We start from the raw sequence: 72089 nt of genomic DNA on the forward strand, positions 1-72089 counted from the left end.
TGCGGTGTTTGTGGCTCTGAGCACACGTACTCCTGGTCTGAATCCATATTTGACCACGCACATGAACGCTGATGGCTGAAGCATGGGCTGAAGCTATTAGCTAGCCAGCTAGTTAGCGGGAGCAGGCCTGGCCTGGAGCCAGAATAGGTGGGCGCAAGAACGAGCGTGTTACTACGGGAACGCAACACGTCTTTTTTATTTAATTATTTTATTATTTTTTTAATTTATTAATTTTTAGTTCGGTAAACTTAAAATGAAAAATACACGAGTATTCCAATGGTAAAGTGAAAGTAACTGTATTCTAAATACCATGTTTAAAAACAGTAACTGTACCAGATTACAGAATACTTATAATTAGTATTTTAAATACGTAACGGCGGTACATGTATTCCGTTACTCCCCAAGACTGTGTGTCACTATATCAAAATGTAGAAACTAGAATATGTAGAAACTAGAAAAATAATAAAAATGTTAGGTGACATTGTAATACCTGTCTGGACATCAGAGCTTCCTGAAGGAGGATGTACCAGACCCCTACTGAGTTAATGATGTGAAAGTCCACTTTAAAAGACCATACCTGGAAACACCACTTTGAGCCCTTCGGTCCCTAACTTTTATAGATTCCAGCTAACTCAATTTTGTAAATAACCTTCAGTTTAAATAATTTCCCTACAATTCTTGGAGCTCTTCTTGACACCTCTACAAGAGGTGCATCAGGCTGCATTATTAAATTAATCTGATGTAAATATTTTGCTGGTTGAACATCAGTTAGATTGTCTAATAATTCTGCATTAGCATTCAAATCCCATTTCATAGAAACATTTACAATATATTTTATATATTGGCTGACCAACATTTACCCTACACGATTTAGCTGAATGTTGGAAGAGAGCAGCATTGTTCCCTATTTTGTTTGATTTTCTATCTCATTTGTTTCAGACAGGCGGCCTGCTCAGGATGTACGGTGCCTCTAGCTTGATGTCAGCTTGGATAGGCTTAGCCATAAGCAACCATCATAGGATAAATTGGGTATATCTGATAGATAGATGGATAGATGGATGGACAACATATTCATTGTTTTCATATAATACTTCAAAAGAAGCCTCTGTTGTGTTTTAGGAATGCTGCCAGCATACCTGATAACAGACAGGGTTCATTCTTGTCATTGAACCTGCACACACAGAGGAAAAACACTGGGATGGAGAAGCTGTGGGTGGAAAACGTGTTTGGTAGGGGTGTGTGTGCCTGTATTGGACATAAGACGCAAAGAGAGACATTGTTCATGAAGTATGCTCATTCTGAATGACAGCTGCACACTGAGCAGCATCTTCTCCTAATTGGTTTTCAGTGTCTTCATTCTCAGATCTCCAAAATTCCATTTTTTTAATTGCAATTTCTTGAGCAATGTAATCAGTGGCATCAACAGTGACAACCATCACAAAGCTGTCATTCATTTTAGAAGAGTAGGTGTGTTGTTCAAGATTTTGAAGAAATTGTGGGCAAAATAACACAAAAACCATTCACATATGAATGCTGCTTATCACTTGCTGGAAGTGAGAGCATTTTATTTTTGTCTGGGTGACTGAGGTATCCAGCTCTGCTGCTATGCAAATGCAGGGACTCTGAGTGATTTACCTCAATAGGATGTAGAGTCGAGGTAGCAACAGCTGATAGACCTCCTGAGACGATCACGATTAATGAATATGTCAGTATCCTAGTGGGAGAAAGTGACTTCCCAAAGGACTTAGAAACTTCTCACAGTTCACTAAGCAGTAATATTTTTTCTGCATTCTGCTTAATGCATTCCAAATAAAATCTGTGTGATATATTTCATCATTTGTTTATATTGTGTGGACTGCTCAGTGGATGAGGTGAATTTAAAAGTGTACCCTTTGTTGTGATATTGACTCAGCCACAACATTAAAATCACTGACAGGTAAAGTGAATAACACTGATCATCTTGTTACAATGCAATGTTCTACTGGGAGACACTGAGTCCTGGTCCTCGGGGGGATATTACTTACGCATGTATCATTCATCTAAACATTGTTGCAGACCACCATGCACTCCCCAATGAAAAGCTTCTGCTCCAGCAGGACAATTAACGCCAACATGCTCTAAAAGTGTTCAGGAAAGCCTTGAGGAACACAACAAAGGCCTCCAAATTCTCTCGATACCAACCTAATCAAGCATCCATGGGATGTGCAGTCACAAATCTGATACATAGAGGCCACAATCCAAAACTCACGAGACTGAAAAATCAGACAACTACTTGGTGCCAGACGCCACAGGAGGCCTCCAGAGATCCCGTATCCATGCCCCAATGATTCAGAGCTGCTTTGGCAGCACAAAGTGGACCTAAACAGCATCCAGCAAGTGGCCTAAATATTGTGGTTGATCGGTCTAACTGCAGCAGTTTTCATGTGCCTTGCAAGGTAACTAAAAACAGCATCATGTGTTGTTTTAAATGGTTTCAACCAAACAAATACAGCAAAGACGAAGACGCTGTATTGTTTTATGCTATACATAATTTCCACTCAGTGAATGTTCCTATAGAAGAACACCTACAGCTACACTTAAAACAACTCTACAATGAAGTCATCTGTTAAATTGTATGTTTTCCATGTCTAAACACAGGCTGTGAAGCTGTTACTGACTGAAACTAGATAAGGTAAAACTTAACCACATTGGACCCTATAGATAAGGGACACTTGGGAGAATTGTGAACTTCAAGTCTCACTATTCCCATCAACAGTTAGAGTGAGACTTGAGTTTCTCAACTGCAAAATTATTGCAACAGAAGCGAAGCACAACAATGCTACATCCAATTTAGTGATAATAGTAAAGGGCAAAATTTAGAGAGCTAGTATCAGTTGGGGTTGCATTTTATTAACAGGTATGACCTGTCTGTGGTATAGGACTGCCAGAGTGGAAAGGGTTAAAAGGGGATTTCGGGGCACCTGTATATCTCAACGGGTTAAGCGGGCGACCTTTGCTGCATGTCTTCCCTGCATGTCTTTCCCTGACTCTTCTCCCTCCTTTCCTGTCTGTCTTCACTGCACCTATCGAAAAAAGGCACAAAAAATAACTTTAAAAAAAGTGGGGGGGGACTTAGGATTATGATTCAGAGTGAAGGTTTATATACAGCATGTGAGTGATCAGGCTAGTTAGTTTCTCTGATCCTAGGTTGATGTAATGCACATATGAGCAACAGCAGTCTCACAAGATCTGCATGTTGTGGAACCAGAAGCTGCAGTGGATCTCAGCTGACTGCAAAAAGTCAAGGCATGATGGGAAAAAACTGGCTCTATCATGATCCCAGAAGTGATTGGTTTGGATGTTGGATTAACAACATTACATTTATAGAAACTCTTTGGATTATGTCAGATTAAATCAGATTATGTACTTTTAAGGTTTATAAACCCTGTAAGTGGTGTGGCTGATGTTGAACTGCAGGGAGGAGCCCATAAATATTACAGATAATCATACAGATCAAATCGCTACATAAACAGTTCAAGTGTACAGCGTATTTACTTTATTCTCAAAACATTATCAAGTGGTACAATATATTTGATAAAAGATATTATATGAATTGTATAAATGTCATGACCTGATGGTCAGAGGCAGACTATAAGCTTTTAAATAGTCTATTTTGGCATAGAGAGGAACACCATTCAAACAGCTATTAATGGCACTGAGATTAGGAGAACAGGATGTAACTAAACCTGTAAGGTTGCTGGATGTTTTTCTTCTGGATGGCAGATTTTTGCCCCCTTCTCCCTGCTGCAGATACAACTGCTCTCCTCTGCCAATAGCAACCAAAGCTTAAAGTTGTGTCCGAGATCACTGCCTATGTACTATATAGTTTCATAATTTGTGTTCATGGTAGACTAACAATTTTGTAGTACAACATGGTGTATATTGTAGATTAGAACAGCGGATCACTAAGGAGTAAACTACTGGGTACCTAATATAAGGAAAGTACTGAATGAAGGAATTATTTCTGACTCTGCAAGTCGCTGCAGTCACACACCAGGTGATTTCACTAATTACCACACTTCAGGCACTATGATGTTAATTATAACACTTCTCATCATGTCATGAATTATACTGTATTCATGTCAAAGCAGAATTATCATGATTTCTAATGTCATGTCAACGTTCAAGTCGTAGTTACAACTGGGAAAGTCAATTTTTTAATAATATGTCTGACTCTGCATTAAAAAGCACTGAAGGACTGACAAAAGAAAGTAAATATTAAGATTGGCAGCTGCCATATTAATCGTTCCCACCATCACCTTCACTTCCATATGAAGTGAATGTGGCATAGACGTTCAAACTCGAGATCTGCTGCTGTTGAGATAGATTTCTTTTACATCTTTCTGTTCTTAAAAACAAAGGTAAAATTTTAGGAAAGTGTGTGTACTCAGTATAACAGAGTGGCTGGTGAATGCAGCTACCAGTAGCAGAAGGAATCAGTGGTTGGAAGACAAGTGGTCCCCACCACTGCACTGCACCACTCAAAGCATTATTCAAGCTTTAGCTGAAACTAACTGCTGTTAATAGGCCAGTGGTTATCATGTAGCGGAAGCTAAAATGTTTCACCCATCCCAGCCTTAAAATACAAGCAACATTCTGTGTACTTCCACCTATATTTAGTTTATTTCAACACAGCATAATCCCCATTACAATGGCCATTCTTTGTGTTGACATTCTGCCAGCTTCAGGGACAAGCGTTTCTAAAGACTTATGTAAAAACCATGTGTGTTTGAACAGCTTTAGGTTTGCATGTTTTCCTTACAAACCCTGTCTGGTGAAAATCCTTTTAAAAAAAAAAAAATCTTGTTACCATGTACACTGCTATCTCCTATGTTCTAGATCTCAGCTTGCTCTGTTTGAAGCATGCTTCAATCTCTCTTTACAGGCTTTTAGTGAAAATCCCGCCCCTTTCAGATTTTCAGCCAGGTAACAATAGAGGGAACCACTTACCTATTGAAACTCAGAGAGTGAAACCAGGAAGTGCTCTGCACAAACGAAGTCTGACTACTACCTGACAACAAGTCCTAATCAAACCAAAGTTCCAAAAGCACTTACCAACTAACTGCTATCTCCTATGTTCTAGATCTCAGCTTGTTCTGCTTGGAGCTTGCTTCAGCCTCTCCTTAAAGGCTTTTAGTGAAAATACAGCTTCTGGCAGAACCAGGCTCAGGGAGGGCAGCCATCTGCCTCAACCAGTCGGGGTGAGGGAGGAAGGAAAGGGATAGGAGTGGGAGAACAAAGAAGAAGTGGGAGATAAGAAAAGGAACAGGAGCAACAGTAAAACCATCCAATTCTTAGTAAAGATATGGTGAGTTGAATCATATTTGTACTATGTCACAAACAAACTGAATCTTGCAGAAAATATGTTTCCCTCAAAAGATAATTGAGGATGCAGTTGAGTTGTATAGGAACATCATTTCTGGGACACAGGCCTGGCAACACTAGGTTTAGACATACAGTAATACACAACATTAACAAGAGAAGTAGATCATAAATTCCCAGAGATATGATTCAAAGGGCTTGTTTTGGCTTGTTATGGACCCTCAAAAATGCCAGAACCAGAAATGAGATCTCCTGTAGCTGAGTGTTGTTTGACTAGGACACTATCTGTTGATTGTCACAGAAGGTTTATCAGTGTTAAATGGTGTATTTGCTTCTCTTTGTCAGTCTGTTTCAGTATATCTTTTTGTCAGTGTGAAGTCTTCCATGACCAGTCATTAAACAAAATTCCATGCAAATTCATTCATGTGTTTGAGATACCCTCGTAAAGAGACAAACAGAGAACAGACAGGATGAAAACATCACAACCACCCAATGTTAGCTGGCAGAAATAATAAACCGTTACCACATTAGTTTTGAAAGGAGGGTATAATTACAATAAACAAACAAAGCAGCTACTGAGAAGACTGGCAGCTATGTCACTGCATTTTAAAATACGTGTCATCTTGTGTGATCAAATTGGTAAGATGACAGATTTTAGGAACAAAATAGGAGTCAATTTTGAATTTAAAAAAGTATTCAGGAGGCCTTCTTTTGTGAGAACTATGACAGTAATTCCAAAAGATACTACACGCTATAAACAACTGTAGTACCCTCAACACATACCTCAACAAAAAGCGAAAGTAATCCTTACTTTAAACCTCACTACAAGCCTGAACTCTGCATTTGCATGTGAGAATCAGCAAAATTTCCACACTTTGTGTTCTCACAAACATATTTAATCAAGGATGTGTGGACACAACACAACATAGTGTACTTCAGAAGGCAGAGGGATCCTCTGCTTCAGTGGCCACCATTCATCTGATCAGGTAGATATAAGAAGGTGTTCATGATGATCGACTGAGGTCTCACAGTTGAAGCAGCAGCACAGAAAAACACCACTGCTCATCCATTTCCCATCTCCTTTCCCTCCTCTGCGTTCACCTGTTAACCTCTTTTGTGAAATCCAACAGTGTCTTTCTGCCTCGCTGACTACGCCACCGTCTCCTGAGATGGGATCTCTGATGCGGGCCGGCTCATATTTACAGGGCTGGATTGTGACGGGAAGGAAGGAGGGGAGCGACAGAATGCAGTTTTCACAGAGGGAGAAGTCAGAAAGTGAATAAATACAGAAACAAGTTTCACAGAGATTTTAAGTCCACAAAGGCCGATACGAGTACCGCTGTATTGAAGCTGCTTTGCTCCAACAGTTGATTTTTGGTGCTGTCAGTATAAGACTAGTTTATTATTTTCCCCAGACTTTTCACCATGTCTGTTTCTAACAGAGTCAGTCCAATTTCAGGGCTTTACATAAACAACAAGCTCTTTCACCAGCTCTACAATATATGAATCATCAGTCAAACTGCATCATATCCATCATGAGGTCGACCACACTGACTTCACAAGTCTGTTTTTTTAATAAAAGTCTAATATTGACTTGATATATTGGTTTGTCATACACTCGATGGAGGCAAAATAAATATTGAAAACAACTGCCTCTCTATGTTTGTGATGAAATATGAAAAAAGAGAAAGAGAAGGAATAAGAGAGACTGCTCTCAGCAGATGTAAGGAGGAGAGTGTAGATGGTTTACAGAGAAAGAGAGAGAAAATAAGAGGAGAAAGATCACAATATAGAGAAGAAGGACAGAGACAAAGTGTGGGAGTGATAGACGGTCAGAAAATGGGTAAAGAGTGATACAGCAGGAGAAAAAAGGTGACACATAAGGAATAATATGCAATGGGAGATAGACAGAAAGGAGTGGGGAAATGAAAAGAAAGAAAGAATGAAAGGGAGAAATTGGGAGATGGAAAGAGCGAGAGAGGCGGTAGCAGCGAATACCTAATGGAGAGTGGAGGAGTCTATTGATCCGCTCGGCAGCACAGGCTGTTTCATTTGGTCATTCAATTATTCAGTCATTTGGTTGATGTTGTTTCCCCCTGCAAGGGTTTGGGCCGTACACTCAGACCTCCCATGCAGAGCCACAGAGTCACGCTCGAAAACATGAAAGTTTCGCTTCTGCGGGAGCGTGATAGAGCGACACGGGGCTGCAGACTGGAAAAATGGATGGCTTTAGCAGGTTTAGATGTGTCTTCATACACTAGTCCCAAAATCGCTCCAATTTAGAGGTTGTCACATTTTCTCTCCTTCATGCATTTTTCATTTTTGTCTTCCATTTTCTGGCTCCTCGCATGTGTATTACTGGAGAACGAGTGTGCGTCAGTAGTGAATTGAAAATCTGAAAATCCCACTTTGCCCATATTCCAGTTGTGACTAAAAGCTTTCTAATCCTTGCTCACCAAGATTACAGCTATAACATCAATCCGTAGTGCCAGGCAATGACTTGGACAACATTTTTGGCTCAACCGTCCATAAAAGTATTCAGTACTCTGAATAACAAACATTAATAGGCTAAGAGATGTTCTATATTGTCAACAAATCCCTTGTAAAGACCAAAACTAACAATTACTACCTGCTAAAAAGCATTGTCTATCCACCTGAAGCTTGATATGAGTTATTCCTGTGTGCCACAGAACTCCATTGTTGTCCAGTAACTATTTAAAAGTCAAAAGTGAAAAGTTTAGAGTACATTTTGGTTTCTAAATAGATTTTTTTTTAACTTCATTTGTTTATTTGTTCAATGCTTTCATTTCAATTCAGTACAATGAGACACGAGATAATTTCCAATAAAAAAATGGAAAAATCGGAGTGTTCTGAAACTTATGATGGGTAGTGTATGCCAATGAGCCACACAGCTACACTGCATATTGTTTGCTCATTAGAAAACACAGTGTACTTTATTTTGATAGATAATGTCCTGTTGCCCTAAATACTAACTAAACCAATTCATGCGTATTAATCCTCGGCTGAAAATTGTCCTGCACCATTTCTTCCTGTTTGGCTAATGCTTGACAAAATGTACAATGTCCAGCTTTTTTTAAATGAAAAATGAAACTGTTTTTTTTATTTACAACCAGTTTTTAATGTACTGTTTTATGTCAGCTACAGACAGGTGAAGGTATGCTGAAACTTCTTGTTTCACTATTAATTCTGTTCTTTTTGTGGTATTCACTGAAAGGAAAATTCACAGGGAAAAATCTGGAAAAAAGAAAACTAAAAAAAAAACAATGCTACCTTTCTCCTTTACACTGATCACTTGTGATATCTAGCCAAAGAAAAGAGTTGTTCATTTGCCTCTCTATGTCCTCCATCAACTCCAACCAAGCTACAGCTTGTCAAACATCAAGATTTCCAAGTTTTCATTGTCTTATATAAAAGTAAACTGAATATATTTGTTTTTGGACCATTAGTCAGACAAAACAAGCTGTTTGAAATAGAGGCAGAGTAATATATCATTCATAATTTTGTAGGCCAGTGTTGGCTGAACACGGATATGTTCATCTGCATGTATGATGTGTTTTTCTACAGCGTACAATGCAAAAAAGGAAACACTGTTATCACATCCAGCAGATTAGCTTTAACTCCATTATTTACAATACTCTCAGCACTGTCTGCAGCACATGTAGCAGAGTATGTATCACTGCACTACAGCACAATGGAGGTGCATCATTTTCTCTTTTCAGTATAATTCTAGAACTACCCTGTTTCTGACAATCATTATGCCACTCATGCTTATCACATCTGATACTACCTTAGTGAGGTAGCTTGTAAGCTATAGTTTCTATTTATATGCATATGGATTAGTTGCTTATTTTTGGATCCATCCACCCTCAGTTTTGTCTTCAGTAAAAGCAGCTGAGGTGGGTTGAAGTCAGGTGACTGGCTAAGGGATTTAAGAGTCTTAAGAAGTTCTTGAGTTGCCTTCACAGTATGTTTTGGCTCATTATCCATCTGTACTGCGAAGTGCACATCAGTCTTGTGGCATTTGACTGATTCTGAGCAGAAAGTATAGCTCTATATACTGCTGAATTCATCCTGCTATGTCTATCAGCAGTCACGTCATCAATAATCTCCACTGACCCATCTCCACAGGCAACCATACATGCCTATATCTTAGCATTGACTCCACCACATTGACAGATTATGGTGTATATTTTCAATCATGAGCTCTTCCTTCCTTGCCCAATACTGGCTTTCCATCATGTTCATCTTTGTTTCATTTGTCCAAAGAAATTGTCCAAGAACTGGTCAGGCTGTTTTAGATGTTTCCTAGCAAAGTCTGATGAGTCTGTCCATTCTTGATTGTCACCAGTGGTTTGCATCTTGAGGTAAACCGTCTGTATTTTCATTCATGAAATCGTCTCTTGATTGTAGACTTTGACAGTGACATGCCCACCTCTGAGTTCGACTTGTATAGATGTTGTAAAGGAGGTTTCCAGTCACCTACCTTAGTTGTCTTCTGTGGCCTTTTGGTGATGCTTTAATCATATTTCGATTGCTCTATTTCAAATCCAGTGAAGGGCTCTAATTTGAAAATGTCCCCATGAGCTCCAGTGAATTTGTGTTGTGGAATTCTTATTATTTTTGGCATCCAGGCCAAATAGTGAATCAACAAGTTGTATGTTTATTGATAGTGACATCTATGAATTAGTCTGATTAACCAAGACATCGTTTCTGTGAATAGGTTGAGTTTTTCTAATTGGATTTTTCTATTGGTTGCAGTTGTTCTGGATCTTATCTTTTGTCAGGTATCATTTCCAGTCAGTGCTGAACCACTTTTCTAACTGTAGAACTTCCATATGTAGTCCCTTTTATCTTTTCCCGAACTGCTCACTGACTCACTCCTCTGACCTTGAAGATGCAGGCTGTCTTAGCGTTTAGCTTGGTCCTGTTGTCATTTGCCATTAGCTTCACATTAGTCCTGGGAGATTTGTGGACTGACCCCTCATCAAATCATTTACTTCAATGAATCAATTTAGCCTGACACACGCAGTATATTAATCAGCTGGCTTGGCTGGCTTAATGGCTCAATCAGAGGCAGAGGAAGGAGAGAGAGAATTAGAGCGATTTACAGAGGGTCACAACGGAAAAATACTATCCTTAAGTAACCTGCCATCTGTGTGGATAACACATATCTATCATGTTCGAGTCTCTTAAATTACAAACTTAAATGAGAATGAATCAGAAACAGCAGGACTCTTAACTCTCATTTCTCTCTTTTGGGTTTGTGGGGTAGATGAGCTATCTCCAAAAATGACAAGATTTTATAGTGTAGTGGTGACATATTCTGTACGCCGAGGCTAAGCATCAGATCTTTACTGTCTGCTGCTATAGAGGTGCTGCTATTAATATTCATGTTAAAGGGACAATGTGTTCTTTCATTATTGCATTTGTAATATCTTTTACATTAAGTTGATTTTGTTCACTGAGTTCACTGAATTTTCGCATGTCCTTTTTTTCTGCTAATACAGGAGAGACCTATTTTGTGGTGTGCAAAGAAGTGGAAATATGGTTAAAAAAAATTAATTTAAAAAAACACAAAAAATATGTTTTCATGTTTTGAAGTTTTACTCACATAAGTGTGGATCTACCCTTGACTGAAAAAAGAAGATTAAAAACAGCTGAATCTGGGCATCAAAGTCAAATAACAGCTTGTTTTTCCTACTTTGTTTGCTCAGGTCAAAAATAGGAAAATTAAAACGGACCACAGGCTGCATTTGATTCTGACATTTAAAATCTGTGTAAAGCAGGTAAAATATGTGCTGAGCATTTGTCACACCTCAGAAAACTGCATTATTAATCACCTGGACAAATATTAATGATTAAGAGGTTTCAAAAATATTCTGTACTCTAACATTCTGGGGTGTGCAGACTGACAGCGCTGACTGACAGCAGCACACAGAGTTTGGTTTTTGTTTGGTTAGATGTGAAATCACAAACGTGAATTGCAAATATTATTAGACAATGTTTGACACTCTGCACCTATAAACTAAGTCACTCACTATATTAAACTAGGCCCACAAGGCAACATACACCCATTGTTGGGTGTGAAGTATAATTTTGGGTTTCATTTTAGTGATTTTGTTTTGAAAGTAACATTTTTCTGCCACTGGCCACCAGATGTTGGTGGGATGGTAGGATGAAGACCCAGGAGGAGGATAGTTGGTTGAAGCCTGTAAAACTATGTCTTTTTAAATGGTCACTGCAGAGGCAGGTTTTGGTGGTCTTCAGCTCTTCATCAGCATGGCTCTTTGTAATCATCAATCTTATGACTAGTGGACACCCTATTGCTGATCAGTCCACCTCTTCTTCATGACATCATTCAGACTGACCTGTTCTGCAAATTAGCTCCAGTGCATTATCGAGCCATGATTTCTATCCCACCCAAAATGTCTTTAAATGGTGAAGAGTTTGAGTCTAACCCAACTATTTAGTACTACATTGTTCAGTATTTTCACATTTTCAGCAACTGTTTTCTGTCTTGATATCTGATTTGTGTGACCAGGAAGTTAGGGTAGGATAGACCACATCTTTTTTTTGCCCACCTGGATGGATTTTTTTTCCTTGGTTCATCAAACAAAGAACAACAGAAGAAAACGACAAGAACTTAGTAAAACAAACCCATTAGTATTACATTGAACGATAAGAAGAGTTTATATGTCTGTGACTTAAAATCTCACCAGTTAAGTTGCAAAGTTAAGAATATTTGATGGCCGTTGGGATGAAGAACTTCTTATATACATTTCTTATTGCCAGAGACTCTGCAGTGTTTCCCAGACTTTGAAGGGTTAAAATGGCTAAAGAGACGATGGAGGTACTTGCCAGGATACATGCCACCCTACTCCTTGCCTTCTTTGTAAAATGTTAAGTCAGGGACTTTAGGGGATTTTAGTTGTCATTAACACAATCTTAAAAAGTTTACTCTTAGATCTACTGATAATGATTGCACTAGGCAGGATGGTATACAGGGGGTCCTCGGTTTATGATGTCCTCAACCTACAGCGTTTCGTCGTTACGTCGGAACTGGTCATGTGGAACTAGTTGGCGAGTGGAGCGGATGAACATGTCATCATGCAGCACCATAAGACGGCTTTGTTTCCATTCTCCAGTTGTACGCCACCTTGGATTGTGCTACATTCACTAACTTTTTGCCCTTCATTATGGCTCCAAAGTGACAGTCAGACTATTTTGATGGCAGGGCTTTGAAGAAAAGGAAAGCCACCTCCATGTGTGCTGTCTTCACTGCTACGTAAAAACTGCAGCTGTCCAACTAGTTAAACTCGTGCTTGCAAAATGAATCGTGAGTTGTAGCAAACTTGACTTCTTTACTGTGGCTCTTGATACACATTACAGAGTGAAACCTGCAACAAAAACAGAATAAAACAACATAAATACATATAAATAAATCCTTCTAACTTAACCAGTAAGTCCAGAAATTAAGTTAATTACTTACGACATTGCCTCTGTGGAATTTACAAAGCAGAGAGCCCTGCATCCAGACAGGAAGTGACAACTGTCAACAGACAACTCAAAAATAAAGGTTTTTTCAAAATGAAAGTACACTGATAATTCTGTCTTAAGGGCAACATACCATTGAAGTGAAATTAGATATAATACAACACTCGGAATAGAGCGAAATACCGATGAACATCAGCATTATTAGATCAAGTTGTAAACAGTAAACAGTGGAACATATTGTGTTATCTTCTTATAAAATGATTCATAGATGCATGAAAGTCATTGGCATTCATGACTTTTATGAAGAAGTAATCAATATCGTGCTGCATGTAACAGCTTTGTTTACATTTTCTCCAGAGTTATGACTTCGAATATCGACTTATATCAATCTGCAGGAACGGAACTCTGACGTAAGTCGAGGACCCTCTGTACTGTTCAAAGATCTGTTAACACCAGAGCCACTAAGTCTTAAAAATATAAACTATATATGTTTTCAGATCTTGGTATATGCAGATGATTATTTCTTTTGTCTTGACCATGTTGATATTTGAGGGGCCTAAAGGATTTTCTATAGGAAAGCTCATATGGGCACACTTAAACAATGTGAAGTATTTTTCATGAATACAGTGAATAGCTGAACGCAGACCCTCTGTGGATGACAGGAGAGAAAATCTCCGATCCACAAATGTAACTCTGTTACTGTTTAGATCGATGAGTCTCTTCAGGGGAATGTGTCTTCCTTGAATTAACCCTAAGAGCCTGGCAGCCACAGTTTCTGTTCAAATTCAAATCCCATTTGCTTGATTGAATGGCTGACGAAGTATTCATTACAGCATAGTAAATGAAACCGCACGATTTGACCTTTCCAACAATGCTAATTGTTTGACTGTGTGGCGAAGTGCTGGTGAATAAAATGATTTTAAATTTACATCTACATATGGCTGTGCGTCCATCTCCGCTCCAGTTACTCCTGTTTAAATTACTCATGAGCTCATCACTGCATCGACAAACAAAACTGATGTTTGCACTCATTGGTACTCACCAAACACATCATGTATTATGTAAGTCTGACTCCTACAGGCCACACGTTTTAAATTATGCAATTTTGCTTGCTTGTAGTTGTCTTCTTCATTCGTTGTGCTGGTGTATCGCTGCACTGCTTGTAGACTTACTGCTACCAAATGTCGGTCAGGAGGAGAGCGTGGCAGGAATAAGAACAGTGTTGGCCTTAGACTTCTCTGAGTATGGTACAGCTTCTTAATTTGTGGCTAAAAACTCTACAGCGTACCTTTAAGTAGACAGATGGGAGCAAAATGTAAATGTTCTCCACAGTGCTATAAGTGAAATGTGTCTCTTCAACTAGAAAAAGAAGATGACTGCATAGAAAAGGCAGGTCAAGTAAATAATGAGCAAATGACTGAAGCAGGATTATCATGATAGTCATGGCCACACCCTCCACATAGCAGCTACTTATTAAAAAACACAACAACTTTGGTGTTTTCAACTTTAGAGGCATTCTACCCGTTTTAATTGGAATCTGAACAAAGAGAAAAAAAACGCTAATGAGCCAAAACATACACATACATGTCAGTGCCTTTAGATATCTCCCTTCATCATTCAATGGAAAATTAATGATGAATAAATAAATATATAAGATCCACTAAAACTCACAGGATCTTTAAAAGGCTGCAAAATGAGTTGGATATAACACTATTAAAACACAACAAAGGAGGGAGATGCACATGAAGATTTTACCGACACCAGAGGCAATTTATTAAGAAAAAGCAACAACAATAAGGTGTGGTAGTCGGTGTCAGTGGTGTGTAAGGGTGTGTGATGGCAGTGGTCAGTGTGTGGTGCATGCTGTCAGAGTAAAGCAAAGCAAACTAACACAAAGAACATGAGCACGGGTGGCTGGGTGTGAGAGAGAGATCTGGCTCAGCAGGCCGCCTTATATAACCAGGGACACTGGCCAGGTGTACCAGGTTAGATGATGGGAAGCTCCGTCCAGCCAGAGACCTGCAGGAGAGATGCATCAAGACCAAGGCTCTTGGACTGAAGGAACACCTTACTGAAAAAATCATCAAAAAGTGGTGTTTACTTGCGTCATCATACCAGAAAAAAATGAAGAATACGCACACTGCACAGCCTGTGTGTGAGACATCAAGGTGTTGACATCCAGTGTGCATGTAGGAACATTTTAAATGGAAATAGCACCGAAGGAATATGACTCACAAGGAGAATCAGCTACAGACTGTGCATCTCAAATTCGATGCCTCAACAAATCAGGCTTGAATTTGTGCTTTGCAGCTTTATAGCACGACACAATCTGCTCATGATTGCAGCAGACCGATTGAATTTTTACTATATATATATATATATATGTGTGTGTGTGTGTGTGTGTGTGTGTGTGTGTGTGTGTTTGTACACTACCAGACAAAAGTTTGAGGTCACTAAGAAATGTCCTTATTTTTCGAAAGAAAAGCATTTTCTGTTTCAATGAAGATAACTTTAAATGAATCATAAATCCAGTCTAGACATTGTTAATGTGGTGAATGACTATTCTAGCTGGAAACAGCTGCTTTTTAATGGAATATCTACATAGGGGTACAGAGGAACATTTCCAGCAACCATCACTCCTGTGTTCTAATGCTACATTGTGGTAGCTAATGGTGTTGAAAGGCTCATTGATGATTAGAAAACCCTTGTGCAGTTATGTTAGCACATTAATAAAAGTGTTATAATTTCATGTATGTGTACAAAACCAATTTAAATTGAGACAAAATCTTTAGAATTTAAGGTTATATACATAAAATCCTATGGATTATGAAAAAATCTTCCACATATGTATAGTAAAAGTTCAGTTGGTCTGCTACAGCCATGAACAGATTGTATAGTGCACCTCCAGAGGGTCCGTTAGGGGCTGCTTTGGCTCCTATCTGAGCTTCTTTATACTGTTATTGTGCATGTCAACGTATACAGAATCTCAGATAGGAGCCCAAGCAGCTTCTATCAGACCCTCTGGAGGTACACTGTAGCATCTGCTGCCAAGACATGCACAGCAATCCTGTAAGATGCAAATTAGGCCCAATGCGTTCAGACATATTTCTGCAAATTCTCAACACTCTTTTGCTTGTACATGTTTTGTCCTCCCATAGGCCACTGTTGGACCAGAAGCACCCTATCAATCTTGCCATTCCTCACGTAGCCACATAATCTGACCCATGTCTAAGTCATCAGGCCTTTATACCTGCCCTTTTCTCCAACATCCGACATGTTGACCCACTGAACGTACCCTCTAATAGATCCCAGTCCTTAACATGTGCTGTTGTTAATAAGACAATGATTATTCACTTCATCTGTAAGTGGTCATAATACTTTGGAAGCATACATCAATTCACAGCACTCCTCAGTCTGCAAGTCATGTTGACCGTCCTGCAGTTTACCCCTCTGTTCTGTTATTTTCCCATCTCCTCCTTCTCCCTGTCCTCTCATCAGTGTCCACTCCTTGACACAAACAAACATGGCTGAGTTGATTCTTGGCAGCGGCTGCAAACAAAGTCTTGTGTTAACACGCAGGCTCATCACAGGCCGTTAATTCGCTGACTGATGGGATCGTTCAGTGCCGTCCATCCATCTAGCAGCCATCCGTCACTGCTCTCTCCATCTGTTCTTACACTCCCTTCATTCTTCTTCTCCTTCCTCTACTTTCTGTCTGTCACAAAGCAGCGGAGGAAATGCGAGAGCAGTGGCACCTTTGCCAACCAAACGGTACCAATATTCAATATTTCTTCTCACCTGCCACCCCCATCCTCCCCCACTCACCCTGCCTCTATTATTCCCATCTTCATTCTGATGTGCTCTCCTCTGGTTCCATAGTAGATCACTTGCTCTCTTTCTCTCTGTTCACTCTTGGCTTGGCTTCTCACAGACGTGTAGGAAGCCATTCTGTCTGCTGTCTGGCTGCACTGCTGTCTTTGTGTACAACAGGCCTTCACCACGCTAATCTTTAGCTGGCACTCCATAGGGGCTCATTAACAACACATGCCTGCTTCCATGTAACACCGCTGTGAATAGAGGAGATTACACTCACATTTACACTGCGAGCTAAGACACTGGCTGGCTGGCTTTCAGCACTTAGCCAACACAGTCAGTTTCTATCCACAGCTACAGTTTTCATAAATGCTCTGTCTGCAAAACTGCTTACTGTAGGTAAGAGGGTGTGAAATGTTTTTTTTTTTTTAAATGTGTGTTGAACATTTCCTTCATGGCTTTAATGTGAGGAGAGGGTTTGTTCTTTGCTATGTTGAGCTACTGAATGAAGTAAAGATGTTTGGTGAATCAGTACAGAGTACAAAGATACGTAAGATTTGGTAGAAAGTTCAGTCATAAATGTGAAAGAAGGAGTTAGAAATGAGAAAAAGTCAATAGTATTTTTGTGTACACTACCAGTCAAAAGTTTGGACACACTTTCTCATTCAATGGTTTTTATTATAATTATTTTATACATTGTAGATTAATACTGAAGACAATAAAACTATAAAAGAATACATATGGAATTATGTAGTAAACAAAAAATGTGAAACTTCAGTATTAATCTACAATGTAGAAAACAAAACAAATAAATAAAAAGCATTGAATAAGAAGGTGTGTCCAAACTTTTGACTGGTAGTGTATGTCAGTGGCCAAGAAACAATCTTTGGTAAAAAAAAAAAAAAAAAAAAAAAAAAAAAAAGGTCTTATGAACATAATCAGCAGTTCCTTTGTTCTGCTTTCTGTTCAATTTGTATTTGTCAAAATAGATCTATTTTATTACTCTGCCAAGGAACGAAGTGGAATTATGTGACGCTTAGCGTGCGTTTGTCCGTCTGTTTGTCTGCCTGTCTGTTAGCAATGTTACTCAAAAATGGAAAAAAAGGATTTGGATGAAATTTTCAAGGAAGGTCAGACATGAAACAAGGACCAAGTGATTTGATTTTGGCAGTGATGCGGCTTATAGTCTGGATCCACTGATTTGTTAAAGATTTCTGTATCATTGTGAGATGGTGGCACGGCGTCACTGTAACCACGACAACAAGTGAACACTACGTCAGCTGCCTGCTGATTCAATTCAATTCAATTCAATTCAATTTTATTTATATAGCGCCAATTACAGTCAAATTGTCTCGAGACGCTTTACAGAACCCATATGCCTGACCCTCAGAGCAAGCCAAAAGGCGACAGTGGCAAGGAAAACACCCTTTTAACAGGGAAAAAAACCTCGAGCAGAACCCGGCTCTAATGTGGGGGGACCCATCTGCCTGCTGGCCGGGCGGGTTGAGAGGGACAGAAGAGGTAGAGAGGTAGAGATAGAGGGGTAGAGGTAGAGATAGAGGGATACAGATAGAGGGGTAGAGATAGAGAGGTGGGGGGTGGGACACAAGGACCATAAAACACAGCCACACATCTGAAGCATCCAGCATCCAGCTCTGGGACCAGGGACACTCGGAGAAAGGACACAGAAAGAAACAGAGTGAATGTAATGCAATAATGGTATATATAGTAAATACATAGGTAGTTAGAGAAGGGCTCAGTGCATCCAGAGAGGTTCCCCAGCAGCCTAGGCCTATAGCAGCATAACTAGGGGCAAACTAAAGGGACGTCAAGAGGGGAAGTCAGTTGTGCAAATGAAAACACCAGCTCACCCCGTCAGGGTCCCCCAGTCAGCCCTAACTATAAGCTTTGTCGAAAAGGAAGGTTTTAAGCCTGGTCTTAAAAATAGTGCTGATGATCACACGATTGTGATCCTACTACAAATCCACTGCTGAGGACTTATCGGGACTTATCCATCGGAAACGATACAAGGAACAGTTGATTAAATTGTGTGGGTGTTTCTGAGTTTCATAAATTCCCGCAACCCGCTACATATTTAGTTCATGCAATTCGGTATCCATACATGATGTACACATGCATAACACATGCCTGTGCTCAGCACAACATCATTTAGTTTGTGGGTACATCTATATTAAATGACCAAATTCTATGTTGCTGTGATTTCTGATCATCAATAACTGGTAAACAACTGCTGCCTTTCTAAAAAAATAATAAATAAATAAAAGCTGCCTTTCTGACAATGCCATATGGGGGAATGAACAGCTTTGGCGGAGGACTGCGCTCTCTGCTTTTTTAGTTGGAAGTTGTGATAAAATGTTTTCTGTCATCACAGCAGACATCGGAGGAAAAGTTTTGGACATAATGCTGAGATGAAAATCTGTTTAAACTGATTGGCTCTTTTAAAAAGATGATGGTTTTTCAAATGGAATTCATAAAAATCTGAAATGATGAGCCTTTGGAACAGCTTTTCAGTGCAGATCTGGATCATTATGCAGATAAGATCCTTTTTAACATGATCTCTTGTTGCTGCTAGATAATGTTTTGCTTTTTTCCTCTATGTAAGCCATGTACCTAATAGTTTAGTACAGCAGAGAAAGAGGACATGTTGGGAAAGACAGCAGAGGAATGATATGCAGCAAAGGTCCAGCTGGATGGGAGTCAAACAAGGGAGCTGCTATGGGCTTTTTAACTCATGTAAAATACACACTAAACACACAGTTATAGGGTTGCCCCAAAGAAACTATTTTAATGCCAACATTTGTACAAAGTTGTTTTTTATCGAAACCTAACCAAACGTTAACAGTTATCACACTGTAAATCTAGTCTGTTCTCCAAAAGTGGTGTACAGCAGCCATATTACAAAATGTGTCATTTTAGACATCATGGGCAAGGTGTTGTCCTTTAATTTCGATTCGATTCCTTACCTGTCCAGGGTGTACTTCACGTCTCACTGAGTTTCAGCTGGGATAGATTCTGCCCCTCCAACTCTCAGTGCATGTCTTTGCACTGTGGGATGAAACCATTAAACCCAGAGGAAACTCATGCAGACACAGAGGGAGCCCTCTAAATTCACACTAAAAGGCTCCCATAAGGCCCCAGAACATTTACTTGCTGTGAAGAGGGGGAGTAAACCACCGTACAACATGATAACTGGTGATGTACTTGTGGTTTAGATGCTTTGATGATGCAGCGGTTTTATCATAGATTGGAGTTATCAAACTGATGCACTTGCCCCCAGATTAATTATTGAAGAGCAAATAACTACAAGTATAAGACTTCAAGACAGAAATGGGAATCCTGCGGTCTTCTCCATGCCAACAGCTCCAACATGTCAGGAGCCCCCTCATGCAATCTTAATCCACCCTGGCACTTCTCATAATGGTTTTAATGTTTATGTTGTTGCGTGGCAGACAGCCTCCCTAACTTTGTTACGGCAGGACCATCCATTACAGGGCAAAGCTGCCCGTGATTATTTATGCACACTTAAGCCCAAGTGCGTCGCTGTGTAATTCACTGTAAGCAGGCTTCATTGGAATTGCAAATCAATGCCCCGGCACGCTTTACCTCAACTCCCTTTGGAGCTATCCCTCCATCTCTGAAACCACCCCTCCCTCTCCCTTTCCTCCCCCTCCAGCCACGCGTCCCCCCTCTCCCTCTCTATCTGCTCCCAGCCTGTATTGGGTAGTTTGTCTTCCAGCTCCCGTCTCGCCAGCAGAGCCAGCCAGCACTGGTTCCTGGGCACTGGGCCAAGGCCAGTCTGGACAGGATGAGGAGGGAAGACAGGAGGAAGAGAAGGATAAAGAGATGGAGAAGAATTGAAGTCCCCCACCCTGGGAGCTGATTTTAAAGCTTGTGTTTTGTTTCTGCAACAGGTAGCTGGGAGGCAGTTTCTGCTCAGATCTTTAGCAGATGATGCCTGTTAAGAGTCAGTGCTAGTGACGGCTGGGATGGCGTGATATGATAAGTGGTGGGCGGAGGAGTGGAGGCTCCTTTAAGTGCTCTACTGGCATGCGGTCCCTTGTGGTTATGAATTGATGCAACATGGTTTACAGTTAAAATGTCTGGACCAGAGTCTCTCTTTCTGCTCGCTTTGATCATCGGGCTTTATTGAAAAGACATCTCGCTTTCAAGGTTCCCATTTCAATGAATGTGCAGACCGCAGCTGAAAAAGCAAAATGCCAAAATTAAGGAGAAAAGGGAGAAGAAAAGGAGGATGGTTTGAGGGCACAAAGAGGGGAAGACGCAAAAAGTGAGAAAGAGGAGAAAAGAATAATAGAAAGGTAAAATTTGATGTTTCAAACAAGACAGGAGTAGGAGGGGAAGAGCAACCCAGGGAAGCTATCTCTCCTTCCCTCCATCACTTTTTCAACTCTGCCACCCTCCTTCCTTCCTCCCCTTTAACAGAGTGTATCCTTCAGGCTTCTGCTCGCCGATCTCCTCACCACTCGCTGTATTAGAGGAACCTTTTACTGCTGCCTCGGCCGAATCAGTCACACTCGCTTCCCCCGCTCTCACACACATTTCCCTCCATCCTTCTCTCTCTCACACACAAACAGCCAGAGTTTCTCTTCAGTCCTCCTCTCTTTTCTCAAACACTTTGTTCTTTCCCGTTCTTCCCATTCTTTCCTCACACTATTCTCTCCAATCTTTTCCGCTCTTTCGTTCGCCTTACAATGTGCCACTTTCTTTCTGTCCCCAGAACAAGCTGCAATCTCTCAGTTTATCCCTCCTTAACCTCTATTTACTCTTTCAATCCATCCTGGCCTGAAGACATATCCCCGACGATCCCCTCCTTGTTATCACTCCTTTACTTCCTCACTCCATCTCTCCCACCTTCACATCTTCCCCTCCCTCCCTTCCCCCTTTTCATATTTTTTTCTGCAATTTCCTGCCATTTCCTGCCATTCGTTCTTGCCCCTCGTCGAGCTGAGCTTCACCATGTCCCTGACACTCCTTTACCCTCGTTTTTGGTTCCGTTTTTACCTCCACCGTCTCGTCTCTTCCCTTCCTCTCTGCTGTTATTCACTTTTTTTTTTCCTATCAGCGAGTCAGTCCTCGGGTCTCGGAGCCAAATGAGATTTGGAGGCCGGGGCCCGTGTGCTCTTTGCCTTCTTCAGATTGGAGTCAGTTACTGTAGGCTGCATGCAGGTATAAACCATTTATGTTTCCAAGCACCTCTTACCAGGAGGGAGGAGAGTCACTTCCTCGCATACCTGTTTTTTTTTTTTTTTAACCTCTGTCAATTGTTTCTTCTCACATTTTGCTCATCTGCTTTGTGTTACTGTCTGCATCTCACTCATGAAAACTAAATGTATCGGATGCTTGACTCTGAAATACTGAAAAAAAATGTCATCAATGCAGGATTTCCATTGTTTGTCTTGGTCTCAGGCCACAATGCATCCCTAATTTACAGTGAAGGCTGTTTTGCTTCCACTTGGATTATTATTTTCAAACAATTTCTCAACAAATCAGGAGAAATTGTTTGCAATATTTAAGGCAAAGGAACTTTTCACCTATGTATTTCATGAGGCAGGTGAGTAGGAGAGAGACAAGTGAGTGTAAAAAAGTTTCAAATAGACTGCTGCAAACTTTCCAACTTCCAAAAACAGACTTATTATAATAGACTTAGCAACATTTCACTGCCAGACCCCTCATAAGGAGGATGGTTTGGTACAAAGACAGCCCAGAATATTAATACTGCATGGATTCTGAAGGCTTGGATGCTGACTGTATTTATATGTTTTAGAGTTTTGAGCAAATTATTATTCCAATCATGTATAATTGATGTTTACCTTTCCTCTTTGCTTTGTTTAATATTTCCCACCAAAGTTGTGTTTTCTGGAGAATTTCTTCACGGAAATCTTTGTTTGTTTGTTCGTTTTTTGGAAAAAGCAGTTTTGGTTCATGGCCGTCTTTGAGCATTTATAACCATTTTGAACCTTGCTTGGATTACATTTACAATTCTTACTTTTTGTGTGTTATTTTAAATTGCCATTTGATGTAATGTTTTGTATTTCATGTCTCCCTGTGCAATGTGGAGCACATTCTTTGATAATGCAAGTTATCGCCACTCCCTAATATGATTCCTGATGAAGGTCAAACACCAAAATGTTTCTCATAAATGTGTTTTTTGCAAGTTAGACAATATGCAGGTATCTGTTTGGCAAAATATATGTATAAATATTAAATTTGTTTGAAATGTTAAAGAATCTCTCATCTATATTATATATAATTAGGAGTGTTCATAATTTGTATTTATATGTATTTTTAAATCTTATTTTTAGCTTATTTTATAGCTCAAGGCTTGCAAGCTTTTCTTACAGACCACTTCTGATGAAAATCCATTTTTTAAACTTTGGTACCATGTTCGGATGGGAACAAGGTGATAGAAATCATGAGCAAAACAATCAACACAACTGAGTATTTTCGCCGTAAAACAGTGGTGAGCGGATGATCATCTCAAAAGCACAAATTCAGGCTTCCAGGGTTTCATATGTAACAAACCTAAGGAACCAATCCGGTCATCTGAGAGTGGGACTTTCTGTATCAATATTCTTCTTCAGATTTGTTTTCCGGTTTGAACATGTATGGCTGAAGAACTCCAATATCACAACTTGAGATTGTATTCACACAAATATTCTGGAGGAAGCAACATTGTAGAGTTTCACCTAAACTATTTTAAGGCAGGAAGAGATTGTGTTTTGGGGGAAAATCTTCTAAACTTAATATAAAAGAGATTAGTTATTCAGAGTTTTAGGGATTCAGTTTATGATCAGCAAGACTGACTGATTTCAATTAATAGTTAACATCTTGAACGTGCACTACCATTAATACAAAAGACAAATGTTGTACAGTGTCGATTTGTTGAGCTGCCGTTTCAGGTGTGCTTGCTGAAAGGTTTGCACAGTTTGTAAATGTAAAAGCCACTGCTGTAAGACAGAAACATTTTAACTGCTGAAGGAACCTTTTTTATCACTTGATTACATTTATGTTTTGAAGAAAAACTTTTTTAGTAAGTCAAGGCTAATTTTATTGCTAGTTAACTAAAAGCACATCCAAAATTGAGAAGAAAGTAGTCAATATGTAGCTTTGTCTAGCTCAGTGTTTGACAGCAGCATACAGTGAACATCTACAACAGTCCAAGAAAGTCAGAATTGCAGCATCTGGACTACATGAAGCAGAAGCGATGTATGCTGACATTTGTAATGGCCTGGAGACTGGATATCAATACCACATTTACACCTACTGATCACTTCTGCACAGTTTGCAAAATACCTGCCTAACTCCTCCGTTAAAAAAATCATCAGTGCTGTATGAGTTTAGCTAATTATTTACAGCTCATGTTAATGGAAACAACAACTTTTTCAATCAGCAGTGAGCATCTGCAGAGATAACAGAGGCTGGGAGCTGAGTGTCACAATGCAGAGAGCAACGCTGTAGCTGTTAAAATTTGCATCTGGAGTAACTATGGACAAATTAAACAAAACAAAACCAACAACGAAAAAAACTGAATAAAGAGTGGAGAATCACAACGGATGCAGATGTTTCCCTGCAGGTGCATCACATGGTACAATTAAGCAGTTGACATCTAATCCTGCTCTGTGGCATGTATGAAAATGATGAGAAGCCCAGTTGATTCTGATTTTCTATCAAGAGGACAGGAGTGAAGTGACTTTGATAGAGGCTTTATTGTTGGGCACAGTTGGTAGGAGCTTCAGTCACAGAGGCTGTTCCATGGTGCATTAGTGTGATATGTAAAAGATATTTTTTTAAAAACAAAAGCAAAAGAAGCACGGTTCCTCCTCGGGTGACTGAGAATATCTGTGCAGGACATGATCAGACAGTGTCAGCAAGAACAGCCGTAGAGAGGGATATTATAGTAATAGGGATATTACGTCAATGCAACTATATTATATATAGTTGCATAAAACCTTCATTATAAAGATGAACGCTCATTAGGGAGTTCAGTGGTGCAAAAACCAGAGGCACTGCTCTACAGAAATGTGTCTGTAGAGCAGTCAGATGTGTCTTCCTCCACCACATTCTCCACAAGTGGCTGAATGCATGTGTGGACACCAAGATAACAGCCCAGGCTTGAATACTTGCCCCTTACAGTAAAACAATCTGCTAGCTCTGTTATGCCGTGGGGTGCATTCATCCCCTTAAGTCAACCAGTCAAAAGTTGTAGTGATCACCTTCATCTTCTGATAAAACATTTCAATCCTGGTGGGAATGATCTCTTCCAGAATGACCCCCATCCATAGAGCACAAGGAGTCACCAAACGGTTTGATGAAAATGATGTGAATAGTATGTTGTGGCCTATACAGTCACTGCATCTCACCCAACCATACACCTCTGGGAGACTTTGGACCAACAGTTTAAACAACACTCTCTGCCAAAATCATCAAAACACCAAATGATAGAATGTCTTTTGGTAGAGTCCAGACACTTGTAGATGTGCCAAGAAGCCAAGAAGCATTAAAGTTGCCAGCAGCATGTGATGGCCCAACAACATACTAAGATGCTTGGTGTTACAGTTTATTTTAATTTGTCAACCATATGTATATTACAATATCTGACCATGACAATGAGTGTGCTGAGTGTACACTGCCGTTCAAAAGTTTGGGGTCACCCAGACAATTACACGTTTTCCATGAAAACTCACACTTTTATTCATGTGCTAACATAATTGCATAAAGGTTTTCTAATCATCAATGAGCCTTTCAACACCATTAGCTAACACAATGTAGCATTAGAACACAGGAGTGATGGTTGCTGGAAATGTTCCTCTGTACCTCTATGTAGATATTCCATTAAAAATCAGCTGTTTCCAGCTAGAATAGTCATTTACCACATTAATGATGTCTAGACTGGATTTATCATTCATTTAATGTTATCTTCATTGAAAAAAAATGCTTTTCTTTCAAAAATAAAGACATTTCTAAGTGACCCCAAACTTTTGAACAGTAGTGCATGTGACCAGTATTCTTGGTGCTCGGTACAATGAAAAATATTTATTTGTTGCGGAGCTCTGTAGTCAGTGTAAATGCAGATAATGTATTAACTTCCCAGGATGCTTTAAGTTAAAGGAACTCTACACCTTAAAATAAACGTTAAAGAATCATAAAATGCTGTTGATGATACATTGTGCATTTCAGTGTCCATTTTTTTTGTTGGTTGCATATTGACAAACTGTTACACTTGCTAACAGTAACTGATATTTCCAGTGTGGGTAACTGATTTTAAATGAAAAATGTTTAACTTATTTCACACTCTGTTCCCCTAATGAGGAAGGCCTGCTCACTGCAGCTGTCATATAGTCATAAAGGATCTATCAGAGCTGAAGCTGAGACAGTCATTTCACTAACAACAGTCTCAGTGGATCAGAATTCATCCACCACAGCTTGCATCTTTGTGCCATAATAATAATCAGATTATATTGTTATTGTGTTTGGACATCAAAGCGCAGGGCACCTTTCTGTTGAACTGAAATTACAAATTCAGGACAGTATCAGTCTCTCCACTAATAGTAGCCTCAGTAGTATAGAATGTATCCACTCAGCATACTAGCTTTAATCTCTGGTCGTTTGTCTTTGTCACTCAGATGAGATCCAGATCTGCTGCTGTACTTGCCCACATTCCTGCTAACCAGGGTCGAACAACGTTATTGTAATGTACAGTCAGCATCACAGGCAGTGCAGATGATCTGGTGTTTGGTCATGCAGATCTGTCTTCCTGTGACCTTTCTTTTGTTTCAGAGCTGTGTAAAAGCCAGGAAAGTGCAGGGTCACAGAGCCAGGTCAGACAGTAGACCCGGTGTCTTCAAACCCACTCCTCTGTGCAAAACAGACGTTTTAGGCAGCTTGACAAAATATCAGAACAACAGAAAGTCTGTACGACTGTTGAGTAAGTGAGGATTCATTTGTGCTATTCTCATGTCTTTGGTTATCATCCAGTTTGTGTCTGTGTGCATTCATGTGTGTGCATGACTATGTTAGTTCTGTGTGTTGCTTTCTAAAATGATCCAAAACTGCCCTTTTAGATCAGAATCTCTGGTGGCAGTTAAATTGTTGCTCTGGTCTGGGACATAGTAGTTGGCTGATGTGTAGCTTCATCCAGCAGGATCCTGGCCTGAATCGGTCGAGGACTAACTGTGCATGACAGGTCATGAGAGAGGGGTGTTCAATGTGAGAAAATGGGGCATGTATTGTATTTGCCTATTTAGGTCAGAAAGAATTGTGGGACAAGAAAGGCTTTTCTGCCCTGCTGGCTATTTATTCCTATCAGGAAAGCAGCCGTGTCTGCTGTGTGCACACATAAAGGTAACAGCAAGAGCTGCATAAACAGCTGTTTTGGATGGTTTTTCACCAGACTGACATCTGAGCATTGATGTGCAGATACAGACAGGGACGAAATGATTATTGTTGTGCTGTTCATACTCTTCATCCTGGTGATCCTTCTGTAGAGGGGCTGGAATAACAAGCAGATCATGAGGGCTGAAACATTTATTCATTCAAATATGTCTGGACTGATGATTGAACCAGGTGAGTTTTATACTAATCTAAGCCAAAGAAGTGCTGCACCTAAGCTGCATACAGACAGGTGACAAGTTAAAAGAAGAAACCTGAACCCTGCGTCATACTTCACCGTGTTCTCAACAAGTTAATGGCACAGGTCTGAATGCTAGACCCTTGCAGTGAGGGGATGTGGAGGCTCTGTTTCACAGTGAGGGTATTCTTCTGGCATGGTTTTGGTCCACTTGTTCCCTTACAGGGATGTGAATACAAAGTTCGTCTGGGTGATCACTTTTATCATTTGATGAAACATTTTTATCCTGATGACAGTGGATTTTAAAGCCTTCATCCACTGGGCACAAGAAGTCAATGAATGGTTTGATGAAAAGGATGTGGACCATATGCTGGGACCTTCACAGTCATCATGTCTCATTCCAGTTAAATATTTATGGGAGATTTTGGACCGACATGTTTGACAGCGCTCTTCTTCACCATCATCAAAACACCAAATGAGGCGATATCTTTTGGAAGAATGGTGTACATCCCTCCATTAGCCTTCAGAGACTTTGAGAATCAATGCTAAGGTTTATTGAAACTTGCTTTTTCTTTGAATTTCTTACCTGTATGTATCATTTTCTGTGGGAAAATGGTTTGGAGTTTTACTTTTGCCTGAAACAGCTACTGTTGGACACAAATGTCAATGATGGTCCATTCAACAAAACTCCCACTATTCTTTATATGCAACATTGTGGCACTTTCCACGATGTACATGCAGGCATTCTGGTTTTGTCAAATTATTGGTGAAGTATGACTGAAGAGATTCAGCCATAACAGGTGGCTACGTCCATTAATAGATCTTGATTCTGGTTGATAAAAACGTAAAATAGTGACTGTAGTGCTGTGACAGGACTCATAAATCCTATACACTGATGTACACTACAAAACCAGCACTGTTACTTTCTGCATTGCTAGGTAGTGAGCATACTATTTGCTGTGTTATCACTGGTATACATTTGACAGGTGCAAAATCCCCCAATATGGATGGAATTCCTAGAATTGATGGGCTGTATTTACATAATTGCCTGGCTGAAAATACTGCATAAGGGACTGTGAAAGGATTGATTATGGAGTTGTGCAGTCATACCTGTCCTTTCTAGATCTCTTAATTTAAATGTCGGAGCGTTTCTTCCTGTATTCATATATTTTGAGCAGATGCAAATGTTGCTTTTTCAGATGTGAACCAAACAACAGGAGCGGACTACCTGAGAATATCGACTCAGTCTTCTTCCAAACAAACAGGTCCTTTTAGAGCCTTTCTTTCGTGTTGACTGCAAATCATATTCTGCAAATGCTAATTTATTGAGATGATTTAAGTCTTTTGTATTGCCTTTTTGATGTCTATTAATATTTATTTTTGAATTTACTATCATTAATGAGATGTTCAGCTGTGATATAAGGAAGGAATCTTGGTTTATTCAGCAAATTGAAAGAAACATCTGGGCATAGCCACAGTGTTTGACCTCATATTAGACCTAGAAATGTTTGCTATCTTGTTCAAAGTGAGAATAAATCAGCCAAATGAACAGAACCACCGGCTGCAGTGTTGTGATTTGGACTGTTTACAACATGTTAATCAAGAAGTGTAGCAATGTTGTGGTGTTACAGTGTAAAACGAAGCTAAAAAAACAGGCTGAGACACATCCAGATGCTCACATTCAACTATTCCCCTGAACTCATTGACCACCAATAGAAATAGATGAAGTTTCTGAGTACAGTTATCTACTGAATGATTTGCTAATGTCACATGAAACTTTGTTTAGACTTTTCCCTGCATGAAGAAATAAAGTGTTGGAAGCTGACAGATCCCTGTAGCCCAGTTTAATGAACACATTTTGAAACAAGCAGTATTTTTTTTACTTGCTTGCAGCTTGCTGACAGAAGGTTTTTCTGGTTCATTGTTTTGCTATCATTGTGCAAATCTGGTGGATGGAAGATTTGACAGCACCCAGCATTCCCTTGGGTGGCTCACAAAACCAATTTATGAACATGAAGGGCTCTCTCTGACACTGAGGTAAAAAACATAAACGTACCGGCTATGAAAACTGTAATATGACCTTTATGTTTAGAGTCACTTCAGTTACAAATGGAGTGTTAAGCTGTCAGTGGTAAAGTGGAGTGTATTAGCAGTAATCTGTGCTGTTTTCTTTTTCTTTCTGTATCTGTCACACTCTCTCCTGCTCTTTGTTTGTCTTCCTCTGTGAAAAAGTTATTTGAAATCAAGAACTGTATACAAAAGAGGATTTAGCCACTGTGACATCACTGGTCAAACTAAATGTTGCCATGTCCTAACACATATCCTGCCTAATTATGTATTTTACTCTGAATGGAATTATCATTTATAAAAAGAACATCATGCTGTAATAAAGAAGAATTAAAACCACTGACTGAGTCCATAAATTCATGAGAAAAATGTTGACTGAGGAAACCGATCAAGTTTGAAGTAGGGACATTTTCTCATCGATTTCTATATAATTTGACTTCATTTTGCAGCCAGAACAGTCGCCCCTTACTGGCTGTTAGACAAAATGTAGGTCTAAGGCACTTCCAAATTGACTTTTCACACCCAAAAGCCACATCCAGTTTTTTATACATGGTCTATAAATGACTTTCCACTGCAGGAACTAGGGACAAGTACAAGGTGGCATGAACAAACTCATGACAGTTCCATAAGCAGCCCTTTCAGGCTTTGTGTTTCCACTGTGGTGTAGAATCCAACACCTTTTATGGACTTACCTCCAGTTCAATGAGCACATAGGAAACCAAACTATGGATATTTTTTTTATAATATTAGTATTATGGGGCTGCACAGTGGCTTGGTGGTTAGCACTTTCGCTTTGCAGCTCGAAGATCCCCGGTTCTCATCCCGGCCTTCCCGCGGTCTTTCTGCATGGAGTTTGCATGTTCTCCCTGTGCAGCATACGTGGGTTTTCTCTGGGTTCTCCAGCTTCCTCCCACAGTCCAAAAATATGCTGAGGTTAATTGGTGATTCTAAATTGTCCATAGGTGTGAGTGAGTGTGATTGTTTGTCTCTATATGTAGTCCTATGATAGACTGGTGACCTGTCCAGGTGTCTCCTGCCTTCACCCTAAATCAGCTGGGATAGACTCCAGCCCCCCATGACCCTAATGATGATTAAGCAGTATATAGATAATGGATGGATGTTAGCATTATATCACTTATTTGATGCTGATGATGGTGGTGTTAGAGAGAAGTACCTAGCACACTGTAGGTACTTTTACACTCCTTCTAAAATGATTCTAAAAGAGATTCTATAGAAGTAGTTTGTATAGTGGGAACATGCTTAAATGTTCTAAGTGTCCTAAAATATGCTGCAAGTTCCTTCAGGGAAAACAGCCTGAATACAGAATCTGTCATTTATCACAAAGACCAATCATTTAAAACTTGTCAGCTGACTGTCGTATTACAGATAGCAGCTTCATTATGATATTTTGATATTCGGTATTATTAGGAGCAGCATACACTTCCCTTGACAGATATTTCTATGTCTGTATCAAATTGTTTGTCTCACTGTCTTTCAGTCTCCACCTCCCCTGACTTGGCCTCACACCGTCTCCATTTCCCACCTCTCTATTGCTCAGCAGGAGGCTGATGCACTGAGCTGGAAGCAGCAGGATGCCAACTTCGCCTATTGCCAGTATAACTCTTGGCACAGCGGGCCGGCCCTGTGCCACCTCATGCCAGGAGAGCAGATTAGAGCCACTTCACCTCACCCTGCTGGTACGCCAGCTTTACTTCACCTCAGTCCTCTGCCTGCGGGTGAAGAGGTGCCAATCCAGCTGTGTCGAGCCCCCTTAAACACTCAGCTGGGTGTGTGTGTGTGTGTGTGTGTGTGTGTGTGTGTGTGTGTGTGTGTGTGTGTGTGTGTGTGTGTGTGTGTGTGTGTGTGTGTGTGTGTGTGTGAGAGAGAGAGAGAGAGAGAGAGAGAGAGAGAGAGAGATATGCCTGGACAAAGTTAGTGGATGAGGCTGACACAAAGACAAGCGAAAGGTCAGCTGACTTTCTTTGACTGTTTGATATGACATTTGATTTCCAACATGTTTCTTAAATAAAATGTTCAAAACTTTCTTTTTGCAGCAATTTATTCCACATGTGTGCCCGTATCACAGCTGACCCAGGTTTCAGCGCAGAGTGTAAGTATCTCTTGACTGGAGAGATGCTATTTCAGAGGCTTTTTGAACACAACACTAAATACGGGCTAAAGCATCATTTTCAACCCTCAAAACTCTACAGAGCAATGGCACAACCCTCTTGTAGGTTTTGGAGGATAATGCGAGCAGACAATAACAAAAACAAGAGACACTCGAGCGACAAGCTATTATCCTGCTCTAGTAAACATGACATTTTAACTCCTTCAACGCTGGGGATCCCTGAACGGGGACTAGTTGTAAAAACACAACTAACACAGATTTTTCAGAGATTTGCCATGCATGACACATTCACTGAAGAGGCTGCTTAGTAATACTATGGCTAAATGGATGTAGCATTTGTTGTGCTTTATTTCTGTTTAGAGAATTTTTAGAACATGTTCAAAAATAACATTTTTGACTGAGTCACCGTTATAAGCCGGTATTTACTCTCTAAGTCACAGTTTTGATTAGGTGGAAGTAAAAATGTCAACTCTGGCTGGAGTTTTTGAAATCTTACTCTGCATCTCACTTTCACACCTGCTGGGCTCCGACCATGAAGTTGTGCTTCATCAGCCAAATCTGCATAATGTAGCAGAGAACAGCTGAGTCTACCCAGGATATGGTGACTTGTACGATGTGAACTACTTGAAGTGACGTAGACCAGAGAACTAGGTCAGGCCTGAGAGTAGTGACTAATCTCTGGTGAGCCATTGGTCAGTGTCCACTGACATCCTCCAGTTGGAGGCCTGGTTCTGGTGGTGAGGAGACCTTCCTGCCTGCTTTATTCCTTTGGTGAGGCTGATCTGAAACACTGGAAGGATGTGTCTGAAGAATGCTTGCACACAACAAAGGACAAACCTTACATCCTCCATAGGGCTTTAGACCTGAAACGCAGATAACAATGGACTAATGGAATTTCATTCAATTCAGTTTTATTTATATTGTGCCAAATCACAACACGTTATCTCATAGCACTTCACATAGTAAGGTAAAGACCTTACAAATTTTAAACAGAGAAACCATAATCCAAAATTCCCTTTGGATTCCCTTTGACCAAGCACTGTGCAAGAGTGGGAAGGAACCAAAAAAACTCTGCTTTACTGGGAAGGAAAAAACAACCTAGAACAACAAGGTACAATCAAGAAGTTCAAAGAAGTGTCATAGTGCAGTGATACTATGCAACAAGTGCAACAATCCCTTCCCTGGGGGAAGCACTGCATCAACTCAATCAACCCCTAAACTTTAATTTCATTGTCAGAAAGAGGAACATGTCACTTGGAACAAAGTCCAGCAAGCAGGGTGGGTGTAGACCATCAACTGCCCTTCAACATGCTATGAGCAGAATTCAAGCATTTGCACAATGGCAGGTGCCAGAATTCTGGTCAGTTGTGTTGAACGTTCTTCCTCAGACGCCTCAGGATATGACAGTGGAACTTGGCACACACAACCCCATCAGTGATGAAGTGAATGACAAGCATGTTCTTGGTTGCACTGCTGACCCGATGCAACTTCTTCAGTCTTAGACTGCTGGCTGTAAACACTGCTGTTTGTTCTCTTGTTAGAACTGTAGATTCTCACCAGTTAAGATCCTCAACATGAAGCTTTGGTTAGTGTGACACAGAACTTGACGTTTGCTCTCTATGTTCCAAATCCAGTGTGGAAAAGTGGTTTGTGGTTTTTATTCTGAAATTATTTGCTTACTGTGTTACTTTCTTCAGCAGCATTTAACAAAACTGTCCTTAAGTTGTCAGTGGAAACAACATACGTCTGTCACAAGCTTTCAACAACAAGCAGCTTCCAGCATTCTAAGCTAACTAACATGTTGCCTTTAACAGTAGCAAGAGGCTATGCAGAAACTGTGGCATAGATTTAAATGTTTCTTGTTCAATAGAATTATGTTTACGTGGAATACTGTCATTATGATGACTTAATAAAGTTAACTACAATATAAAATCCAAAGAAATCCAGAATGTTTCAGGCATCGAGAAAGAATGTTTTTGTTGTCCTCTCCATAAAATTGTATATCAAGACAAATTTTTCAAAGGTTCAGTGTAAAGGGTTTGTTGAAACATATGTGCACACCTCCAAGGCTTCATTTCTATGATAGTTTGGCATATAGTTTTTAATAAGTTAAAGAGAATGTACCCCCTGCTGAACATCAGACCATCTGCTCCTCTCACTGGAGCTAACCAAGTCTCACAGCACAACACTGACACAAAGCCCAGTCCCTCGACTTCCTGCAGAAACAAGAAGTGTTCAATTACTAGAGGAAAGCTGGAAAACAAACAGGAAATTGAGTGCTTACCGCTTTCTCAACCATTGGCAGTTTGCTTAATCACACCTGGGACGCTGGCTGGTCGGCACAGCTTCATTATTAACAGTCGCCAAACATCCTTCCTTTATTAAGTTATCCCCTTTCAGATATGTCTGTCTCTTTATTTAGATTCCCCTTCTTCATTTGTATTTCATAAGCTGTAGAGAGCAATAAAAGCGACGGACAGAAGGAGAGCAAGGTAGCAAGAGGAAGAAAACAGAGGAAGAACAGGTGAATAAAGGTGAGGAGATAAACAAATGGGGGGAGACATCGAGACAGACAGATATCGGGAGGCAGAAGCAGAGATGACAGAACGGGGGTGTGTTGAGGATGAGAAGCAGAGACAGGCGGTGGGAGAGAGACTTATCCAGACTTTCACCTTCTGTTCAATGTACTGCTGCCACTCGGCTGGAAAGAGAGGCGATGTAAAAACTTGAAAAGAAAATGAGAAAAACAAAAGGGGAGAAAACGGAGACGCAGGTGTAGAAACGAAGACAGCTACTGGCTGAACAGAAGAGCAGAGACAACACGAGCGAATTTGTTGGCAGATGGAGAGGTGGAAGACGAGGGAGGAGAGAGTGATAAAGAGGAGGAAAGATGTGAGGTTTATTAGGGCAGAAGGGGGAAATTATTCCTTACTAACAAGTAATGAGAGCTCAGGAGAGATGGAGGGATTGGAAAAGTAAAGAAAAAGAGTTGCTGAGAAGAGGATTTTGGAGTGTTAGTGGCTACAAGATAATGGTCTTTATTGCGGAAGGAAGTAACATTTGAAAAGAAGAGGTTTAAGGGACAGTGAATGACCAACACACATGCACAAACACTGGTTCCATCTTTGATGTTATGTGTGAGGTTTTCCATCACATCAAATTAACAAGTTAATGAGTGTGCAGACACTGTTTATCTTCTCTCTGTTTCTGCTGTTCTTTATTTTTTGGTTCATCTATGAGTGTGATACCTATCATTGATCACTAAGCCTTCTTCTAGGTTTTCCAGGATATTCTGAGAGATTTTGCAGGAAAAGACTAAACAATAAATAAATAAATAAACAAAACAAGCAGAAGTCTTTCATAAATCAATCTGAGAAGGAAAGTAGCAAAATGACATTCCTTACTATAAAGATCTTAGGACTGGGATAGCCCTGTTTGAGGGATTCTTTTCTTCTGTCTGCTTTTCCATCTTTGGAACCAGGTTTTAATTGACATGGCAATCTGTAATGAGAAAGCATACCTTAAAACTTTGTTAAGGCTGTCAGTGTTTGCAGCTATCAGCCATAATTTTATAATCAGCGAGTCTTCACAAGACTTCGATCAAAAACAAAAAACATAGGGCTGAAGGAACCTTTCGTTCCTTGGAAAGTTCCCAGACATCTGTGCCTAGAACTAAAAGTTCTGGGACTTTGGTGGAATCATCACCATTTCCTGGGAGACAGTCTTGGATTCTTCCCATCTAAAATCTCAGATGAGCATCTGGTCTAGAACAGGGATGGGACAGTGCATTTGCTAAACTAACTAGTTAATCTTCATCCTTGAAGTTCTTGAAAAAAATTCTGTATAGCATAAATCTCATCTTTCCTTTACTTATCTATCCTTTTCACGGCAGTCTCCTCTGACTAATTCTGTTTCACCAAGCTGTCATCAGCTCATGTCTTGTACTTGCTGAGCAAGAAAACACCCACCAGTGTGTGATCACGTTTAAACACCTGTAATTGACAGTATTTTTCAGTTTTTCAAGAGAAAAGACTAAAGCGATGAAGACAGGATGATCTTGTGTCAATACAGCAACTGATGTCGACACTATTTAAACAGCTGGACAGGAGACAGTGTTTGTTTTTTGCTTTTTCATTTTGGCAAAGAAAATGTGCCCAAACGCTACAACAACCTGAAATGTGAAAAGCCATTGCTGGAATTGGCTAGAAATCAGTAAATGAGACTGTTGCAAACAGAGATAGGCAACATGAAGTCTGACGATGATGAACACAGCCAATCACATGCTCAAACACACAAAGTGCCTCAATTGTAACCATTCAGTAAAGCATGCTGGGGGCAACTGCAAAGTCTCAAACACCAGTGACTAGAACCATCCCTTGGGACAAGCAGCAAGGCTGTCAAACAAACACCAAGGTGTGAAAGCATGGACTCATCCACGGTATTTTACACTGTGGGAAAGAAGATTAACATGTTGATAGATTAGTAGCTTCTTTGTTTGCAATTCCCATGTATTCTTGGTTCATTTTCATTTCTAAATATATTACTAAGGAGTTTTAAGCTTAAGTGTGTCAGAAGTATAGAGTACATAGTAATATATAGATATGCATTTGTGACAGAGAAAGTATTGATTATGACCCAATTCACACTCCCACTTGACACTAGTATTTGCAGTGTAAATGCCTCAGGTTTTGATCCCTCTGCTGTAGTGGTCCATCACAGCACAACCACCTCACTTTCCTTGGTTTCCCCCCTCTTTCTAGCACTCCCTACATCCCTTCTTTACCTCTGCTCCATTTCATCATTTCCTTCTTTCCATGCTGTTTCCATCTTCCCATCATCCCTTCCCCTGCTCAGCCAGACTCTGCTCTGCATTGTAAAAAGATTTATAGACATGTACTGCCAGAGGTGAATGCACAGCCTGCACACACACACACACACGCACACACACACACACACACACACACACGCACACACACACACACACACACACACACACACACACACACACACACGCACACATTCATTGATGCTTTTCTGTCTTTCAGTTACATCAGGAAATTCAGAAAGGATCTGAGGACAAACGCTCACACAGATGAAGAGGGTTTCATCAGTCCGGACCTCCAGCCAGGAGTTACTGTAACACTGAACTGCTCTGACTAATGTGTTTTCATTATGTATAGCCAGAGCTCTGAGTTTTTACTCAGAACAGCCAACACTTGGTTCACTGATTGACTCAACGAGAGGCTGGTGGTGTACATTTCTCTACAGTAGTGTTCACAAAGACAAAATATGACTGTGCCCTAATGGAAGCCCTTGGTGTGTAATTTTGTCCAAGTGGTGCAAGTTTCTCTTGCAGGGGTAAGATGAACCATACTGTCACATAGCCAGATCATTCTCTAGTACTGACACAGCACCCTGTAGAATGGTCTGACTGCATCTCACCATCATTCTGCTGTAGGGGAAAATACTCTGAGTTGTTGGTATTTCTTTAAACCAGTCACAATTGTCTTAAGCTTTCTTTATGTTTGATGCATCTGCAAGGACAAATTACATCATTGTAGTGGCCACACCCCCTCACGTGGCCCTTCTCAAGTGGAAAATTTCTGCGTCGCACACCTCCAAATTTTTCTAACCATGCGGACAGAGACGCGTGGAAAACACACAGTCTCTGGGAAAACATGGCGGAAGAACAGGAGCTCCTAGCAGCAGAAGTTCAGAAATACAGGCATTTATACAAGTCATCTCAAAGAGATCACTGTGATAACCGGGTTAATGTATTCGTCTCTAGTTTAGTACCGTGGAAGACGTGTTTATAATACAGTGCACCTTGCAGTTTGGCAGCAGACGCTGCACGTACTATAAAAGCCACATGCGTTCTATCATGTGGTCTCCAGCATCTCATTTCCACACATCACGTTCATGCAGAAAGCATAACCTAGGCTTTAGGCAGGATTAGAAACAGGTTGCACTGACAGTGTTCACTCAAAGTAGTTGTTTTACTGGAACGTTTGCATACAGCGTGGTGAACACTGTCTTTAAAAGTGATAATTCACTGAATAAAAACTAGCAGCGCTGCTTAATTGCTCAATCAAAACCTTCAACAAACTTGAAATCTTCAGCGTTTTTTCAGCATTTTACTGCTCAGAGATTGTATTGTTTCCCATAGTGTGAAAACGATAACACAATAATACACTTTTAAAAGACAAAATATCACATTTTCCCACAAACAAACAAAAGGTTGAGTTAATTAACAAGAAAATATACTCTGACCCTGTTCAATACTCTGAGGGTTTTATGCTACAATCTTACTGGGTCTGATATGAGCAGGTGGCTGACGTTAAAAAACTCTGTTCTGCTTGTGCGTCTCTTACACGATGTTTTCCTATAAACATAGAACTCCTGGGCATTTTAATCCTGTGACAATTCTAATGAAGTTTTAGTCAGAAAAGCAAGGAGAAACTTAAGAAGAATTTGGTTGTGGAGTTGACTGGAAGGTTGCAGACAACACAGTCTGTCTGCTCTGCAGCGAGAGCTGGAGGAAAGTGTACTTGTGTGTGTGATTCATTCTGAAATTACTCAAGGGCAGCCAATTCATTCACTAAATTAAAGCTTAATTGTACAGTGTCTGGCCAGATTTAACAACATCACACCACTGCTTCTTTAGCAACCAAGCCTACACTTATTTTTTCCACAAACAACCCTAAGAACTAAGAAGCTCCAGCCACTAAAAAGCAAACAAAAAGTCGGTTTCTTACATTTCTCTTTATTTCTCATTGTCATTTCTTTTACACATCTAAGATGTTTAAAGCCCATGTAAATTGCAGAAATAACACAAAATGGGCTTTTATATGAGCCTCTTTTTCACACAATGAAGGGAAAATACAGTTGTCACATTGTTCTAGTTTATAACTTTTGACTGTCGTGTAGATATTGGAAAGAGACCTGCAGATAATATGAAGAGTGAAAACTGCAAAAAATATGAGACCTCTTTATCCCTTCTCTATTATAATTTTGTCTTTTCTTTCCGTTTATTGGCTGGCACTTTATATACCAATCAGCAGCATTATTAAAACCAAATATACCGAGCTCTAATATTGTGTAGGTCACCCTCGTTCCACCAAAACAGTTCCGACCCATCAAAGCCTGGACTCTACAGACCTCTGAAGGCATTCTGTGGTATCAGACAACAAGACATTAGGCAGCAGAGTCTTTAAAGCCCTGGAAGTTGTGAAGTACATGGAACTTGTTTTTCCAGCATATCTCAAAGAGGCTTGATATTGTTGTTGTGATATTGTTTAAGATCTAGGGAATTGGGGGCCAAGGCAGCACTTTAGAATCATTGCAATTATTCCTCAATACATTCCTGAACAATGTTTGCAGTTTGGCTGGAGGACCATCCTGCTGAAAGAGGTCACTGCCATCATTTCTAAGTTCAATTTATTGTTATTGACTGCAGATCAAATCCCGGAGAGAGAAGAAAATTTGCGACATGCAATAGTGGCAAGTACTTTAAATATGTGGAGAGAACAGGAGCTGGTGCTCAGTGCATCATGGGAAGTCCCCCAGCAGTTTACACCTATAGCAGGGATGCTTCAGGATCATCTGTGCCAGCTTTAACTGTAAGTTTTACCAAAAAGAAACCTTTGGAGCCTAATCTTAAAAGCAGAGGGGGTGTTGGCCTCCTGAACCCAAACTGGTAGCTGATTCCACAGGAGAGGAGCCTAATAGATGAATGCTCAGTCACCTGTTCTGTTGTTGGAAACTCTGATAACCACAGGTCAGGATGCACTCTTTGAATGAAGTACTGTGTTGGGGTGATATGGTATAATAAGCTCTTTAAGATATAATGGAAGAATTGCCCTTGCCATGGAGGGCTGTTAGGGTCTGCAACAATGTTTAGGTGGGTGTTAAGTTAATAAGGTTTCCCAGCAGAACATTGCCCAGAGTATCACACTGTCTCCTGTCTTCCTCTCAGTGTGCATCCTGTTGCCATCTCTCCTCCACATGTGCCAGAAAGCTGCAATACATTGTGTGTTCTCACACTGTTCTATCACAGCCAGCATTAAGGTGTAGCTGATTCACTGGTTGTCATTCTTTGGACCACTTTTACAAGGTAACTGATGTATACCAGGACAAGACCTGCTGTTTTGGAGATGCTCTGACCCAGTCATCCAGTCATTATTATCTGGCTCTTGTCAAAGTTGCTCCAATCCTCAACATCCAGACCTGAATGTTCACTGGCTGCTAGTTTGTTCCAACCTTTGACAGGTGCCACTTGAACATGATAATCAATGTTATTCACTTCACCTGTTGGTGGTTTTTAATGTTGTGGCTGATTATTGCGTGTATGGAACTGACATTCTCCTGTCATCTACAAGGCGATTCTGTCCATTGCCTGTTTTAAATTGCATTTTTGTGCAGATTATTGGTCTATAATGTAAATAGGAAAATGTGCTTGTCCTATGTGATACGGTTTGTGTTTACCAGGTGACAGAATGTGTGGTCTCACGTTGCCTGCCCATTCTGTAGAACATAATGGTATGGCTGCACTGCATTATCACTCTGTTACGGGGAAACAATTTGGCTTGTTTGTATCTCTTTAAACCAATCACAGTCGTCATGGGATGAATGAAGGATGTGGCTTTGGTATGCCCTCAAAATTGTGACGATTGGAATTGTTATGGTGGAACCATATGAGTGCAGGAAGACAAGCACTGTCTTTAAATGGATAGCCCAGTGACAAAAATAGCAGGGCTGCCTGACTGCAAGCTCCAAATCCTCTGGAACATTTGAAATTTTTAGTGTGGTATGTTGCTGTCCAGAGGTGTCTGTTGTTTCCAGTAGCAAAGAAAACTGTAACACATAGATAACAGAAGGACATGACAAAGTCACCTGAAATTAGCGGCCAATGGCACTCTTACACCTGCATCCAGTGAGTCAGTCGACAGAATGTGTTACTCTACTCTGTTGTGTTGCCCCAAAGGCTTTCAGTCCACTTGCCTCTACTTTCAGAGGTCAGATGCTCACTTGGAAATTAACATTGATCATCCGCATCTCCTTAAAATACAGTATTTTTCCAGTCTTTTCTGATGCCATTATTCTCTTACTGCATTTGCTGATCTTGACACACTCATATCAGGCTGCTTTTTCTCTCTCTAATCTGTTTGCAGTCATGAATGCTTCTAATCATTGTCTTTAAGAGTACGGGAGCAGAAGATACTCCTCCAACTTTGTGGCCAGTCGGCGCCAAGTTGATTCCCGCTCCAGCGGCGCTCACAGCTGAACGCTATGTGTGTGTGTTTTCGCTTCCCCATCCCACCCGTCTCCCTTCCTCCCACTTCAATTCATCTCATTTCCACGCCTCCCTCTCTTTTTGACTCTTCTGTGAACCATGAGGAAAACACTCGCTTCCTCGTTTCACGCCGACGCCCCTCCTGCCAGCCTTGCCGCCTTTTTCAGAGCATTAATGGAAAGTCGCTGCTTTTTAGTGGTCATAGCGTGTTGCACAGAGACAAACGCAGAAACTTGCATGTATAGATTCTTACACACAGGCGTGTAAACCTGAGCGCACACACACAGGGACGTACGGTTCACTGCCTTTATTCAGACTCATTTGAATTGAAATCATTCAGTCTCATTTGAATAAGTGCACAATTTGTTCTTTTCAATGAATTCACGCTCACATTGTGTGGAGAGAAAGCATATAAAATGTATAGCAAAACGTATGCACACAACTCCAACCAGCCATCACACGCTCACACACACCAGCGCTGGTTTCTCCTCTCAGTCAGTCCTGTTTACAGAGAAACCAGTGTAATTATCGAGTTTTACGGCAGTGATTACCACTGGCATGGACTTGGGGCTGCAATATTAGTACATCTATTCCCTTCCTCCCCTCTTTTCTCGCTCCATGGGTCTCTTCTATTCTCCTCTATCGATCTTGTTTGGGCCACAGTGTGTGCAGAGGCTGGCTGTGAAGCTATATCAACTAAATGACCAGCCATTCTTACTTCTTACATTAGCCATGGTATCAAAGGCAGCCCCTCACTGTGGAAATGGGGCCAACACACATACACATCTGGGTACACACATACACACACATGCATGTGTGTTCCAAGTGGCTGTTAATACGTGGTCCCACTGGGCCAGGGATACTGGAAGTGACTGGGTGTTACAGAACATGTGACATCCCCTCAACAAGTCCCTGTGTGTGTGTGTGTGTGTGTGTGTGTGTGTGTGTGTGTGTGTGTGTGTGTGTGTGTGTGTGTGTGTGTGTGTGTGTGTGTGTAAGCTTGCGTGGTTCTCAGGTGTGAGAATGTATGTGTGTGATACGTGTCAGGGTTTGAGGCTGTGAGTTGTTGTACACGTGTTCATGAGTCTGTGTTTGTGTGTTCTCTCCGGTCAGTCTGTCTGAGTGTGTGTATGACAGGTGGGGTGCAGCCAGTGCCATTTCAATTTTAACGATGAAGTCAGTGGAGTAGAGATAGTTCTAATTTGCTGCGGCCTCCCCAGTGGTCCGGCATAATAGACTCAAAATGGGCTCCAAATTAAAGTTAGGGCCTTCGTAACACAGCCAGGTGGAGTGGTCTGTAAAAGCCTCACAACACAGACACACACATACACACACACATACACACACACATACACACACACATACACACACATACACAAATACACCATGGCAGTGTCTATCCTGAACAGTGCTGCACAAACTGAATCACATCATCAGCAGGGACAGATGAGCTGCAGTTGTTGATATTATGTATTAAGTATCATCACACTCTCAAATCAGAACTGAAAACTGCTCAAAGTCTAGCCATAGACATGAGTTCCTAAAGTGTGATGTGGAGAGTTATGTGTAGGTGGGATATAAAGCAATTTAAAGACTCCCTTACAGTGAAAATCAAGCTGTGGTTTTTTTTGTTGTTGTTGTTTTTGTTTTTTTTTTACCTTAACAACCTGTCCATATGGAGGTTTTCACATTTTGGAAGACATATCATGAATTAAACAAGAAAAGCACTCAGAGAGCGCAGTGTTCCTCCAGGCTGCTCAGTTGTTGTATCATTTCTGATGGATAAGTCCTGATCTGAAGTCTGTGGCGGTGGATTTGTAGTAGGATCACAATCATGTGATCGTCAGCAGGCAGCTGATGTAGCGTTCACTTGTTGTCATGGTTACAGTGACGCCGTGCCGCTATCTAGCAATGATACAGAAATCTTTAACAAATCCGTGGATCCAGACTATAAGCTGCATCACTGCCAATATCTAATCACTTGGTCCTTGTGTCATTTCTGACCTTCCCTGAAAATTTCATCCAAGTACGTGAGTCCGTTTTTGAGTAAAGTTGCTAACAGACAGACAAACAGATGGCAAACGTATGCCGATCGTCACTCCGCTGTGTTTCTTAGCAGAGTAATAAACAGTCAGCAACACGGCTGAGCATTTCCATCTTGAGACTACAGTGTACTGATGGCAGTCTAAAAAACACAGATTGAGACTTCCAGGATTTTATATATAACAAACCCATAGAACCAATTCTGTCAGTCTGCTGGGTGGAACTTTATGTATCATTTTCTTCTTCATAATCACTTTCTGGTTCAAACATGTATGACAGAATCGTTGTGTAGTGTAGAGTAGTTTTACTGTGTTTGAGCAGAGTCTTAGCATGTTATGCTAAAGCACATCATTTAAGTAATTTAAAGGGGAAACCTTTTTTTCCATGAAAAAAATGTCGAAATATGTAACTTTAATCCACAGAGGTGAGTTTATGGGGTTATATCAACAGCCACAGTGGGACTTTTCCATACACTAAAACCCTGTTTAAGGATCGGACAAAACTTGTCTTTGTTTGCTAATTTTCCAGTAATTTATTATAAATACCATCCACAGCAACGTTATAGAGTAGTGGAGTAATTACCTATACTACTGTTCAAAAGTTTGGGGTCACTTAGAAATTTTCCAAATTTTTGAAAGAAAAGCATTTTTTTCAATGAAGATATCATTAAATGAATCAGAAATCCAGTCTAAACATTGTTAATGTGGTAAATGACTATTCTAGCTGGAAACAGCTGATTTTTAATGGAATATCTACATAGAGGTTCAGAGGAACATTTCCAGCAACCATCACTCCTGTGTTCTAATGCTACATTGTGTTAGCTAATGGTGTTGAAAGGCTAATTGATGATTAGAAAACCCTTGTACAGTTATGTTAGCATATGAATAAAAGTGTGAGCTTTCATGAAAAACATGAAACGGCCTGGGTGACCCCAAACTTTTGAACGGTAGTGTATAGGACAAAAAAAATGTCAGTATTCAGAGAAAGTAGACGTCAGTCAGAATTTTACATGACTACATCTACTTGGCTACCTTCCACTGGTGAAAGGCTGCTGCATTTATTTAGCATAATCAATGATTTCAATGCTGAAAATGCGTCACTATCAAGATTTCAAATTGACACATGGTTTTAATTTTTTTAATTCTTCTTTTTAATAAAACTAAGGATTTTCTTCTGCATCATTCCATAATTGGTGCATCATGACATTGATCAGTTTGACTCCAATCAACATTTCCAGACAGTGTTAGCTGTAGCGAAGTCCAACCCATGTCAGTGTAAAACACTCAATTTGGACAAAAATGATTTGCTTAGATTAATCAACTTATTGGTAAAATAGTCACTAGCAGAATAGACAGAAAAGTAGCCAACAGTAGCAGCCCCACACTGGTGTATACAGAAGTATTTTGTCCTTGTTGCCTCATACGTCTGCCACTTGTGTTGATGTTAACCTGCTGTGAAATAGCTTATTATTTTTCTAAAAATAAGGCTGTGCTCGACTCTGGCCGTCATGAAGACTATAATGGTAAAATGATAAATGTCAGTAACATCACATGTTCATGAAAGATGTCTTTTCACAGCCACAAACAAAGGCAGTAAAGTGTGCAGAGGTAGATATCCAGCAGCTCACACTGTCATGATGAGTGTGTAGGTACATCACACCTACATGTGACTCCACATGAAATACACAGAAGCTTCGAAATTTAATTTTTCAATTTTTCTTTGTAGGAAATTCAATACATTTCTGCAGCACAACCAATAAAATGACCATTCCCAGTGAGAAGTGCTGGCTCTCCCTCCACCCCCACACCACTGAGGTTTAGGTGGTAAACAGTATGATGTTGCCTTTGTTGGTATCATCATGTTGTGTTTGTTGGTCATAATTTTACTAAATTTCCAGGTCCAACACATAATCACTTCAGACATGATGCATATTTCAAGCATGTTCTGTATCTGTGTAGCAGCTCTCAGCGCTCCTTTCTTCTTACAATACCAGAGTCAGCGACCTGCAGTTTGGTCATTTAACTGGCGATTTTTCCCAGAGCACCTTATTTGCAGATCAGGTTTTTGGAGCGTTGCAAAATGATCCTAAGTGGTTTAAATGAGAGAATTAAATTACAGGCTCTAACAACATATTTTCTGCTGATTAGCCCTGGCAGCGATTGCATCATTAGCAAGGGTGGAATTAGCATCCAGCATTGAGATTGGGTGTTTTCTGTTACATGGTTCTGTATTGGGACAAACTACAATAGTTTGAATTCACTGGGCAAGTTCCTTCCCAAGGAATTCTGCTTTGAAATCTTTACATAGGAGGGCTTCACCAAACCTTCAGGGCCTTTTTTTTTTTTTTTTTTTTGAAAGTGCTTTTTAATTTGACAAACAAATCAGTTCTGTTGTCAAAACCGGCTTCTTTCAGTTGAGGCTGTTGGCCAAAGTAAAGCCCTGTCTGTCCCACAACGACTTTGAGAGAGTGGTCTCGATCAAATGTTTCTTCGTCGGCTCCAGCTGGTACAAAATGCTGCTATCCGGCTTCTGACAGGGACAAAGAAATGGGAGCACATCACTCCAATTTTAGCCTCACTCCACTGGCTTCCTGTCTGCTTCAGAATTGTTTTTAAGATGTTATTGCTTGTTTTTAAGGTGTTAATGAGTTGGCACCTTCTTATTCATCTGAACTTTTACAGGCCCACGCTCCATGGTCGGCCAATCAGATGGTCCTTAAAGTTCCCACATCCAGACTCAGAAACAGCGGTGACCGAGCCTTTCCTGTAGCTGCACCAGTCTGTGGAACCACTTAACTGTTCAAATTAGAACCACTCGGTCTCTTGATACCTTCAAGTGCCTCCTGAAAACTCACATGTGCTCTCTGGCCTTTAATTGAAGTTGAGACCTTGATATATGTCATTGTTTGTCTCATTCTGTATATTTCCTCACAGATTATGTCTTGTTTTCTGTTTTGAACTGTAAAGTACTTTGGTCAACCTTGGTTGTTTCTTAAATGTGCTATATAAATAAAGTTGACTTGAGTTTAGTAAACCAACCGCTTTGTCTGGTTGCTGCTCCTTGTTTGTTTGTGTACTAGAAAAAACTAAAGGGACCTGTGTCTCAAGGCAAATTAGATTTCTCTCACTCCTAGTCAAAACAGAGGGAATCGAGTCAGGTGAATGACACAGAAAGAAACAGAGCTGGTACAAACCAACAGGGACAAGACGGAGGAAAAAGGTGCTAAATGTTCTTTATTTCCTATCTTGCTGTCAGTGGTTCACAGTGTTTTGCAACTCGTGCATCAGCATGTAATTAATCACTTTCTCTGTAATTGTAGGGGCTGAATAGGTAAGTGGAAGTAAAGTGGCTCATGATTATTGCTCTGGAGTTAAGCCTTGTGATACAATGCTACGTTGAAGGAAATGATGAGAAATAATGAAGAGAAAGCAACAACAAAGAAACAGAGAGAAAGTCTATAGTTTCAAGAACTGAGTGATGCCTCCTTAAGTCCTGAACTAATAGCTACTTTCAGACTTGTTTGGGTTACACCAGTAAAACTTAAATACGTGATGAGTAAAAACTGTAGGAATAATAAACATTGCCATCACCATATAATCAAAAGTAACCCAAATTACACAAAGAGCAGTTTTATGAGCCAAATACTGTCTTAATCTGAACTCCTAATGTCTTGTTAACATAAGTATGATTTGTTTTTTATTAATATATGTGCATATGAAGTACAATGTACAGTATATGTATGTATTTAGACAGAAGAGAAAGCTACTTTTTATGTTGTTTTGCCAATAGGTGGCCACATAATGGGCCCTTTCAGCTTTTCTGTTTCCATTGTGAAGGACGTGACAGTTTCAACTGTGATGTCAGCTCTAAGAGCACCAGAGTATCAACAAATACTAGTTACTGGACATAACTACAGTACTATGAGCATGAAGGAAATGGAAGAATTCAAGGTTGTTGTGCTCGCTAAGAGCAGAATTTTGCATTGCTGATGGTGATGTTAGAGAGAAGATGACTGCTGCTGGACAAAGACATTGAGAGGCTACAAAAAATGCTGTTCATAGTCTTTTACAAGTTTAACCAATCAGCATCAAGCCCTGCACAGCAGTTTTTTTTTCAGATTGCTTAGAAGAACCTCCTCTGGATGTGGCACTTTTTCTACTCTGAAAACAGCCCTGAAAGAGGTTCCACTGGGGTGGTGATTGTGGTCAGAACAAAGCTTCAAGCCAGTCTAAAACATTTTGCAAAGTTTCTGCAGTAGAAAATGGTTTATTGTATCCAATCATGTTCCCATTCACTTTGTATACAACCACATCACTTTACATCTCACCTGAATACAGACTCTGCAGGATCATTACAGTTGAATGTTAGCAGGACATCAGCTTCAAGTAATCTTTCATGAGCTGTAATTTATAGATTTAACAGTTAACTATTTAATAGTGCTTTATAAATCACTTATAAGCTATTAATAAGTACAGCTTTAGAGTTGCCAGATTGTGGAGCATTCTCCACCAGCATGATTTTTTCCTTTTAGCTCTTTAATTTATTTGGGAGACCTCTTCAATGGAATCTTCAACGAGGCCAGGGACATAAAATGATACCTATATGTCCTGGCGATAGACACTTAATCAATCGCAAAAAGAAACTTGTCCAATTGAATGCTCGTTCCTTTCTCTTGATTGCATTATATGCAAACCACCATGAAAGTACAAACTGAAAACGCATAGTTTGGTTGCATGAAAAATCCCAAACATGCTTCCTCCCTGGCTCATAACGGCCTATCATGTTTCTGGATAATGAAGCCGCTTCACCCTCGATCGCTCTCTCTGTTTCTTCTATGCAGGCTTCCTAATGAGGGCTAATCTACAGTGGAATGGGTCTCTGGTTACCATCTGTAAACCTCCTCTGTGGATGCTGCAGCTGATAGGGAGACTAAAAACACCCACACAGTGCCCCCCCAGTTGTTTGGTTTATGAAATGGGAGATGATGATGAAAAATGTCGACACATCTTTCAAAGGAGGGTTCAAATTCAATGTAAGTTGGAAGATTAATATATATCAACCTTTTTGCTGCTGATCTTTTTTTTTAAATAAGGCATTAAAATGATTGATAATTATCAATATTGACTGAAATAAAACATATTATTAGGACACATTTTTTACTATATCATCCAGCCCTGTGTTCAACTACTTATCTTCAGGAAAAGGGCTGCAATAGTCAGTCAGTCATCTGCAATAAAAAATGCTTCTCACAGTAAGTCTGCAACACGTTCTTTATTGTAAATGTATCGATGGATCTTGGTTTAGATGTTCTGCAGCCATTTTGTAGAAATGTTTTGATCAAAGGGTCCATTGCAGGGGTCTCCCTAAAGAGTGGATCTGAATAGAAATTAAAAATGTCATGCTGGAGGAGGTTTTTCACAATCTTGGACCCTGGAAGGCTGTTCTTACTAAGTGTTTATAACCTGCCCACAAAGCTTTAGTAGATTATTTATCAAATATTAATAAAGTTGTTAATTGCAGTTCAACCTTTATAAATGATACATTACCATAAAAAGAGACTGGGGTTGTGTTGTTGACCACATTTCATTATAGCACTTTACTTCACTCTTAGTTGGGTCACATGTTAGCCAGTTAATGGAGGTTGTGTCATGTGGTTCAGTTAGCTATGTGAGAGATTAACCAGGTGGTAACTGGGTGTAAATATTCATGTAGCAAGACCCTATTTCTATACAAGAACAAGTTTTTAGGGTCCCGCCTGCCCAGATTAAGTATTGCAGGAGCCTCCACTTAGTAGAACACTTGCTGTGACTAGACTAATCTGAAAGGGATTCTTTTGGTCATTCAAACCGTTTGAATCACTTTGATGTGGGTAATTCGCTTTAAGTGGTTTCCACCAAACAGGGAGTAAATAAACTGACAATTGCACCAGCAGTAGTGCAGGAACAGTGGAGTTAATGATGGTTACTGATGAGTGCTGCACAACACCAGACAAATAAAACCTTTAAAACACTTTAAAACTAATTTTGTCAATTAAAATCACAAAACAAAACAACCATTACAGCAAGAGTGATCGAAATCATTGTTTGATAAACTGCAGAGGCAGTCATTAGCAATGTACCTAGAAGTATAAAAAGGACACTTTTCTCAAAGTCTTTAAAGTTGAGGAAAAGTTTGCTTATGACTAAAATTCAAAGTTGCAAAAAGTTGGTTTGATTACTGTTTGATCTGCAAGTCTAATTTAAAAGAAGCATCAAAAACAGTACCTATGTGTTTTACATGTTTACACACTTGATTAGCTGGTGCCCCACAGAAAAGAATTCAATTCAATTCATCCATCCATCTATACACCGCTCAATCGTCATTAGGGTGGCGGGGGGTGCTGGAGTCTATCCCAGCTGGCTTGGGGTGAAGACAGGAGACACCCTGGACAGGCCACCAGTCTGTCGCAGGGCTACATACAGAGACAATCACACTCGCACTCACACCTACGGGCAATTTAGAATAATCAGTTAACCTCAGCGTGTTTTTGGACTGTGGGAGGAAGCTGGAGAACCCAGAGAAAACCCACGCATGCACAGGGAGAACATGCAAACTCCATGCAGAAAGATCCCGAGTAGGCCGGGACACAAACCAGGGATCTTCTCGCTGCAAAGCGAAAGTGCTAACCAGTATGCCACTGTGCAGCCCCAATTCAATTCAATTGAATTTTATTTATATAGCGCCAATTACAGGTCAAATTGTCTCAAGATGCTTTACAGAACCCATATGCCTGACCCCCCAAAGCAGCCCTAAGGTGACAGTGGCAAGAAAAAAACTCCCTTTTAACAGGCAAGAAACCTTGAGCAGAACCCGACTCTTTATGTAGGGGGACCCATCTGCCTGCTGGCTGGCGGGTTGAGAGGGACAGAAGAGGTGGAGAGGGGGAGGGATGGGAGAAGAGGAGGGTGGGGAACAAGGAACATATAACACACAGTTGGATGCATGTATGATAAGCTAGATGATATTGATTCATAGTTTACTGATATGGTGTAAGGCTCTGGCATTAAATATACTACATATATAGCTGGTAGTAAAATTCAAACAGTATGTAGATTAGCATATCAAGTATAGTGAGGGTGATGCAGAGTAGATTGGTGGAAATGGGCAGCTGGAAGCAGTGGGCTGGAGGAAGGTCAGCAGCAGCATCCCACAGTGGACATGATGGAGACTAGGCCAGTTGGTGGGAGAACAACCACACATCTGAAGCATCCAGCTCTGGGACCAGGGACACTCAGAGAAAGAACACAGGGAGAAACAGAGTGAGTGTAATGCACTAATGGTATATATAGTAAATACATGGTAGTTAGAGAAGGGCTCAGTGCATCCAGAGAGGTCCCCCAGCAGCCTAGGCCTATAGCAGCAGAACTAGGGGCAGAACTAAGGGACATCAAAGAGGAAGTCAGTTGAAGTAAGAAGAATATGAAGTTACACAGAAATTAACCACATGCCATTTGGAAACTATTTTCATGAATATTGACATCCCCCATCGGCATGAGAATGTCAGCACCACAAAGCCTCAAGCCATGGCTCTCTGCTCCCTCAGTGTTAGGGGGAGTTTCTACCACAAGTGAAGGAGTTTTCTTTGGATCTTGTGCATGAGTGACGGGACAATGCAGCATGAGATGGGTAGATGGATCGGTGTAGTGTCAGCAGTATGTATGTATGTATGAAATTACCATGGTAAGGAAGGAGCTGAGTCAAAAGACACAGCTTTTTCCAACATTTACCAGCTGATCTACGTTCCAGCCCTCAAATCTGGGTAGTGACTGAAAGAACAAGGTTGCAGTTGTCATGAGTCTTCTCCATATGGTGAACTTGGCCTCAGGAGTACAGTGAGGAGCTCCTTGGTGTTGAAAGGAGCCAGCTCAGGTGATTCGGCATCTGATCAGGATGCCTCCTGGGCAGTTTCTTCTGGAGGTTTTCTGGGCATGTCCAACTGGGAAGAGACTTCCAGGTAGACCCAGAAATCACAGGAGGAACTACATCTGTCATCTGACCTGGAATTGTCTTAGGATTCCCCACTGGAAAACATTGTTGGGGAAAGAGACGTCTACAATGACCTGCTTTGCCTCCTACCACCAAGATTCAATGCTGGATTAGTAGAAGTAATGGATGGACTGTTGCCAGTCATGCATATATACCCACATTAACCAGCCTCCACTGGTTCAATACATTATTTGGTAAATGTGTCCATGTTTCTGTGGCCATAAAAATGTAATTACATAGTTTTCTAAAAAACTTTCCAGCCACACTTCACACTTATGAGACAAACATTTCCAAAAATGCAAGACTATACTAAACACCAGAATAATAATATAGCTATTTCATTAGCTTTTTTGCTTGAGAACAAGGCTTTTTCAGCCCCAGTAGATGAAATGTTTAATGAATTGCTCAAAGCACTGTCTTCCATCACTGAACAGTTGTCTTTGTGTGAAAGAGTGAGGATGGACAGTTGCTCTGAGACTCCACTGTGTGGTCTTGGTTCCAAACAGACAACAGACTCTGAGCCAGTGAGCCTGTAAGCCAGAAAACTCAGCCCATGGCCAAACAATCACTGAGCCATTTGCATTGATCACCAGCGCTATCAGCTCCTGCTGATACGTTGATTTCCTGTTATGAGATAGGAAAAACATGCTGCCTTTAAGAAAAGGGGAGAAATGATGGCAGCACAGCAGCCCAGTCATACTTATTTGATGTTGATTGTTCTGCAGTGACTCTAATTTAGTTTGTCAGTTTGACATTCAGGACAGAAAATACCCAGATACAAGAAGACGTGTGGTTAGACAAACACACAGTGACACACAGCATCATGGGGTGAATACAGCAACATGAAGAACTGTCCAAACCAATGCAATCCAGCAGCTCTGCAACAAATCTAATCTTTGCACATCTTAAAAAGCTACACCAGTGGTTTCCAACTGCACTTTCATAAAGTTTGGGGAGACACTGTGTTCAAAAATAATGATGAAAACTGATAACACAGAAGCAGAGAGCCTGATTTTCACTTCCCATGACTCAAGCTTTAAAAACACAAAAACCTTTTCCCGAAATGTGACTCATCAGCAGCTTTCATTAGACCCCTTCTGCCATCCTTCAAGGCAGTTTATGATGTAATCTTACTGATAAAGTAACTACCTTTTGTTTGCAGTAAATCACATGACTACTTCTGTGGGAGAGGGTTGCTTGTTAAGCACACATAAAGATCACATAATTGAAATAGAACAACTCAAACAGACTACTGACTATAATGTAGAAGACATGATGGAAACATGGTATTTCTGTTTATTTTGTGTAATAATTTGATAAATGTTACAGTCTCATTGTACTTTCCAAGTGCAGCTATTTTTTTCTCTCTTCCATGCACAGGATAGAATTTCTTCTGCTTGGGGTCTCTCAGTCAAAACAATAACCAAAGGTGTAGTTTGATGAGGCCCTGAGGAAAGATAGGATCATGGGAGTTGTTGTCTTCACTACCATTGCCAATAACAATTTACTGGACTTGATTCAGGCAAAAATAATTTTCTCAGAGAAGGTAATTAAAGCAATAAATTGATTACAGCTTTATTCACATTACATTCGGTCATGCATATTCACATTATGTCATTTCATTCTAATGAAGTAGGTGCAAGTAGCATTAGTTAATGCGACATTAAATGCTAAATTACCATTAGATGAGTCGATTACTTATACAGATGCTGTAGCTCATGTTATGTGCTACTGTTTATCTACACATAAATAAAACCACAAACCATTTCCCAAACATTTCCCTTAGCCAAAGCAGTTAGTCAGGGTGTGAGCCTCAGTCTCTGGTGTGAGAGGGGAGCGTTTTGTGGACCCAGCATCCACCCCGACTGCCTCCTTGCTCCTTTCAGTGCAAGTCATGAATGTGGCATGTCATTCATTTTGAAAACAACATGTCACATCTGAATGTAATTCAGCCAGAAAAACATTTTTTTACTCCACCAAGGAACACGGTGGAGTTATGTGATGATCAGCGTACGTTTGCCCATTTGTCTGTCTGTCTGTCTGTCTGTTAGCAACATTACTCAAAAAACGAATAACGGATTTGGATTAAATTTTCAGGGAAGGTCAGAAATGACACAAGGACCAACTGATTAGATTCTGGCAGTGATGTGGCTTATAGTCTGGATCCATGGATTTGTTAAGGATTTCTGTATCATTGCGAGATAGTGGCACAGCGTCTCTGTAACTATGACTACAAATGAACACTACATCAGATGCCTGCTGACAATCACATGATTGTGATCCTACTACACATCCACTGCTGTGGACTTATCGGGACTTCTCCATTGGAAATGATACCAGGAACAACTGATTAAATTGTGGGGGTGTTTCTGAGTCCCATCAATTCCCCCCACCTGCTACATATTTAGGTCATGCAATTCGGTATCCATACACATGCATAACACACGCCTGTGGTCATTTTTGTTTGACCATATCTATATTAAATGGCCACATTCTATAGTGCCATGATTTCTGCCACAAATATTTTAAAGACTTCAGCCCTCGGAACTGATACAATGACTGAGCAGTCTTGGCAGGGTACTATGCTCTCTAAGTATTTTTCTTGTTTTAAAACTGGGACCCAAAGTACGGTGTGACGATACAAAGACTGACTCCACCTGTTAAGCAAAGCTGCCCAACCCGCATCCTCATTCCCAGATTGAAGCTGAGACAACACATGCAGAGATAATGTACATTACAGTCAAAGACAGATGGTGAATGCAGAGTGAGGATGCTCAGTATAAGAATAGAAATTAAATGAAAGGTTTGTGAATATGCAATAAAGTCCTCAACTTCTCTACAGTCTGCTCCACTCTGTTATGTGATGGATCAGCTCTTTTCAGTCCTCCATCTGCCACCGTCTCCCAATAAAGTAGAGTGGCTGCATCAATCTGACAACACATGGACAGAATCAATCAACACTTCCAATCAGGTCTAATGGAAAGCAGCGCTCACTTTAAATAACAACATATGGGTGTGGCGGTGCTGCTTTCAGAGTGTGTGTGTGAGGAGCCACAAACAGACACTGACCTCCCACAACTTACTAATTAACACACATAGTAATTACCAGACTTGTAGGTTCTTGCTAACTGATCACCATTAATTTTGCATTAATAACCCCACATTTAATTATTTCTATCAAACCTTGGAACATTTTCAGTCCAGGCAACAACCTTCGGCATCTAGCTAATAATAGTCATGGTGTTCATTAACAGGCAAAAGCATAATGTCAGAGTAATGAAGCTATTCCGTTAGCTGACACTGTAAACAAAGGAAGCATTAATGGCTGGCTTGCTAAAGAGAAGATAACGGGCGGATTCCTTCACCACAGTGAATGTGGCACCTTCAAGGGAATCAGGTAGATGTACATTGTTTGGTGCACGGAAAATACTCGTTGATATGTGAAGGTATGTTGATTTTTTTTTTTTAAAGCTCAATATATCTTTACTGTAGCTGTAAACAACCACATTGCTGTACTGTGTGTTTTAATTACTATGGTCACAAAAATGAGGTGTTCCCGATGTAGATGCATTAAAAATATTGTGGTGAAAGTATTCAAGTTTGGCTTGCTCCACTACCCCTCAAGCCATTTGCAAACAAATCTATAGCCCTTTATTAGACATAGGATACATACCATTGCTTCTTCATTAGTCTGTTAATGATGGCATTCTGTCATTCAGACAAAGGTCATATAAAGAAAAAGTACATACTAGTGACCTCAGGATAATTTAGAATTTGAAGGATTTATGAAGTTACTGCTCTTGTTCCACGTGCCTAAACACACGCAACTCTCTCTATTTGGAGACTCTTATATGAATCCTGCTGCTGTCTGATGCTGCTGTTATTTAATAAGCTCAGAGAAAATAGTTCTACAAACAGCTGGAAGCAACAAAGCACTTCACAGAATTAAAAGTTTGTTGCTTTTATGTGTCTATCTGTTGATATGGCTGCATGCAATTCAGACTGAAGTGATACAGAAATGTGAATCTATAGGTCATGCTAACTTTGTATTTGGAAATTTAAGGAAACAAGGCATACAGTGTACATTAAGACAACTAGCAGAAATTCCTTGCAGCTTTCCAAAAAAATGTTACAATTATATTAATCACTTTCATTATTACTTTCCAACTGAAAGTAAACACAGAAACTAGTGGCTGTAAACCACCATTTTTGTTAGCTGTGATCTCAATCTGGAGGAAATTGTAATTATAATGGATTTTGCACTTAAATATTGTTTGTTATACACAAGAAAATGTGATTCGTGGCTCCTCGTCTATTGCAGGGTTAGGATCCAGAACCCCCCATGATAGACAAAAATCCGCAAAGTAGCTGCCTTATTTTTATTTAACTATTTATATATACTTTAAGGCTTTATAAACTGTCCCCACACTCTTATTAACACTTCCTATGCTCTTAAACACTTTATGTACTCTTAAATTTACTTAATTTTCTATTTTTCTGTGATGGTAAGCATCTTCCTATGGTGCTTGGGTTCGGTGCCAGAAGCCTTAGAAGGCACAGAATGTTTGATCAACAATGTAACCTTATTTTTAAGGTGATACTGGCACTGAAGTTTCTCCTGTTGACTGTGTAAAAAGTACATGTGCGTGGGTCACTATATTGAACTGGAACTTTATGTAAGTGATATATTGTTGTGCAGTTATGTAGATTACATGGCTGGTACACAGACACCACAAACAGGTCATTATTTTTTAATTAGCATCACAGCTCCAGTGTCTGCCTACACAGCTGCTGTGTGTCAACAACTGTTTACACTGATGATAACACTACTGCTGTCAAACCTGAGGCCTGTTTGCCACTGAGAACGCTGACGTTTAACTATCTCCTGCATGTGCTGGTTTTGAGTTTTGTTTCTGAATGAACTGTTCACTGAACCTTCATTACTACAACACGAACCTGAACTACTGAAAGTCTAATTTAATGTGTGGTGACCTTTCAGGAGCTCCTCTTCTCCTACTCTTTGGAAGTCATTTGGTCTTTGTTTGGATGTAATTATTGAAGCATACATAAAACCTCTCTCACTCACATGCACACACACATATATTATGCCAGGTCTGCAGCTCTCTGCCAGGGCTGCTGATCAGCCTCACAATCAATATGTGTCAGAGAGAAACCTTAACACTGGCCAGAAGGGCGGCATTCATTTTCACTCAGTCGCATTCACACTTCCTCACTGGCTGTCTTTGTCTTTGTGTCTGAAATTCAAACTTTAGTTTGCCTAATTTTCATTCATGAATTATATTGCAATAGCATTAGTATGTTGCAATGACAGAAATAAAATAAAATAAAATATGGAAAACAAACCAATTATTGGGCGATAAATGTGGGAAACAATTAAACAAATGAATAGCTCATTTTTCAGGCACTAATATTAAGACTAAGATTGCTTAGTATAATGTATTTTTTTCAATTTGAATTTATATGTTACTATTTTGTCAGGTGATTTGTTGTTTTATCTAAACAATGATTAAAGCCCAACCGCACCAAAACGTAAAGCATTCAGCTGACTGTCATATGAGACAAAGACTTAAGGTATTGCTCTTATGAAAGATCAAAAACAAAGACTGTATTGAAAACACAGGGTTCAATGTGTACAACTCAATGTAACAAAAGTGAACACATCTGTGAGCAGTTACGCAAAAGTTTAAAAACCTGTGATAACAAAATTGAGCACCCCTGTGATTTCCATTCAGCCTCATTGCATGAACATAGTTATGAAATGGGGGTGGCAAAGCAAAGAAGTGGTTAGCACTGTTGCCTCACACCTATAAGGTCCTGGGTTTGAATCTGGACCTGGGTTCTGTTTGGAGTTTGCATGTTCTCCCTGTGCAGCGTGGGTTCTCACTGGGTTTCCCAGCTTCTTCCAACAGTCCAAAAACATGCTGAGGTTAACTGGTAACTCTAAATTGTGTATAGGTATGAATGCGAGTGTGATTGTTTGTCTCTCTGTGTGGCTCTGTGATAGACTGGTGACCTGTCCAGGGTGTCCACTGCCTTCACTCTAAGTCAGCTGGGATAGACTCCAGCCTCCCCATGAACCTGATGAGGATAAAGCGGTGTATAAATCATGGATGGATGGCTTTAAAATGACCTGTGAACACCAGAATTCTCTCTTTTTTGGGCGTGTCTCTATCTGCATGTCTGCACCACGGCTACACATGGGAAATAAACACCAGAGAAGCTAAAAGAATGTGATTACAAAACTTCCAAAGATGGAAAGAATACAGGAAGATCAGTGACCAAATAAAAAATCACTGAAACACAGAGCCATAGTCCACTAATCAGAGCTGCAGTGACCGTCCTAACACAATGCCACTAACAATGTGCTGCTAGCACTGAAAAGCACACAGACAAGTGCTTCAGACTTGGCACAGGTGTTATGAGTAGAAATTGGAATTTCTGTCACAGCTCAGTCAGTGTAGACAGTGTATAATGTTTATGGATGGTATCCAAGGAATACTAGTCATAGTGACTGACAAAATTACAAGATGAAATTTTCCAAAAGGACATGAAAAAAGACTGATGAATATACATTTATTCTTTGAGTCAAATGCCTCAGATGGGGTCCACCATGTTTAATGTGTGTTTGGCCAGGACTACCACAGTGAATGCTTAGTCCTGACAGTGAAGCTGGAGGTTGGAGTGTGATGATATGGGGCTGCATGAGTTCCAAAAGTGTTGGTGCAATGACATTTATAGATGGCACCATGAGTCCCTTTGGATACACCAAAATGCAGTCTGACGAGATGTCTACAGAATTTTGGCAGAAGGAATATTCCAGCCGGATAAAGATCCAAAGCATGCTGCCAAAATCACATAAGACTTTCTAAAGAAGAAAAATGTGAAAACTATGACCTGGCTGAGTATGCAGCCTGACTGAAATCCAACAGAACACCTCTGGGGTATTTTCAGGAGAAAGGTAGAGCAACACAACCCCTCCAGCAAAGAGTTGCTGAAAAATTGTGCCTTAAAAACAGCAGAACATCTGTCCATGTAATCTGTGCAACACTTAATATCCTTCATGCTGAGGAGGACTGACTCTGTCATCCAAAATAAGCTGTACATACGACTACTTAAAAAAAATTAAGATATAAATTTCAGTAATGAAATGTGTACTTTAATGCACTGAGTTGCTACTGTCAGGGTTGTATTTTTATACAGCAAATCTAAACTGTTAGTTTTTAATTTGGCATGAGAGCAAATGCCTTACTCCTTGACTTAGATGTAATGCAGTTACTGTGAAGTGATACAATTTAGAAATAGAAATATTTGATATTAAGGTATCATTGCAGTGTGATATTATACTCTTTTCTGTTGCATACTGTGTAGTCGAGAACCAAGGAAAGAAATGGAATATCATACTGTTACTGAGGTATTATTATTACAGTAATATAAAGTATTACTACAAACTAGTTGTTTTGCAGACATTTTAGTATTACTTAACAGGCATTGATAATGAAAGTGCATACTGTATATCCATCCATCTATTATCTACACACCACTTAATCCTCATTAGGGTCGTGGGGGAGCTGGAGTCTATCCCAGCTGAGTTAGGGTGAAGACAGGGGACACCTGGACAGATCACCAGTCTATCATAGGACTACATATACAGACAAACAATCACATTCACACCTATGGACAATTTAAAGTTACCAGTTAACCTCAGCATGTTTTTGGGCTGTGGGAGGAAGCTGGAGAACCACACATGCACGAGGAGAACATGCAAACTCCATGCAGAAAGATCCCAGTATATATATGTATATATATATATATATATATATATATATATATATATATATATATATATATATATATATATATATATATATATATATATATATACTGGGATCTGATATATATATGCTGGGATATACTGGCTTCTTAGTGCCTGTAGATAAAACCTTTACCTGAGTTGACTTGTGACTCCTTTGATGCTACAGAAACTCCTATACCTGTAACTTCTACAGCTTCTTCCTGCAGCTGCATCTGGACATATTTTGTCCAGGTGTCCTTGCTTAACAGTTAGTTACGTCATTTTACCAAATCATATTTTACCTGATGATTACTTTGTATTGTGCAGCACTAAAAATTCCCAGCGGTATCTGAGGACATAAGAAATGTTGTAAGGTGAGTGTGAAAATTAAGTCTAACAAAGCATTGCTGAGTTTTGTCTGACAATGTGCCCAACAATTTGACCAGTTGTTCCATGATTAAGCGTGTGTGGTGCACACTGAAAACAATGATAATTTCTCTTTCTTTGTCTACACTGAATGGTAGGTTATTTTCCTAACCTCCATTGTCATAGATTAAGCGAATCACTGATGAATCATCTGCAAATTTAACGGTTTGTTTGTTGTGGCATTTAGAGACACAGTCACAGGTGAACAAACCACAGAGTAAAGGACTGAGGCTGTGTCCCTGTGGTTCACATGTTCAGATGGAGAGTGGAAGAGATCGTCTGTCAGATAGAAAACCACAATGAAAGTGAAAGTAAATCTAAACACAAAAAAATATCTGAGTTAAGTTCCTCTTAAGGTGCACAATAGGCTTCCAAACTGTAACAGACAGAAGAAGGTTGGTACATTATCAGATGTTTTAAATTTGATAAGGTCCCTCAGTATTTATATTTATGAATATCAAAGCAATCAACCAGTGATAATTTAGACATATTGCGGGTGTTGTCTTGGGTACAGGTACAACTGGTTCTTTAAAAGCACAGTGAAATTCAGCAAAATACCACTGATTCAAATTTTCTGACAAGAGAAGGCCTTTAAGATTCATAGTGGAATTCCATCAGGACCTGCAGCTTTCTGAATTTTGACAGATCTAAAAACTTACTGCAGTGTCAAAGACGAAATGCATGTCCACTGTTGGTGGGTCAGAAAACTGATCTCCACTTCTTCCCATGAAATGTGGACCTTTGGAATATCATTATGTCAGTGCTTTCTTTCTTTTTTAAGTTAATGTCCAGGGCATGCATACGGCAGAATGTGTCTAATAGGGGCAGGCTCTGCTGTAAACCTCCTGCAGCAGGAACCACACCATCATCATTATACCTCGGCAATTAGAGTGGAGCCTGGTAGAAGACAGTCTAAAGTTTTGGTCAGTTTGTTTGGGTTACATGATGAATAATGATGTCCAATTTGTTTAGACTTCAGTTTGAGCTCAAAACAGTTTGTGTATCTGTTTCTATAGGTGACTGCTTATATAAAATGCCAGGTAGTACACTTTGCCTTCTTGAGAATGTTCAGTACTTAAAATAATACCAGTCCTTCAATACTCAGTCAGCAGTGGTTTAGCAAAGAGACAATGACTGCTTCCTGAAAGAATTCCTTCAGCTACACGTGTACAGAATGACAAAGATTAAACAAGTGTTTAGTACTTCTCTTGAGTTGTCTGACACCTTTGGACATTGATTTATCCGATCTATTCATTGGCTGTATATGGAAGATAGATGTAGCCGCTATGATGTCAACCACTGGTTTGTAGACCACTGTTTTTATACTCAAATTCAGTATTTGGTCCTTGCCTTCTTGGTCCTTTGACAATGGATGTGATGACTAACCAGAATCCTGGTTACTCATCACCTGATTGGAGAAATCAGAATCCTATGAATCCTGATACGGTAGCAACCTGTGAATTACAATGTAGTCTCACCCTGCTTTTTGTCTATTTTACTCCAAATGGTTCCATGGTGAAAGTGATAGATGGATTGACATCATGGCTACACATAGAACAGGCAACAATCACAATTCAAAAGGCAAAAGATCGGATTAGATGGAGAGAAATGATCATCTACGCTAAATGGCATGGCACTTGATTGATTAATTGGTACCACAGTTTACGAAATGGACATCATGCTATATTAAAGGAGACAGGAAACTAGCAGTTGCAACCATCAACATTTAGGAAAATGTTTAATGAGGTCAAGAATCAAGTAATGCTTTTTCAGTGACATTTATGCAGTCAGAGTTCTTTTTGCAGCCAGAGTAGTCACCTTCTGCTGGCTGTTTGAAGGAATCCAGGTTTAAGTAATTTCTGCTTTGGCTTCATTTTTTAGACTTTTATGTATAGTCTATGAGTCTACTGTACTTTACATGCGGAACTACAGTTACCACATACCGGGCTGTGAGTGCTACCAAGCAGAATACAGTATGTGATGTCTCTCTGGAGTCCAGCAGGTTGTCTGTGTATGCCTTGTGGTCTCCACGTTTTAGCACCTTTCCCTGAGCATAGTAGCAGTTTGTCTTCAGTCTGGCTTTTTATGGATAAAATAATAATTTCATGGCAGCCTGAGGGACAGTGACTAATTGTACCTGATCCATGGCAGGTTTCTGCAGGAATGATTAAAGGAAAGGTTTCCTGCTGTGTTGGAATTCATGGATTTTACTTTTTTAACCACACATAGTGCAAGCATATTGAGATACAAGGACATGCTAATACTGGCACTGAACTGGAAGAGCTTGACAACTTCAATAGAGCTGTTTTTTGTTGCATATTGTAGCTGATCAGCTTTGCTGCTGTGAAGCAGGTCTTTCTCCCTGAGGTCAATGTTGATGCCACTGGCAGGGTTTTCCAGTGCTGCAGTGTCTCTGTCTTTGATCCACCACCAATACAAACTAGTATCAAGTGGTACAATATAATATATATCTTTTTCAGTTGCAAAAAGACATCAAGATGAAGAGACTCCATCTTTTTTGTACAGTCTATGAACACGTATTTTAGAATAATTTCATAAATAGTCATAAATGTTCAACAGGAAACAAACAGGAAGCAGGTGGTTAGTTGCTTAGATGCAGAGTTGTGTAGTAGGGTTGTGACTATCAGGGAAGTGACTGATGAGCTGCAATCAGAATCATCTGCGTCATCGTTTCTAAAATTCTTTCTCCCTCTCTACATGCCAACACTGCAAACAGAGTTTCTGAAAATCTTCACCCTAGAAGTTTTACAGAGAATTTGTTTTCAGTCTTTGTTTGATGGTGGATGAAAGGCTTTAACATGTAGAAGAATCTATGTTTGACAAAACACATGTATACATGTGGACAAGGACTAATTCATTGCCATAAAGACATAACCTGCTGTATTACCTCAGGTCTTGAAGATGATGTCATTTTCTGGCCGTGGCCTCAGTAAAGAAAGGCTGCCAAAACTGTAAAGACGTCTGGGAAGGACACATCTGTGCATTCTCTGCCAGAGGAGACTTCAGGAAGTTTCTTCTCCTCCTACATTATTTGGAAAGCTTACAGAACAGTGACACCAACATTAATTTCCAGAACATAAGGAAGGGATGAGTGGACTATACAGGTTTGGGACCCACACCAACTCCAACACTTCAAATAAATGTCAAGATAAATAGAAAGCCAGGTCTGTTTTTGTGGAACCAAGCGGCAGAAAAGATCATTCTCAATTTAAAAAGATGCACTCATATGATAATAAACTTATTTCATGTTTATTACCTGTATCTGACAATAAACCAAATATGCTGTATATCCAATCAACTGCATCATGTGCTTTATGTCTTTTTTTCTTTTTCTTTTATTGTATTGTATATTTTTATGTTCTCTGCTGCAGGTCAGTTTCCTCTCAGGGACAGTAAACTCTTGGACCTTGAAAACCCTGTTTTGTTGTTATATTATTAGGGTGCCTAGGCAAGAACTCATAACACAAGTACACAGTGATCCCATGTCTTTTTAACAAATAGTTCTAATTTTGTCTGAATCTGCGACGGTGATTTCATAAGTGCTGAACTATTTACAGACATCCCTTGCAAAGAACAAAAGCAGAATCCCAACTAACAAAATTATATGCTGAGGCGTCCACTGACTGCTTTGTAAAAATTGGAAAACCCAAAGTTATGTAACTGATTTAAAAGGTGGGTTCAGTTTAACTTCAGCAGCAGATCATCTGCTCAAGTAATATGCTACAGCAGAATTTTGAAGTACATGCACTTCACTTAGTATTTCCATTTTAATATACTTTTTACTTCTATGCCACTATATTTTAAATTAATATTGTGTATTTATTTGGCAGCTATACTATTTTATGAATGAAGATTTTACATAAAACATGAAAATAAAACATGAAAAAATTACAATAACATTAAGTGAGTATGTTCTTATATTTTTGGTTTGTGACCACTTTCAAAAAAGCCTATAATATAAGCCTTTGTTACATTACCAAAGAGACGCTTCTCATGTAAATATTTCACTCAGGTCAGCACATTATTGGAAAAAGCCGACTTTTTGACATTTTGTTTTTGTGATATACATATTACATTATGAAAAAAATACAAGAATTTTCACCAAGTGACTTCAGTAACTCTCTTTGGAACAAATTAATACTTCTAGACTTCTAGAGTGATTGAGGCCATTTTGTGGCACACCTACATCAAAAGTTTTTTTTTTTTTTTTTTTTAAAAAGACTGAAAAAAAGCTGTCTGTAACCTTTATCATGTGGTGTAACAGGGACTTCCAAAACAATTTTTTGCTTTGGGGAGCATTCAGATCTGCCTTTGCAGTCGTCATGCAGAGCTTTGTGTGCTGATTTAAATGGTGAAACAAATAAGTTGTGTTGTCCCGTGTGGTGGTAATAGTTGCAGGACACTGTTGACAGAGAACCTGTTTTTGGTTTTTCTCTAGCTGAAATGTTTCCATCCAACTGACGTTGTGTTTCTCTTTGCAACCAAATCTTTAGTGTTTCCCTCCTGTTCCTCATTCATGTTTCCGTGCACATGTGGAGATGTCTTGTTAATAAAGTTTAACAAACTTAAACTGGGATAGATGATGTTCTATCATACAGACTTCTTTCATTGATCTGTCAGGGAAAATGACTTCTGTGTCAGTTTCTTTATGTATCAAGCAGGAAAATGTTGTACCATGATCCGTTTGAGTTAATTTGCCTCACTTCACATCACAATGTCAACGCTGAAACGAAATATTGTCAAGCCCTAGTTCACTAAAAATAATTGTTTGATGCTCAAAAGGGAATAATGAACCAATATTTTACAAAAAATAACGATGCAGAATGCAATTTCTGTCGTCTGTCATTAATCATCTCACGACCCGCAGATTTGCTTTGGCACCTTTTGACTACTGGACTAAAACATCTAAATGTATAAACCAGCTCCTGTCACAGTGTTGTTTGTTTTGTTCTTTCTGCCCTGGGGTTTGTTACAGAAAACAAGTGTAAACTCTGACTCTGCCACTAAGTTAAGCCTGAGATGAGGGAAACTCTGGGTTTTCCATTACAGAAACCAGACTCAAGCTCTGGGTCAGTTACCATGGTAACTGATTCTATGGAGCCAAACTGGCAGGTTTTCCTTAACAAGCCTCGAGTTTCTCTGTATCTCCGCTCTCCTGCTGAGCCTGAAGCAGCTATCAGACATCAGATGTTAAGGCCAAACTCATTTGTAGAGCCTAACATGGATAAAGGAGCTTAAAACCCCTATTAGATAAGATGACATTCACTAATGACTACCTATCCAAGCGTCACCATTTTTTGTCACATTACCATTTAGCTTAATGGCATTCTCCAGCTTTATACCTCTAATATTCCACACTGAGGATATGCTCTCCAGTCTGAGGAAATTTGATGGGTTGTCACAGTGTGGGTGAGAATTTGAACCCAAGGTGAGAGCATACCGACCAGGCAGCAGGCAGATCACAACTAAACAGGTTTATTTCCAACAATGATCATTAATAACAAAACCAACTGAGGTCAAAAACTCATTAGGGGTGAGGGAGGGGGGAAGGCAGGCTGCCAGGGGCCGGCAGTCTGGGGAGGCAATCAAGGAAGTGCAACTGCCAGAGATGACACCGGGTCCTCTTTGGGGAGTGAGGCCGGGTTGACTATAGCAGTCCAGAGGGTCCACGTTCCCTATGTGGGGGACGACTTCCAAGTCCTCACTCCGGAGGCTTCTTGGAGTGTCCAGGTCCTCAATCTGGAGGATTCCTGGGGGAGAAAGGCAAGCTGAAAGACGCAGCGTGGGCTCTGCGAAGACAATCTGCAGGTAGTCAGTCAGTAGTCTCCGACACTGAGTGCAGTGCGGAGCCGGTCTTTATTGCCGTTGCAGGATGAGCTGCAGGTGTACAGCTCCCACAGCTGCTCTGCATCCACGCTGATCTCCAGCGGTTGTCAAAACTGGGGCTGTGCCATAAGTTGTTTCTGCAAATTACAGCCATAGAATGCATTGTGACATGTTTTTTTCCGCACCCTGAAGCAGCACACAGACTCAGCTGCACAGTTTGCAAAGGTTTATTGCCAAAAGTCTTTGGAATGGAGAGGAAGACCAGGGGAAGGAATCCGGCAATGAGGGGTTTGTTGCAGGTCCATGGATGGCGTTGGGAGTCTTGGACTGTGTGATGTTTCATGGGTGGTACCTCTGAGGGTGGCATGTGGATGGGTGGGTGGCTGACTGATTGTTAAAAGAAGGAGGAGGTGAAAGGTGAAATGCAGAGTTACAGATCTGATCTTGGTATTGGGACCAAGGAGACAACCAGAGGAGACTCAAAGCTGAGGCAAAAAGAAGTTGTAGATTGGACTCGGAGCAAATACAGTAGGCAGAGCTTTAGAGATTATACTACTATTGGAGCAGGCAGAGCAACCTGCAAAGAGTGGAGTGACACGTTGGGGTTTAACTCGTGCTGCAGGATTGTCAGGTGTGTTGGGTGATCACCTGCAAAGAGAAGCAGGTAGCCACATCCTGACATAGACATATAGAATGGACACAAAAAGGAGTGAGAGAAAACAATAGCAACACAAGAAATAGGGAACAAAATAATGACAGTATGACAGTCAGAAAAGTGTTGTGAACACCCCTGTAGCCGTGGGTTTGAGTCCAACCCATGGCCATTTGCTGGATGTCATTCCCTCACTCTTGTCCCCGCGTTTCCTGTCTCTCTCTCCACTGTCTCCTATAATAAAAGCTAAAAACAAAAAAAGCCCCAAAAATATCTTTAAAAAGTAAAGAAAAGTGTTCTTTGCAGATTTTTGTTCCTGGGGTACAAACCTCTTGTGACCACCAAAGAAGAATTCTACAGGATTTCCAGTGTCTACAGGAAGTGAAAATCATTCAGCTGAAGTTAATGATATTTGAAATTCTAAACTGTTAATGACAATTTGCTATGATCTCACTCTGGGCTTATTAATTAGTTTTTATTTTAGAAGGGTTTCCCCTCTGTGATAGGCTGCATCAATAGCACACATATCACCTTCACTGCTCTTTCAGTTAATGAATAGGAGGTCTTTTCCCACTGCATTAATGTGCACTAATCCTGTCCTGCAATAACAAAGATCAAATGTTGAGAGATCCAGCTGTGATGCATATTGGCCAGTATAAGGTTGTACTTGACCTGTTGTAGTAGATTAAACTATGCAGCTCTATGGGTGCAGCTCATCCTGTGCTAAAGGTGATAAAGTTTAAACTCCTGTGTTAGCAGGGAAACAGCCAGTGATGATGGACAGTTATAACCTTTGCAGTAAGCCTGAGCAAATGATAGTTACGGCTTGCTAAAAAAAATAATTTGATATGTGTAATCACGTCTTTTCTGTTTGGCATGGAGGAAGTTTCGCCACTCTTTTGTGTGTGCCTCATTATACATACATATTTAAAATTTTTTGTGTGCTCCTTGTATAAAACAAACACACAGCAGGAAATAAAAAGAGTGGATTTTGTTTTTGCTTCTGCCTTCTTTGGAAAGAAGCTGAATGTATACAAAGACCATTCAACTGCAGCCCTGGTTCACTGGTTACATGTTGTTAGATTATCTTTGACTTTGCAATGTTGCCATTGGTTATAAGTGTCACCCTTTGTCCCCTTTGTGTTCTGCTTATGTTTTACTGAAAAAACAATGTTAATCTACTTAGCAGGATGCTAGGCAAAAGGACAATGTGTGTTACTATATGTGTGCTACAACAGCACTCTGGATTAAAACTACTATCAGTTGAAATAGGTGTGAATGCTGTTTACTGAGTTTAGGGGGTCAAATATAATTAAAAACCAACCAAAGTGAGGTACGTGAGCCTAGAGACTGAAGCGAAACATTCCTTACCTATTTGAATCTTCTTTTTATGGATTATTTTCTGCTATGCACTTTGTGTCCATGGGGTTCCATCTAAATTAAAAAAAAAATTTATTCAATAACAAATGAAGTAAGATGACATTTTTTCTTATCTGTTGCCATGGTGAGTTGTGGTACCAGAGTTCTATTAATGATGACATATTCAGGGTTGAATGAAATAACTCAGATCAGCTGTTTTGGAAATAAAACTCACTCTACCTTCTTATGGTTCATCAACCAGGCATTCAGGGTTAAGTTCAGAGTTTATCAAACCTGCCATGATTGCTTTAACTCTGTTGTCAGTTCAAATGAGCCACTCCTGTCACCACTCTGTTACTCTATGTCGACTGGGATGCCGCAAAACAATCTTTTCCTTAACCTTGATGAAAAAAGTCAATTACAGATGTGGAGGAGAATCCCTAAGGACAAAGGAAAGGACAACCACGGTGATAAGAGAACCTGACTGCACTTAAACTTAACATGTGACTGGATGTTGTTGATGTGGGCCTGCTGTGAATGATGCATCACTTTTAATATTGTTGCCTCAAGGAACTGCAGACAACATTATCTTTACATGTGCAAAGAATGGACTGGGTGTATAATATGCTAAAGGAGATAAGAAATACAGCATTAAAGAAGCCCCTCTCCTTAGCATGCAGAGAATTCAAACAGCTCTTATCATTGGTGCCACTTGGATATTTCCTAGTTTTTCTACCCTTCCTAAGCACAAAACACCTTTCAACTGCAACCCCGGTTCACTGGTTAAATGTTGTTAGATTATCTTTGATTTAGAAATTTTGCCATTGGTTTTCAATGTCACCATTTGTTCTCTTTGTATTCTGGCTATGTTTGACCCTGCCTGAAAACCTGGAGCACGTACAAAAACTATTTTCAGCCGAGTGAACTTGTTCCTACTTTTACATGCAGATTTTTGTGTCAAGCTCTTCTAATCTGACTGGTGACAAGCTCCTGTTACAACAGTAAAATGCAGATGTGCACCCTTAGTTTGGGCACCCTTGTAAATCTGAGAATTGTATTAACTTGTTAGGCCTTGTTTGGCAAATCATCAGTTTATGTTGCTGCTAAGCTCTTGAACCCTTACAACTCTGTAATAACAGTAACCATGGGACCTCTTAGCTATATGACTGAGGATCCGAAGGTGATGCCAACAAAGTTAGGGAACAATACAGAAAGATACCAAAGTGCAAGCTTCGTTCCACCTAAAACCTCATTAAGAAATGAGAAAAGCTACAGCCCCACATGAGTGGTGGTGCACCTTTCCACTCTACAGCACTGATATAAAAGACAGGGTCCACATGTAAGAGTCATCGCAAGGAAACTGAAACATTATCACAAAAGTGAGCTTCTGAAGTCTGCAAAACAACATCTGGATAAGCCAGAGTGCTAAAATTGATCTCTTTCGACACAATCAGCAAAACTTTATCTGGAGAAAAAAAGGGAGCAGTACTCGGTGGAAAGGGCAGCTTGCTAACTATAAAGCATGAGGGTGGAAATATTCTGCTCTGTGGTTGTGAAGCTGCCAGTGGCACTGGGAAAATTGTACAGATAGAGGAAAAAATGGATTCCTCTACATGTTATCAAATTTTTGATGTGAATGTAATGCAGTCTGGGCTGCACAGTGGCTTGGTGGTTAGCACTGTCGCCTCACAGCTAGAAGATCCCCGGCCTGGACCTGGGATCTTTCTGCATGGAGTTTGCATGTTCTCCCTGCGCATGCACGGGTTTTCTCCAGGTACTCTGGCTTCCTTCCATAGTCCAAATACATGCTGAGGTTAATTGGTGATTCTAAATTGTCAGTAGGTGTGAATGTGAGTGTGATTGTTTGCCTCTATGTGTAGCCCTGTGATAGACTGTTGACGTGTCCTGGGTGTCTCCTGCCTTCACCCTAAGTCAGCTGGGATAAACTCCAGTCCTCCATGACCCTAATGAGGATTAAGTGGTGTATAGATAATTAATGGATGGAAGTCATGCCGTCTAGAAATCAGGTCAAGAAAGTCAACAAGAAAAGAGACTTCTACGACAGGGCAATGAATCAAAGCAAAAGTCAGAATCCATCATCGATCGTCTCAGACTGAAGCTTTCGGATTCCTGTGTTTCAGTCGAAGGCAATTGGATTTCCCTCTCTTTTTTTCTTTAGTTCTTGAAGATGTTTCAATCCTCAACCAAGATGCTTCCTCAGTTCTAACCGGTATTTGCTGTCACTCTCAAATCACATTTCTCATGGCCGTTAACCTCAGACTCACATAAGGTGAGTACGAAGGGTGAGGAAACTGCCTGGGGAGGGATCTCAGGACTGTATTATAAATACAACAAGTGATGTTGTGGACTCTCTCCTCTGTTTAAAGATGTCTGTTCCAGACTTAATATCTGGGACTCAGTAACCTGAATGACTGAGAATTTACACAGACAAGCTTTTGCATTAGTCCCCAGTTCCTGGATGGCAACACCACCGAAAATCTGTGGTTAGAGCTTAAACATGGTCTGTGTGCAAGACTACCCACATATCTGTGAACCTGAAATGATCTGCTGATTATATTCCATTTTCAACAAAGACTCTTAACTGGATACAAAAAGCATTTGCAACTGGCTAAGAGCAGGTTACTGACTGTTTCATTTCTTTTCTAATGTGAACGTTTGTGACTGCTGTATTTCCCCTTTTGCCTGTCTTGGCAATACACCCTGAACTGCTCACAAGTGGTCTGACATGTCGTTGTCAAACTTCTAATCAAGTCGACCAGAAAGTCTGATGTAACTCCAGTTCTTAATTCTTCACTCTGGTTTCAAATAAATTTCAGAATCCTGTCCAAGATTTTTTTTTTTTAAGACTGCAGCCTTGTATGGTCAAACATGTGCCTATATTATAGAAGTTCTGCAGCCACATAATTCCAGTAGGAATCTAAGAGCCTCTGATCAGAATTCATTGGTTGTTTCTCGCTCCAGGCTCAAGACCACTGGGACTGTGCTTTTGAGGTTGAAACTCCAAAACTTTGTAACTCTCTCTCATTGCAATTAAGATTTGTGGCCTCTTCAAAAGTAGCTCCTGACCCACTTGTTTAGATTTGCTTTTGTTTAATTCATTTAGTTTTGTTTTTGTCTTGCCTCATGTTTTTATGTGACTGTCTGCATTTAATGTCACTCTGTCTCTTAATTGCTTTATATTTTTATTGTTGTGAAGCACTTTGTGGTGTTTGACCTTGAAAAGTACAAAATAAACTAAACTTACTCAAATGAAATAAAAAGTAATGCAAAGAATGCTGACTGTAAACACTTTCATTTCAAAGATCAATCAATCATTAGGGACATTTTTCTACAGAATGAATACTTTTAGTTTTGTTTTTGTGATTAAAATATACTTAAACTCATAGTTCTTAAGATTTCCAGTAAAACAAACCACCAGTTTGGATCTATTGTTATCAATAACCATTCAATTTCTCTATGTTAGTAAAATTACCTCTCCATATAATAGTTTTCATTGTTGTCACTGAGGTTGCCATTCCCACAGAGAATTCATGTTGCCATCATATGGATAAAGGATTTACAGGAAATGGAATATTCTTTTGTATACGTCAAACAAACCAACTGCTCAACAAGCAGTTTTCTAACAGAATTCTGGGACCTGCAGTATTATTTTGCACTTGATACTACCAGGGGTGTGGCCAAACGAACTTGAACATATAAGTGAGATTTTGAATGCAGGACACTTACTTGTATTTTTAATGATCAAACTGGTATATTTACTGTAGCAAATGATCTCTGCACTGTTTCCATCACTGCATATTATAAGCTGAGTTATATGTGCTGCATTTACTTTGAATTACAGATCTCACACCACTCTGCGTGTGCTGAACCCCAGTCACAGCAGGGTTGAAACAACATTAAAATCCTTAAGACAAACCAAAAAATCCTTTTTCCCTTTAACAGCATACTTTAACGAGGGACTCTGTAATGATTTATTCTGTGTAGCTCAATTTAAACTCATCCAACAGGCAAATCAGGAAAGGTGCAATGCAATACCTGGATTACTTGTGTAGTGTTTTTTAGAAACATAGTTTTTTATATCTTTAAAGAAGAGAGAATTTTTATTTTACACCAGTGAGAAATGACACAAACATAAGCACACACCAAGCAAAATGTCAATCCTCCAGCCAATTATTTCACTCCACCTTACACATAAATGTAAAGACAACATATTAACAAAGCAACCACGACACCCCCCCCCCCCCCCCCCCATAAAAATATATCACTCAGTTCTTAGTTTACCTTCAAATGGAAACACACGCCTAGACTTGGCAGAAATTGGCTCACCTATACACACACTTGCGTCATTTCACTCTAAAATGTAAGCACACACACCCTCTAGCTGTAAAAAAAAAACAACAAAAAAAAAAAAACACATGCATACACAAACACACACACTCCCACATACACCTATATACCCTGGGCAGCTGTTGAGTCTGCCAGCGGGTTTGCTGGTCCATGGTAATAACAGAGGGGTGGATGGAAGGCAGCTGAATGTTTAGTGGCTGCAGCAGAGTGCAATCCCAGCATGGCTCCCGCTGCCTGTAGACACACACACACACACACACACACACACACACACACACACACACACACACACACACACACACACACACACACACACACACACACACACACACACACACACACACGCAATTTGCCATCCTTTCTGCTACCCCCCCACTCCTCCCCTTCCTCCAAGTCTATGGCGACTGGAACATGACTGTCCATTCTCATCAGGGTAGGTGGGAGGGGACGAGACAACAGCCTGATATTCCCCTAAGGGGACATTCAATAGCGGGATGGAGGAGCATGAGGAAATTGAAGACATGGATGGTAGACAACAGGAAATGTGATGCAGTATGAGACTTCATTCATACATCTGGGACTAATAGTCTGTTATAGTGATTCATTCTTCATGAGGTCAATACAAGCAATAAGGGAACAGTTCACACACTGTAGCTCCACAGCACAGACAGTACATCAGTGGGACTATACACAGCGCAATAGGAGCAGCAAACAATGGAGCAATGAAGTTTATTCCAAACTAGAAGTAATAAAGTTGTTCCTCTACAGTTA

The sequence above is a fragment of the Amphiprion ocellaris genome, chromosome 7, assembly GCF_022539595.1.
Source record: "Amphiprion ocellaris isolate individual 3 ecotype Okinawa chromosome 7, ASM2253959v1, whole genome shotgun sequence".
Lineage (NCBI taxonomy): Eukaryota > Metazoa > Chordata > Actinopteri > Pomacentridae > Amphiprion > Amphiprion ocellaris.